Here is a 72,089-nt window from a genome sequence, read left to right on the forward strand (position 1 = left end):
GTTACATCTACTTTTAAATTATCGGCACCCTTTGTCTTCCTTATTAATCGTAGAGAACGTTGATCATTTTCCAGCAAAATCATCTCGATGATTGCTTTCTCTAAACTTTTAAGCTACCACGTAGAGTCAGATCTATAATTCTCTGGTATTGGAATCAATCTCTTTAGTATCTGACAGCAAATAACAATGGAAAGGTAATTACATTGTGGGAATGCCCTTTTTACCAAACATTCATGACAAGGAACAGTAATGGAAGTATTATTAAAATACAAAGGTGCCCTTTTCCAATCAAATTACTTGACGACAAGCAAGAATTAGGAAGCAAAAAATAATAATGTAAAAACACGATCACAACTATACTCAAGGGTAGATTCAATTTCCTAATATATCATGATTGGATTTGTCATTGTAATTAATGTTCACGCATTTCAAAGGGCGATGTTTAAGGCCATTTTAATTGCCTTAGGTTAAATTTTTTTTGACAATAGTAGCGATCGTGTTTAATCGAAAAACAACATAAAAAGCTTGAAGTAGACATATTTTTTTCATAAAATTTAATTATGTGATTGTTATGATAAGAATATAGATAAATCTAATTAATTTCGCGGAATCCTGGCGTTATTTCTAACGTTGCGATCTAAGGTAGATGTGAAGTAAAAATTACTCAGAAAAAAAAAGCTTAAAACCTATAGAAACGCTAACGCTAACCAAGTACTGTTTCCTTTCCAAATTGATATTTTAATGTCACCGGAACAATTGCCGGGTCACCGATAGATCCGTGCGTAATTCCAACACCTTTGCTTTTTAATTTGTGAGAGACACGATTATCAATGGTGCCTTTAAGGATGGGCAGCGCGAGTTATCTATTCCTGTTAACGCGATTTAACGGGTCACTAGCCATGCGCCACCCCGCCCGAGGCGGCGGGACCTGACACCATTTAGCGGTGGTATGATCGCCGCTAACAAGCCATTGTGATGATGTCGTATGTCTATGGCAAAACTGTATCATGTTTATAGAAATATATCACTTCGTCATGCTTTTTTTGTTCACATGCTACAAATATGTTGATTGACCTTACCATGCTTACTAGACGTATTTTAATTTGTTCTCGTCATTCTTAATCGTCTTTTTTTTTTTTTTTTTCTTTTTCTTCTTCTTTTTTCGTCATATTAGTTTTCAGTATTTCAAATGAATTGCGTGTAAAATTAATGATTTTCTTTTTAAACCTCTCAAGAATAATTGAAAAATACCGAGAAACTGCGTTGAACTTTATGACGTACCCCACCCTTTAATTGTCAATGAGATAATAACGTTACTACGGGTTTTCTTTCTTAATTGAAATCTTTAAATAGAAGTGAACAATTTAAAACTTATTTCACGTATAGTGTATCCGATCATTCTATTTATCATTACAGTGCTGTAATAAAAGATAATTATCAAAAAAATGTAGACACACATGTGGAGAATATTTATTATTCCATCTCGATATGGCATTGAAATAATTGGTGACTTTACAGAGTGGGTGTTGCTATCCGATCTATACCAAAGGCGGCTCGGGGTCCTGCTATTTAAGGGGGCACGGGTGTTAGGTTGGAAAAATGTATTTGTGTTACAAGTTCATATATAGGGGCAATATGATTGGAGGTTGTTGGTGGTTTCCTATGCGATATTGTTTTTACAACTCCCCCCCCCCCCCTCCCTCTCTGTCTGCCTCTCTTTCTCTCTGTCCTTGTTTTGATTTTCAATGTTCATTCGTTTATCTATTTGTTTGATTATCTTTTTTAATTAATCAATTGTATTTCTTGTAATTGATTCATTTATCTATTTATTTAATAATTCACTCATTACATGTTATCAATTAGCTTATTTCATAATTATTAATTTACTTATTCAATAGCATATCTATTAATTTTATTAGCTATCTATCTATATATCTTGTATATGCCTATTGCTTGGTATTCATCTGTATAATTGGGGTAGAGTACGCCCCCCCCCCTCCCTCCCTCCCCATCCTCCACCAGGTGCCCTCCATGGGGCTACGCCACTGCTCACTGCCACTCGGTCAAGGAATGACAAAACGCGTGGCACTTCGTACACACCTTGTCGGAGATCAAACCATTCCCTCTGACGGCAAAGATGTCCAGATTAGTCAAGATGTTAGCGAAAGATAAGCAATCTACCACGCCGATTCCCGATAGGCCGCAGACCTCATGAAACTTTCATATTTTCTCCTCGATCTCCTCTCCTCCCAAGCCCCTTATCTGATCATTGTTGTTCCACAAACGTATAAGCCTGACCTGGGCTTGACGTTCCATACATTTTGAAGGATTTCGCAAAAGCTCAAATACGGGATTTGTCTTAAAGGGTATCTTTGTCTCAGATTCTGAAACAAATTCCTCGATTTAGCTCATGCTGCAATGATAGTTATTAACCTTTACGTCAGTCAGGAACCCCTCGACTTTTACAAGCCGATCGTCTGTCTGATTATCAAGATATTTATGATTGGAAATCGAAGTTAAAAAAAACATTTTCTTGACCGTTTTTATAACACTACAGTCTATTGGGGAAAATGAATAGGGCTTCAATAATATAGCACATCACAGACACTGATAACACGTAGGGCGATGCATCCCCGGAAAGCATCTCAGATTTAACATTGTTAAACGATGCCTTTAAAATGCATAAAATAATCCCAAACGCGCAATTATAGCCAAAGACTTTTTGCATTAAAACTGGTTTCAATGCTTACGTAGAGAGTTAATTACATTTGCGCCGAACGTGTTAGTCGTCAGTAATTGATAAATCGAGTTGAGGTTTAAATTTCACTTTGTATGCAAATCATAACTTAAAGAATTTTTCATAATGAAACCAATGACTTAAATTTAACACTTAGGTTGCTTACTTCGATCGCCTCTCCAGACGGTCTCTCGTTTACCATACATACGATTTCGCACAAAACACAACGCACCCATTGGCGGAAGGATTGATTTGTGCAACACAATCCTACTTCTACTTCTACGACGATACTCAGCAGGATCCATAAGTCAGGATGTATAGTGCTGAGGAATAAACTATCTAGTTCTTGGTCTAGATGCTGGGTGGAAGCGCTCCCTTGAAGCCCTCCAGTAAAGTAGCGTCAAGGGTGATCTTTGAAAGTGCACTCCACGCAATGGCTTTGCAAAAAAATAACCATTTCCGGTCTCGATTTGCTCGGTGACATCCATTTTAACACTGATAATACCAGTATATAATATATAAATCTTGAACTGGATAAAGTGAAACAAAGGCCTTGTAATGAAGCCTTCGGTATCCCAGGATAAATGGAATATGGCACACGGAGATTGCGTGGCAATATAATGAGGATATCATAATTACGCATGTAAGAGCTAAAATTATATTTCAAGTAGTCATCATCAAACCGCAATTCATCCGGTACTAAGACAACAAACAAAATTCTGTTGAAAATATAAAAACGAATGTGCATTCTCCAAAATCTGACACTGAAAAAAACAACTTCATAAACTTGCATTTCCTTAGTTATTGATGACGGAATAATTCTGTCATATACAGGGGGTGTAATATATAAACATATTTTTTTTATTTACAATAATTGTATTTAAGATTCATGTGTGAATGAAAAAAAATTTGAAAGAAAATAGACATTTCTGATTTCTTTTTTAGTACGGAGCAAATGGGAGGAAACCTTGCACGATCCGTCACAGAGTTACCAATTTATGTTTGATTATTATTGATCGCAACTTGGAAAATCAATAACTTTCTCATTTTTAATCTGAATTCGCTCAAACTTTCACTGACCAGTTCCTCTCATTTTCAGCTCCTATAAAAAACCACCTCAATTTCAGGGTGGACTTCCTGTTAACTGCCCGCAAAAAAGTCGTAAGAGTTATGAATTGTTAGTGGCGTTACCAGCCTTCTTGCGCGAGCATGACGCTTCGAACCTGTAGAGCGCCATTTTAAATTTGATATCTTCATATAAAGTTCTCTCACATCGCGAGTCTAATTTTGGTTATTTACCGCGAAACGGTGCGCAGCCGTTCCCTTGGGTATGGTACTCATTTCCCCAGTCTTCTGGTGACATACAACCATCTGACGGATTATCATCAACATCATTCATATCAGCCAACTACGTTATACGTCTATATCCATCAAAAAACACCCGCCCCCACCCTAGCTCTCCATCACTTTCTCTCTCTGTATATCTCTATGTCCGTCTCTCTCTCTCTCTCTCTCTCTGTTTATTTCGCTCTCTCTGTCTATCTCTCTTATTCTTATTACTCTATATACTTCCCCCACTTTCTCTCTTTCTCACTTTATATACAAAATTCTCTCCCTCTCTCTCTCTCTCTCTCTGCCTTTCTCTTTCATTCTCATCATCTCTTCTTCCCCCACATGGTTCCATACTCAGCCTCACATACGCACGCAAACCCACGCACGCACGCACACGCACCCATACATTCGTGATACATGCACGCATTTAATAAAAATCATGTTTATATAAAAAATTATAAAGTGATTGTAAAATCAATAAAAAAAAATATAGGCTATCATGCCTAAAGCTTTATCATATTATGCACAAACCTTCAAGGATTTTATTATGTTTATATAATTTCTTGATTTTATAATATGCATAATAGCTAATACACATAGCCTAACATGGAATTCAGCTATATCTATAAAGCTGAAATTTTGAGAATCGTGATATGCGCCTTGAGACATCCGAAGTGAAAATATGAAAATAAAAATGGTGATTTGTTTGTAAAATTCCTTTTTAAATAAATATTTGCAGTTCTTCTTACTAAGGAAAATTTAAGCTAATCTTAGCTATACAGCATCTTGATGAATATCCGAAGCCCATAAATATAATTTATAGTTTTGTATTTCTATAGTGATAAAAGTAGGCCTATTTAAAAGCAACAATGCTTTCTCATGTGTATTAGTCAGTTAGTTGTCAGAGATCGCAGAGAGGTTTTTTGTCAGTCTTTAAAAGGTTGACAGTGGTCTGGAGCTTTTTGCTTGGCTGGAGGTTTAAGATGCTGCATCGAAAACCTTTGGCTGACCAAACTGGTCGTGTGAAGGTTTTTCTTTGTTTTCCAAGGGTAGGCTAAAGTTTTCAGACTGATTGCCGACTGATCGCCGACTGATCTCCAGTGGTTGCCGACTTTTACAGGGCGATAGTTGGTGGTGAAAGGGTCGACAGTTGACCTACGAACGACGTACGCTCAGTTACCGATTAAACTCCAAACGTTTGCCAAACATCAACGACCACTAAGGAATTTAGCTTTTAAGTTTGAAAATTCTATTGTTGCTTATACTGCTGGTTGACGAATTCAGTTTGTTTGATAAATTTCCATTGAAAGAGAAGAGAAAGAAAAAAGGAAACTTGATTGCTTATACTGGTCCTTGATCTAAGGATCGTGTTTCATTTATCAAAAAATTATTTAAACTTTCCTGCTGCAGCAACCTGTTAAAAACACCCAATTTCAGTTCTAGAGGTATAGTAATCTATGTATCGATACATGTTAATTATGCTAGTTTATCTTACATGGATCCGGAAAAAAGTCCCTCCATTCGTTAAAATAAACCGATAGCATTGTTGACGGTTGATGAAAAACTGCCTAATTTGTGTATGAAATGTTACTTATTATAGGTATTAAACCTCTAACATGCAGAAATGCTTATTTTTTTTCAAACCACAAAGATATTTATGGTCTTCTTTAAGGGCGTCAATGTGTCACGCCCTCTAACAGTAAATTCTCCCAAACCAATTTTAGACTTATCTTCACTGTTTTTTCCATGAAAATAATACATAAAAGAGGCTTTTTTTAAATCTGTCAACACTTAATTGCTTTGAATGGTATTTAAAGCCAATTAATTGCTTTGTGACGATTTACATTTACCTAAATTTTGTTAATATAGTTGGGAGAATGCAGTAACCGATCAGATTATTTTTTTCTAAATTGTTTTCAATAATAATGGTCTGTTTTCACTCAAACTTTCATATTATCTTTAATTGTATATCTAACATTGAAGTCACTTTACCTAAGCACCGTTTCCTCTCATCTGAACAATGTTACCGCGTACCTTTAAATTACTTTTGAGATGGGACTTTATTAATGACCATTACATATCAATAAGTCTTGTACACAATGGTGAAGTTCCACTTTGTGCCTTTACGAATAATCATTGCCAAAACTGCCACGAATATACCTGCTTGCCCTCTTGAAAAGAATACTTTCACTTATGTATAATAGAATTTACCACCAGTGAATTAATGAATAATGATTACATCGGCCATTGATCGTTGACCAGTTAATGTTTGTATTGCCGATCAGTAGCCGAACAACTGCCGACCAATCGTAAATATGTCCACCAGCGGTCGCACATTAGTTTACGAAAATCAAGATGTTCAGACAATTTGTGTACGACATTCGGCAACCGATCGGCAACTGCCCTAGAACATTTTTGCAACTGATCGCCCTCAATAAAGTTTTGCAAATTAGTTGTCGATTGTAAAGAAGAAAAATCTTTCATCGGTATTTTTGGTTTGTCATGAACAAAAAAAGCATTAATCCTTTTTTTTTTGGTTGCCTAATTTCATTCATTACAAAGAAGAATTGTTTCGTAACTTTTCATTCTTGTCTTCCCAATTCATATTGGAGCTGAACAACGTCAGCGAATACAAATATAGCGAAAACAATTTCTAGAACATATAGGAGAAAAATAGCACATAGTTGCGAAAAACCCCGATAAAAGGGTGAGAAGAGAAAGAGATAGGGAGATATTATTGTAGACTGAGGAGGAAGTATAGGTAAAGATGACATATCTTGTCACTTCATCTTCTTTTAGTTATCTTTAAAGTTAAAAGTACATTTCTGAACTGGTGACGTCCAAAAATATTATCCCCAAGTGCGATTTCCTTTTGCAGCGGGGGATGGCGCCGCTCGCAAATGTTTTCTTCGCCGGGCGAAGCGGGCAGCTGGTCTCTTAGCGAGCCGATACCCAAACACTTCACTCGCACCAGGTGCTCGGCTAGCAATACAGCTTCGCACGATCATCGGAATCAAAGAAACAGAGATGAAAACACTAAGCACTTTCTCTAGATCTCCCTTGCACTCTTCCTCTCATTTTCGCCATCATATTATAAGCGTTTACAAAGTCGGAAGTATAAAATCGGGAGACTGCCGCTTTGATGCTGCAAAACAGCCGGTTTCTTGCGCCTCGTTTAGCGGGCTCTGTTCTCATTTCCGAATCTACTTTTGCCAATTTTGCACATGACATAAGAAGTATCACGCATTACGCTACGCATCAATGTGCGTCGATAATGGATTTGTGGCGAAAATAGATCGGAAGAAGAAATTACGATGTAAATGGTGGCGGGCTGACAGAAAAGGTGTTTTCTTGTCCGGCAACGCGAAATGCTATTCACAAACATCTCAATAGAAAAAGGAGAATTTAACTGACATTATTTTAGAGACATTAGCGGCACGTCGATATCATGCAAGAAAAGATACATTTCATGCTCTCCAGCGGACCAAATTGAAACTTTTAGTAGTATCACTTTAAAGTTACATGAACGAATCACGGTCTCAAAACAGAGACATTGTACTGTTGAAAATTGATAACATTACGCGCAGGTGTAAATATATAAACATAACAGAGGGTGGGAGAGAGGGGGCTCGGGCTGCAATCCACGAATTATTTAGAAAATACCCAAATTCGGCGATGTGGGCACTTGCAACCTATTTTGTTATTAGGGTGGACTTTTTGTAGACATTAATGTAAGCTTGTTATCTATGTTTTATGACAAAATTGCATTTCCTTGCAATTATCTGTCAACATTTCCTTCGCCAAATTGATCAACTGGAAAGTGTGAGAGAGAGAGAGAGAGAAGCAGAGAAAGAGAGAGACATAGAGATGTGGAGAGGAAGAGAGACAGAGAGACAGAGAGAGGTGGGTAGGATATGTGTGCGTGTGTATATGAGGGGTAGAGATGCGGAAATGAGAGAGGGATAGAGAGTTGGGGTTTTAATACAGTGAGGGTGCAAATGAGAGAGAGAAAGAGAAGAGAGGGAGAGATAGTTGGATATTAAAGCTTATCTGCCATAGTTTACAGGAGGGATTAGAGCGCCCTGCAAGGTCACTGGACAGGTGGTTATCTCATCAACTCAGCTTCAGTTAACATAAGAAAAAGAGGATCATGGGGGACCAATGGTCACCGATTAGGCATTGTTTGTTATATAGAGGGTGCTAGTAGCTTCAAGTAGTGCAGTGGGCCTTTAAATAGAGTGAGGATGCATGAGAGAGAGACGGAGAACGCGTGCATGTGTGTGAGCGTGTGCGTTAACTTGCAGTTTCTAATAATACACCACGATTAAGCGGGAAGGTATTACACAGTGAGGAATCCTTTTTTGCCTCTTATTAAATAAACCATTCTTTTATTTTAAGACTGGTTGCTATGACAACCCCAAAATATCATGTGAAGCAATTTCCCGCCTGAGTGCGGAAGGTATAATTACTTTCCTCTGAAAGCCGAATACCGACTTCCCAAAATCATGTAGCCGTGGCGCCAAGAATAAGTTACAACAGGAATTTGTTATTGTGCAAATTAATTAAGAGTGTCTGTGTCGTATTCAGATTACACAAATGTGTTTAGATTTCCGCATGAAAATTCGTAATGGTTTTGCGTAGTAATGCACCATTATTTGAGATCATAGCAGGATGAACAGTGATAAAGTTGCATTTTCAGGATAATAGTTACCGCGTGTATGAGAAAATGTGTTTTTCGGTGAATTATTAAGCACAGGTATTCTCTGCTTTCTACATCATTCCGCTTTTTTTTTTAATCTGGCAGACTTTTTCTCGTTTTTTTAACGTCCTCATAACCGCGAGACATGTTTATTTCGCCTGTTGAAAGGTATTCCATTTATTATTGGAAGCATTACTTTCAATTATGACTGAACATTTGTATGTTTGATTGAAATGGCATATTGGTGAGAGCAACGTATTCATGCCAAGTGCCATACCTTGGAATGCAGACTATTATAGTTTTGACAGGAAGTACACGGAAGTGTAATATCACAAGATATTGAGGGATATTCCTTTTATAGATGTGAAAAATAATCTTTTATTTGAAGTCACTTTCACTCCTGTGTTTGTAATAATCATTATTGATAATGCTTTAAATCCCAGACACTCTCCCGATCTTACGGATCTCTCCTCTCTCTCACTATCCGTACCCCCCCCCCCCCCCCCTCTCTCTCTCTCTCTCTCTCTCTCTCTCTCTCTCTCTCTCTCTCTCTCTCTCTATCTCTCCCTTCTATCTCTCTCCCGATCTTCGGATTATTCCTTTCACTACCCTCCCCTTTTCTTTTCTGTGTATCTTTTCCTTCTGTTTCACATCGATACTGCGCCCTTCTCTCCTTTTCTATTTCTTTCCTTTCCTCTTTGTATTTGTAGGCTACTCGTCTCCATCTTCTTTTTCGTTCTCTTTTTCTTCTATGCATCTTCTTCTTCTTCTTCTCCCTGTTCTTTTCCTTCCTCTTCTTTTGCCCTCCTTCCCCCTTTTCGTTTAGACTGCTCTCTCTCTCTCTCTCTCTCTCTCTCTCTCTCTCTCTCTCTCTCTCTCTCTCCTCTATATCTCTCTTTTGTTATCCATCCTCGTTCCCTCAATCTTCTCGAATAAAAATGGAACAAAAATCAAAAATAAAATGACAGCTGCTTTTACGTTTGTTGCTGTGCACCGGAAGTAATGCTATTGATCATATCGTTATGAAAAAATCAATACCAATCTTAAAGAGAGTCCAAATAAATTCAAGCTTTTGAAGATTTGTTTCTGATCGATTTCGATCTCAAAATGCCTGGTTCGCGTTATATGAAGTGGAAATAAATTTCATTCATATTTTTTTCTGATCTAATTCAATTTTGTACGCATGACGGGTAATGTTTTGAGGTTCATCGATTCAATAATTCGTTCCCGTTTATGATACACCTTGATGAACCTGCAAAATGCAACTATCCATAATTAATTCTACTGTCGTGACTGTAGTATTCTATCAGGTAATTTAGGAGATCTTGAACACGTATACCATTGGCGATGTTTAAAGAGTTTGGGAAATGTTTCCCTTTTAAACATCAAATGAGATTCATGTCATATCAGTGAGAAAATATATGACTAAGGATAAAAGATTAGGGTTCCTGTGAGTTGCTGTAATTGGGCCTTTGATATAAAAAGAAAAATAAACATCGGGGCTCCGTAACAGAAAGATAAGTAAGCAATTGATTGCTATTTCGCATATTGCCCGTGATATAAAATCAATTGATCTTACAATCAACTACTGAGCTAAGCGTTACAGGCCCCATCATTGTCGAAATACGTTACTACAATTTATATAAAAGGGGAGATTTTTAGTGCAATTTAGGCAGATGAAAGAGTAGCGTTGAACTCTGAATTTTGATGATTTTTTTCCGGTTACCTATTTCTTTTATATAATTTGTTGTATTTAGTACATTACAAAATTCAATATCTTTCAACTTTATTGACTAGATTAAAGTATATCTGACGGCATGTAGCGTCAGTTCAGTTTTTGTAATCCCAATTTTCTGAATTTGTGTCTCCGCCCAATGGGGAACATGATGTTGTTCTCATACCTGAATATAACATAAAGAAGTGAAATCTTGCCAAAAGATCAATATAAAAGCAGCAATCTTATAAATTAGAAATAATCCAATTATCATTCTCTTTTAAGCATATTTGTATTCGGTCATTTCTTTATGTAGTTTTCATCTTTTGAATTGACTGATCTCCTATCACTTGGTGAAAATTCATCTTAAATAGGCCACCGTCACAAAGACTTTCATACAGGAAATTCAAAAGCCTAGCGCATCTCCTTAATGAAGTATGCGACCATTACAGTCATAATTGGAACATGATTTCTTTAAGCAGTACAATGGTGTGCTAAAATTGCCCAGAGATTACCTTTTTGAAGTATTTGGGGTCATGATTTTAAAAAAGCATCTATCTACATTTAGATTTTTATTTTTTCGTCTGGTTTCAATAGCCTTGTCACAAATAAAGAGAGAGAAAATAACCACGAAAAACTATATGACGTATTAAGAAGATTCTGAACAGAGATTGCCCCAACATGCGCACCGTCGGCAAATATTGGTCCATGCATTTACTTCGTCAGACAATTAGTGTTAGGATTCATAGGAACTATGCCTTCTTTATTGTGTTAAAGTGCTCTTCAAAAATTAGTGATGTCATTATTACTTTGTGAAAATTGTATACACAAGTGTTTTGTTAATAACAAAATAAAAGAACAAAATCTGATAAAATTCACAAATTATATTGATTGGATTAAACGGTCATTTGTAAATGGGTTGTAGGCTAGATTCAGAATAATGGTTAGGATCAGGCAAAGTGTTTGGTCCATGGTTTAAGCAGGAACATGATAGAGAAGGACTGGAATCAAGCCGCTCTCCTTTGACCCCATGCTCCAAGCCGCCGAAAAGTAATGCGCTAATTTGCAACTGTTGACCAGGTCGTGAGATAAAAGAGCGCATGAAATTTCAGGATTTAGAATTCCTACATCAGAAAATGGTATCACAGCAACTGTCTCTCTCTCTCTCTCTCTCCCTCTCTCTCTCTCCTATCCTTCTCTCTCCTTTTCTCCCCTCTCTCTCCGTCCTCATCCTCCCTAACTCTCTCTTTCTCTCTCTTCCTCTGGGGGGGGGGGCAACATCTAAAAAAGAAAGTACCTTTCTGCCGACCATTTTGTGATTGAAGTACATTTATTACACACACTTTTTGTAAAACTTGTAGAACCGTTCACCCAGGAGTATAAAATATAAAATCTAATTTTGATTAAAAGGCACCATAATTCTTACTTCAAAGGCAAAACATCATTCGAAGACAGAAACAAATTTGGCTGCAATAAATGTTTGACTCTCAAAAAGCTTGTTTAAGATACCGAAACACAAACGAAACGAAACCGATTCAATTGCTGGCCCCTATACATGGCTCTCTGAATCGGTATAAAGGCTGATTACAAGTACATTGTTCATGTACACCGAGTAGTAATTTTGCACACCGAGTAGTAATTATGAGTCAAGTCTTTTATCTTTAATCAGTGAAAATAAATTGAATATTCTCATTCAACGTCCATTTGTGATTCTGACATATTTGATATATATTTGTACAATAACACACTTTGCAATTGCCTGCATGGTTTCTCTTGCTCACTATCATATACTTGAGAGAAGTGAAATACATTATACTTCACAATGATATACCCTGCATTACTGAATTACTGATAAGATATATCACATTTCATGTGTTACCAAGATCGTCCACATATAATCAACAAACAATGAATATACTTCGATACAAACATGCAACATTTGAATTTTATCTTGACATTTAGAGCTGCGTTCAGTGCGTTGGTTTGATTAAAGCTTATCTGCCGTAGTTTACAGGAGGGATTAGACTGCCCTGCAAGGTCACTGGACAGGTGGTTATCTCATCAACTCAGCTCTCAGTTAACATAAAAAAAGAGGATCATGGGGGACCAATGGTCACCGATTAGGCATTGTTTGTTATATAGAGGGCGCAAGTAGCTACTAGTAGTGCGGTGGGCCTTTAATTTCAAGATCATTCCAATTATAGTCCAACCTGCTTTAGTGACCACCTGTATACAAAGACCACATGTCTATATATAAAGACCACTTTTCTGGTCTCCCTTATAGGTGGTCTTTACAGACAAGTTTCATGTATCTACAAGTCCAAGCTATTTTTTCTCATACCTTACCGATCACATCCAAGATTTTAGTATATCATATCATTGCATTAAATAGCCCACTTTGGCTTAGATCTGACAGAGTATGGAGTATGCAGTTAACAACTTAATTATTCATACTCCTTGCAAATTTGATATTTTTTGTGTGTTTTTTTGTAACTCAAGACTGAAACCTTTGATGAATATTTCAAAATGTAAGCTTAGATATATATCACATTCTCCAGAAATATGAATCGGGAAAAAAAATTGGTGAGGGTATGGATGATTTAGTTGTCAATTGTATTTGATGTCAATTTAGGTTCACAACTTCATTTTACTTAGTAATGTATGGATCATCATATGACTAAATATCTTTGACTCGCCAATACAGTTAATTCTGCAAATTTCACATTTTACAAGTTAATTTTAAGAATACATAGAATACAATATTAAATGGTAATATTATACAAACAATCAGGGCCTGTTGCAAAAAAAACTTATCAATGATGGTAACTTTACAATCAATGGCAACTACCATGGGAACAGGGCTCAAAAGCCAATCAAAATCAAGGTTTCCATGGTAGTTTCCATGGTAGTTACCATTGATGGCAAAGTTACCATTAATGGTAAGTTTTGTGCAACAGGGGTTACATGGCCCAGATGATAATTAGGATATATAGACCATTGTGGTTTACAATAATAGTGAAAGAAAAACAAAAATAGATCAAACCTCATAAATCATAAAACATAATTCATAAAACGTATGTTAAAGGTAAAGACCAGTTATGGTCATGCGATTGCATTGTGAAAGAAACGTTGTGGAATCGATCAGAAAAGGTTGATCATCTAGCATCTAGCATCTGCAAGGTTCTGGAATCATCAAAATGATAAGAAATTTGGCCCATTCTTCGTAAAGTTACAAGCCCTATACACAGAAAGATGTATATGGGACTACCCTATATCTCTCGCAGACCATGAGAGAAACAAATTTACCAAATATATGAATTAGTAGGCGGTTTCCCGGCAAATTTGTTATCATCATGTATTAGTCAAAACATATTCTTTCACAATGATTGGTAATAAGAGCTTCCATTTCATTTTTTGAAATTGGGGCGTTTCCAATACTGGTCTTTACCTTTAAAAGTAAGAAGGGCATCGACTCTGCGGCAAACTCCCTTTGGCACTTCAAAACAGGCCCATTTAGTGGCGGAATGTCAAATCATAGAGTTGGATATTAGATTAGGCAATTGAAAGAAACAGATTTAAAAAAATTCTCTCCCTCTCTCTTTTTTTTTTTTTTTTTTTTTTCATAGCTGGGTTAACTTTAGCATCATGTATTCTTTGGACTGGAGTAGATGGTATCTCTACCCTAAGTGCCTTAAGTACATTTACATGTAGATTTTATAAACACAGATTTTTATCTTTTTTTTTTCTTCAAATCATAAACAGCAAAGTTTTAACAAGAGAATGATGTCTTGTGATTGTATCACATGGTGCAATTAATACTCTCTTTGGCTTTCATTACAAATCCCCTTATACTCTTAAGGCTTGTTCAGATATGGCACGGTAATCCGCTGCAAAAAGGCCACTTCCTTTTTTTTTACATGTATATGAATGGCAACTGCGCGCAACAAAGAACTTTTGTGCTTATTCACCAAGCTCGGTTTATAAGATACATGTGAAGTGTATTACAATTTAACTCGTCATATCTGAACAGGCCTTTAATTTCTCTCTCTCAATCATCATATAAAAATATCTCTCTCTCTTTCTCTCCCAATTTCTCACCTCTTCTTAAAGGCCTGGGGGTGTGTTTCACAAAAATCCTAAGTAGAACTTAACTCTAAGTTGGACTTAAAAATTATGGACAGCCATTTGAGTCTTAAAATGAAATATATTCAAAAGCAGAAATTCAAGTATTTTATACTTTTTTTTATAAATTCCAAATCCAGAACATGAAATCTCCTTGATGATAGAAAATATGAATGATTTGAATCAACATTTTATGCCTTTCAAAATAACTTTTACAAAATATTTTCAAAGATGCTAACAGCTTTCCATAATTTTTAAGTCCAACTTAGAATCTTTCTGAAACACCCCCCAGTTTGCATATTACTACTGCTTTATAGAATTTCATCACACATAATTGTACTGAATTAAAAAAATGAAAAATAAAAAAAATAGGACAACAATATCCTTGCAGCATTGAAACATGTCATTATAACAACTTAAAGTTACATTTTTTTCTACCATCATCCTTTCAAGGCACAACAATGATTCATTAATACAAAATCAAAATCAATTTCTATACAAGATATACTGTAGATGTACATGAATACTTGCATATACTTCTCTATGTACATTACTTAAATGTATATGTAGCTCATTCAAGCAATCCTTTTCTCACACAAAAATAATTTGTCTATACACTATTCTATATCTAGAATAAACGAAAGAAAACTATAACTTGTATATATCAAACTATGTACTTTTACATATATTTTGATCTTTCTATTAAAAGACCCCTCCACCCAAAAAAAAATATATATATAATAATAATAATCATAATAACAATAATAAACTGATTGACAATCTTCATTCATGAAGAATTTTTATATTGGCAGAGAGGACACATTATCATGGCTCACAGCACAATAAAAATTTGGCAGATGGCAATCACAGATTTCTGAACATAATCTTTGGTATTTAAAATTGGCAGGATCGATCACACATGAATGATTGATTTCAATGCCATTAGCATATCATACATTTATCAATTTTTAAATTTAAACTGTCATATTCCCTTCACCTCACTGATATGTTCATATTTTTTAACGATTATTGAAGCTGTAAACTGTAAAGACTGTAAACAAAACGTTACATTACATTACATTTACACAACCATACATGCACCATGTTAGCACACAAATATTTGAGTTGCCTCCTTTTGTCATACAAGGTACAATGTCGCTTGAAAATGAGAAAAAACTTTCAGTTATCAGCAAAATATCAATAAAAATCAAAGTGTATAATTCCATTAGAGACATTCTGTCAATCTTGAAGGCTATTATATGCAAGAAGTACTAAAGCCTAGATTTTGTTTTGTTATATGAAAGCATGTGTATTGTTTATCATGTGACCGTACAAAAGTTATGATGAGCTATGACACTTAACGTAAGGTTGTAGAAAAATATAGAAGTTTTGTGATAGTGTCACATGGCATAACCGATTGAGCACAATCCCGTAGCCCTGTTCATATTGGCTGCTCATCGATGCGGTATTCACAAATATGAACAGAGCTTCTGAAAGACTCCAAACTCTGTAAAAAAAATCTTGCTTAGTCCCACCTACTGTACCAGCTGCACTGTTCAGTCAGCCATGGTCCCACTGGTTGAATTTCACGTTGCCTATTCAGTCATGATACCCTCCCTCAGCATGACAGTCTTAATAACGTCATACGCAGTAGCATCTTCTATCGTTGGTGGAATCTTCAGAGAGGAAAAAAAAATAAAGGATAAAATAAAATAAAGAGGATAATTTGATGAATATGAGTGCATCTCCAGTATGTCTCCACTTCTATTGACTGATTAGGAGAAAACTAGGAACAAATGATATTTCAGTTGACAACAATTTGGAGTCTTGTCAAAAAATATGTCAAAGTAGAATGCCATATTTCCAGGTTCAAGATTCCCATAGTGATTACAACTTTGAAAATTCATAACTTTCTTCTTGTTGCAATTCCATACAAACTTTCAGCATTGTGTTTATCTGATTTTTCTTTTTTCATCCGATTTAACTTGATACAAGGGATGGATTGGCTTGTAAGTGTAAGGCACTTAAAACCCATTAGGCCTGTTTTCATCAGCTCGAGTTTGCCAAATAACCCGCTATTTTAACCATCCCGATCGCAAATTAACCAGTTAATTTGCGTCTTTATCGGCCCACAGTCGCAATTAGCTAGATATTTGTTAGAGAAAATATCCTGAGAAATCTTGGTCTTGTTTCCAAAATATCCATTTGCACCCGGCTGAGCCAGTTTGTGATGAGCGTATCGGTCTGGTGAAGATGCAAATTCGAGCTTCGGGATAGTATCCCGAGTCTGAAAATAACGGGTTATTTGGCAAACTCAATTCATTGTTTGGTTATTGTAAACGTTCAGGTGGTGCAAACATGTGTGGTAGAAATAGGTGCATACTCTGTTATTTATTGGCTCGTTACTCCCCTTCGTTTTAATGTATTTCTTTTTCTTTCTTTTTTCTGTATTGTATTGTATTGAACTCGCAAACAATTATTTGTCAAATTACTGCCATCTTAATTTGAATTGTGTACCTCTCTCTACAGTAAACATTTTCTGTCCCTGTTATTTTTCAAGTCTCCCAGGAACCTATTCTTTACAAGATCTGCTTTTCTATACGTTTCTGCACATTTCACAGTTTGTACTTTTGTCTGGGTTTCCTTTAAATGATATTAGTTGTCAAACAAATGTGATAATTACCTTGTCAATTAATATAATATAATCATTTTTTTTAAATTATGAAACAATATGTCTTTTATGTATATTTTTTTATATCTGTATTATTTCTGCGTGTGAAATGTGAAATCAATAAACTCAAACTCAAACTCAATTGAGATGCATGCTGGATACATGTTCATTTAAGTTATGTAATCATTATTATTTTTCGCACCAATGGTACATTATTTGATACACATGTGGGGATGTTCTTTCCAAAAAGACAAACACAAGGTATTCATGGAACACCTCCATTGTGGCAGTGACCATTCTAAAATGCAACAACTTGGGACCTCTCAACTTTTGAAAGATCTGTGGATATTCAGGGATCATCGGTATACATGCTATCTCCGAAATGGTCTATTTGATTTATTATTTTTGTTTATTTACTTTATTTATTTATTTTATTCTTTTTTTCTTTTTATTTTTTTATTATTTTTTTTATTTAAAAATTATTTTTTTTTATTTATTTATTTTATTTATTTATTTTTATTTTTATTTTATTTTTTATTTCATTTTATTTATTTATTTATTTTTTTTTTGGGGGGGGGGAATTTAATATCTTCAAAGTCTTTGGGCATGATGGTAACCCTCTTGGCGTGGATGGCACACAGGATGGCAATCACCATCTAATTTTCTTTCTCAGGAGCGGTCTTAAATCAACCTTCGAAGAAAAAAAACCTACCTTGAAGTCTTCACCGTTGACCATCTTTGCGATTACTCCTCGAGTGATCTTTCCAGACCTAGTCCTGGGCAGCTTACTGACGATGACGGCCTTCTTGAAGAATGCGACAGGTCCCACGTTAGAGCGCACGGTAGCGATCACTTCATCAATGATTTGCTTCTCTGGCTTGTTAACATCTGAGTGAAATAAGAAACAAGAAACAACAAAATTTAAGGTAAGTGTTGCAGTGTTTTTTGAATTTTTGGGGTCTGGTTTTTGGTAGTTTACTGACGATGGCAGCCCTCTTAAAGAATGTGACAGGTCCAACGTTAGACCGCACGGTAGCGATCACTTCATCCATGATCTGTTGCTCAGGCCTGTGTAATGTCTCACATGAAAAACACAACAACATGTAAAAAAAGGTCAGTGTTAGAGTATGCTGATAATCTTGAGGCCTGCATTATGTTATAGAAAATTTATTATTTACAATGCCCTCCTTAAAGAACGCCACAGGTCCAACGTAAGCCTCGTAGTCAACATTTGCTGAGTCCTAAATCTGATCATAAAAACTATTTTAATTTAACACAATCAACCATCAATGAATTTCTTACCACTGAACTGTGATATTCTTTTTATATATATATAGGAGAGAAGCTTGAGTTCTGGGAAAGGCGGAAGTCATCTGTGAGCTTTTTTCGATTTTGTTATTTTTGTTTGGAAGACTATCAAAGAAGCATACAGTGACTCTTAGCAAGACTGGGCCAATGTCTTATCATTTTGATGATTTCAAACTTCACAGCATTCACCAATACGTATGTGCTATGCAATCAAACCTTCCAATCACTCCCAAGCAAATAATGATAATAATAAGTCTTATTTACCTAGGGTAGCCTCATCAGTATTAATACCATTCTCCCTGACTGCCCTGCAATCATATTATTACCCTGGCTTTAGCCGAGCTACCATGAAAAGGTGCTCAAGCATTCAAGGAACTTCGTTATCATTTCCCTATCTAAAATTATGTTCTTCTTTATAGCCCGAAATAAATTCCGCTATTTTTATAATTCCTATTTTGTCACGCTACATACCACACGTTTGTGTACTTGTAATGTACACAAAATGTAAATATTTCTAAAAAATGAAAGAAATCCATGTTTCACTGAATGAAGTCATACAGTACATTCTGTGGTAGATGACCCAGGCATGACCTTTTTCTAAACCTCCCTTTTTCCTCTCCTTTTTCTTTCCCTTCCTTTTATTTTCTTTTGTTCAGTCTCTCTCTCTTAATCTCTCTTTCTCACTTTCTCTCACTCTTTCTATCTATCCCTTTCACTCTCACTCAATTTTCGATCTGGACATGTATACTACTGTACATGCGTCTATACATTTCTTTCATGTCTCTTCTGCCCAAACATCCTCTCCCCCTTTTTTCATTGCCCCCCCCCCTCTTCCTCTCTCCATCTCACGCTCTTTTAATGCATTCTATTGTGCCCTGGATTTTTCTCTTTCTATCCATCTCTCTTTCCCTCTTTCTCAGTAACCCTATCCTCCCCTACTTTCGTATTCTTTGCTTTTTTTTCCCTACCCCTTTTCTCTTATTCTCTTTCTCTCTTTCTTTCTGTCTCAATCTCTCTTCTCTTCTCTCTTTCTCTCTCTTCTCTCAATCTGTAACCCTCTCTCATACTATCTCATCCTTTGCTTCTCTCCCTACTCCTCTTTCATGTTCTTTCACTCATTCTCTCTCTCTCTCTCTATTTCTTTCTCTCTCCTGTTATCATTTATATTAAAACAATATCCCCTTAACAAAACAAAACATAAAGAAAGTGCATCAAAGTGCAAACACTGATAAAAACTTATCGCCACAAAGTCCTGTTCTTTTTTTTTCTACCCGCCACGAGACTCCCGATACTATCACGGGCAACATGCGTACATTATCTCTCCCCAGCGGATCCTAGAGATGACAGTTTGCATATCAAGATGGTTATCTACCGGCTCCCAAATACCATGGAGACCAGATGAGGATCGCCCGCTAACGTAACAACAAATATCATTCCAGATTATACCGTATTTCCATAATTTTGTCAGACTAGATTTGCACTGTAGGCTTAACACATGTACATTGTCACTTTGTGTGAGTGTATGTTGAAGACCTGAACTTAAGATGGGCTTTGGGCAAACAGGGCGGTGTTTCACAAAGACTAAGGTTGACTTAAGTTGGACTTAACTATGGCAGGCCATTCATGCCACTGTTTGCTCTCACCATTATGATATTTAGAAAATATATTTTTCTTTAATAATGAATTATCCATAAATGTAAATTCTGTAGATTTTTGACCATGATTTGTACGTCCCTTGATCGACCAATGCCAGTTAACGGTGAGAGCAAACAGTGGCATGAACGGCCTGCCATAGTTAAGTCCAACTTAACGTTGATCTTTGTCTTTGTGAAACACCCCCCTGGAAGATTCGCACCCTCTTCTTTTTTTTTTTAACACTGTAAGCTGTGGGAACCGGTATGTTAAAATTGACATCCCTTGTGTTTGAGAAAAAGGTCGCATACAAATATTCTGAGGTGAGGTGGCTCATATGAATTGCATCCACCAGATTACCACTATATGTAACAAAGAATTGTACAGTAAACATTTTCAGAGCCCTTTTCTCGACAGCCTTTGCAAGAACTTTACATTTCAGATCTTCGCAATAAAATTGATGGGTTCAAAGATGTCAAAGGAAGATAAATGTGAATGTGCTTGATATCTACTTCATGAATTTGATCAGATTAAAGGTAATGCAAAGTTCGGGGAAATTTTGAAAATTGGATGGATAGTAATTCTTTAAAATGTTGATATATTTGGATGTCCCTATGGATGTCTTACATGCACTAGAAAATCTCGCCCCTAAAACACTTCTGCTTTTGAGAAATTGAATAACCAAAATTTACTGGTGCTCCTGGTAAATTTCAAATATTTCAAATAGCGCCAAAGGCCATTCCATGGTAGCTGCGACCATGAAAATCTCAGAATATGCAGTTCTGATATATAATTTCCAAACAGGAATAGCAAATCGGTCAATTGTAGTCAAGAAACATTGTTTTAAAGCTAATTCTTGACAGGGAGCTATACAACATAAAGAGTTTATTATTTACAATTTCATCACTTTAGACTCGATTTCAACCGCGCATTCATGACCCCATACCAAAACTTTGTATTACCTTTAAGTATGACTGTAGTGAGATAAATTAGAACTTTAACGAGAAATTCACTTATTATATAAAAAGAAATATATGGTTCTACCCAAGGGTTCATTTAGAAGCATCAAATAAAGATTGAACCCTTTTGCGACAATCATTCCAAACTTCGTAGTTTGACTCAATAAAGGTTGATTCAGACCCCCCCCCCCCCAACCCCCAACAAAAGAAAAAATGCCAGATGCATTGGTAGTATGAGAAAGGGAAAACATTTCTGCACACACTGCATCCATGTTTGTTTCATAATGATGCCTGGAATATTTTAAAGGAAAATCCTTAAATTAGCAACATCTTGAGAGATTCTAAATCATTGTTTTTGGATCAAATTTGCATTTTTTTTCTTCAAAATGTTGATATTCTTCCCCATGTCAATTGTTTTTACAGACATAACACTTTATTTTAACAAAATATCAATAAAAGAAAGAAAATATCAATGTTGCCAATTTAAAAAACAGCATGTGATCAATTTAGCCCTAGAACTAAATTCTGTCCTGAAAGGGCTAAAGTTCTAAGGAGAGAGAACATGTATGTTTCCAATAAAGTAGCTTTGACACTTTTAAAGGTACTATGTCCCATTTGCAGGCCAAAAAAATGAAAAGTTAAATTCCAACTGCATTTGAAAGATAATACTAATTTAGAACTTCCCTAAAAAAGGTGGGGCTTGAAAATGTCTTCAAGTGGGAAAATAACGACTATTAGTTGTCAAATCGATTTTAGGGCTATAGAGCCCAAAAGTAATAGTCTTGATTTTCAGACAATTGTACCAAATGGTCATACATGTACGTTATATGCTGTGCAAAGATTCAATCAGTTTAATCTTGGCCATCACAAGAAGTGGGTTATTGATGCAGACAAATGCTCATGTACCCTTTACAACTCTTTTCATGTATGTTATTACCAAAGAAGAAAAAAAGCCAGTCAGTCACTCAATAGTGTCTGACAGTGAAGTCTAGAAAGTAAACGGGTTTCCTTGCATAATTCGAGTATGAGGACACTGCTAACGTTTAAATTTCACAGATAGGACATACATGACATATTCATAATTCCTGCAAAGTTCTACAGAATTTGAGGTTGGCTGCAAAAGGGACATAGTACCTTTAAAATTCTGAATCCAACATTTGTAATAAACATTGGATGATCCACAAACATAAATAGTGAGATAAAGCATATTAAATAAAAAAAGATGTCACTCTGTGCCCCTTACACATGTTGATTTAACACTTCAGTTTTTTTAAGTATTAGTAATATTATCACATAGACAAGATATGAAAAAGAATGTCAATATTTATTTTTTCTCTTGAACAATTTATATTCAGAAGCCAGACGTGTCATTTTTCTTTGACTTTGCTGCCTATGAAAGCTACATATATAAGGGCTTGAAACTTTATCTGTATACGACACGATTACATAAAAATACCAGTATGTATCATTATTTGAAGTAAACTGTAAATACTAAAATAGGATGTCTGTCGGTACTCCAAATATTGAACCAGGTATAAAAGGGCACTTTGATCATAAGATTTTAATGATATCAAATATGTACACTCATCTCTACTTTATATTCATTTGGGTTTTATTACCACTTCATATAAGGGGTAGAGATAATTTTGTTGTTTACTGTTTGCACACCCCATGCATGTACATGTCATGTATTAATAAATGATGCTATGTGCATGTACATGTAGGTCACACACATATGCCTTTGCTGTCTGATTTAAGGTAAAAACCAGTTATGGTCATGCGATTGCATTGTGAAAGAAACGTTGTGAAATCGATCAGAAAAGGTTGATCATCTAGCATCTAGCATCTGCAAGGTTCTGGAATCATCAAAATGATAAGAAATTTGGCCCATTCTTCGTAAAGTTACAAGCACTTTACACAGAAAGATGTATATGGGACTACCCTATATCTCTCACAGACCATGAGAGAAACAAATTTACCAATATATGAATTAGTAAGCAGTTTCCCGGCAAATTTTTTATCATCATGTATTAGTCAAAACATATTCTTTCACATGATTGGTAATGAGAGCTTCCATTTCATTTTTTGAAATTGGGGCATTTCCAATACTGGTCTTTACCTTTAATACCTGCTGCTGTTTAAAAACCTATTCAGAGTTTTCAGACATGTTGAACCACCAATTACATGTACATGAAGAGCAACAAGGAAATTTTTTCTACCTTGGGAGGGGGTAAATAAATTCCAATCAAATCTGTATATTAAGGCCATCCAAGGGAAACAAAGAAAGTGGCCACTGTAGACGGGTGGCCATTCTAGACAGGTTCTAGAACACACATTTGTATCTTGAGAGAGACAAGTTACATAAATAGATTGGCCTATGTACATGTATCTATTTTCTCATGTTTAAGCCAGAGAAACCAGTCCTTATGAATGGTGAGGGGGTTCACTATGAAGAGCACTCTAACAATAAGCTCTTGTACAAATAAATAAAGGTACAATCTCACTGATATTTTGAATAGAGCTCTGCCAACAAAAGAGTACTTATTCTTTCACTGGTTTATCCCCCATTAAATGACTAGCAAGGTTGTCAGTATTAACTTGAAGTCTTGAATAATACTAATAATTTGATTATTTAGGAGTGCTAAAAACAAACAGTAATAGCGCTGTGATACCGCTTTATTATAAAATAACATTTTGTGCAGACAAACATCAAACTCACTAAACACACATGTACGAATATAAATGAGGAAAGAAGTAGGTTTTCAGAGATATTGTGAAAATGGCAAGGCAGGTTAATACTCTGGTCGAAAAAAGGAGATGCCGTGAAAACGCTTTTTGATCGATGATATTCTGGATTAAAGAATCTACGGCAACCAACTAGCTTTTCCCCTAAACATTTGATGGAATACTTCCATCATTTTTCCGTCACTCTATAGTTGACCTTTATAATGTGTCAGTGAGTCACTTAATTCATTTGACCCTCGCCACTGTAACACCTTTTATCTGGAGGCGGGGGCAAAGTTCTTCTTCAATTAACATCCATAATTTGATTGTGGTAAATGGCATGAAAAATCACACACACACATCTTGGGTAACACATTGTGCCTGCCCTTGTCAAGAGAGGGAGACAAACGTGTCTCAGAACCTGGATTCAGTGAAAGTAAATCAGATTTTATGTAGAAAGGATAAGTAAGGCCTGTCTATAGTAATGGCTAAGACAAACTTACTACACGCTCTAATGCAAGTCATTTCCATAAGGCCAGTTCATTATTCCTGTACGACATACAAGAATGGAAAATATCTTATAACTATTGAATGATAGTTAATGATTCCAGAAAGTACCCTTAGTCAATGGCCATACACATTATTGCAGGCCTGCTGTATTGATCAATTATAATTTTTTTATCAAATACATGGGTACAAGACGTAAAGTTAACAACTGACATATTCACTCCCTTAACAAGTTTTGTAATTTTTGTAATAGGTATAACAAACAAATTCCTGATCAATGTTTCTTGGGATCAAAGCTTAGGCCTACATCTAAAAAACAAAGTCCTTAGTTCAACGAATCCATCTTTCATTCTTGACTTACAAAAATCACAAAAAAGTCAAATTAACAACAGTATGGACAACAGTATGAATGGCCTGGAATTGTCAATAGATGCAACAACAACTAAAAAGAAGAAGGATTTTGACTTACTCTTCTTGAGAACACAGAGTCCGACTGGAACTTGTCCCTTGAGTTTGTCATTGACTGGAATGGTGCAACATTCTACTATATCTCCTTGTTCAACCATGGCCTGAAATATATATTGAACATAACGAGAAAAAAGCAATAAATTGAAAAGACAATAATATATTCACATCTGGTTGTTGTGTTACCATTGAAAAGAAAAGTATAAAACTACTTCATCTAATTCCTCTGTTCAACCATACCCTGAAAAATGACAATCATACAGTTGTAATAAATAAAGCTCTTATTTATAATACAGTATAGCGACATTGAACCCCTATTACACAAAACCAAATACATTTTGTTGATTAGTACAAATTAAACTTTCAAAAGCTTGGGTAGCCTGGTAGATGTTCAAAGTGTTGACTACTTGTTTTTGTTTTGTTAGGATAATGACCAAGGTGCAATCACCCTGGGTGCATGTGTGAAAAGCAGACAAGATTCTTACCTCTTCGATAGCACTTGCAGCGATACGATGTCCCGCAACGCTGATGACATCATCTACTCTGGCTTGAATTGCAATGTAACCATCTTCAGAATGGACACCTGCATCCATGGTGTCATAGTAACCCTAGATAGATGATAAACGATGATGATTGATAGTAATAATAGTAACAACAACAACAGCAATGAGGAGGAGCGGGTGGAGAAGGAGGAGGAGGAAAAGGAGGTCAAACAGGAGTTAGCCTACAACCTGTCTCTCTCTCTCTCTCTCTCTCTCTCTCCCTCCAACTCTCTCTCTCTCTATCCCTCTCATATTCTCACCCCCATCTCTACTCACTCTCTTTCTCTCTTCCTCACTCCCCCCTCCAGATTTCATTTAACATTAAGTCAAACAGGAGTTAGCCTACAACCCCTCTCTCTCCCTCTCTCTCCCTCTCTCTCCATCTTTCTCCCTCTTTCTCCCTCTCCCCCTCTCTCTCTCTCTCTCTCTCTCTCTCTCCCCCTTTACATTAAGCCACACAGGAGTCAGCCTACAACCTAAACCACAGCTGCAGACATGCACATATACAAAAGGTGCATGTTGTGTAATGACCGGAGCAAAATGGAAAACTAGAGCACAAGAGATGTTTAAACAATTAAAATTTCTCCCAGGAAGCATTACATTTATAAAGGAGATGTTTTCCTTCTACTTACTGGATATTTCTCAAAGTAGGTCTCGATGTACCTATCATGGCTGCCATACAGTGTGGTGAAGGCAGCTGGTGGGAGAGGCAACCTGATTGGAAAAAGATTGATACACCGAAGTTAAAGATAAGGTTGAGTTCTGGTCATGCGATTGCATTGTAAAAGAAACGTTGTGGAATCGATCAGAAAAGGTTGTTCATCTAGCATATAAGTATTGGTGTGTACTGCAAGGTTCTGGAATCATCAAAATGAAAAGAAATTTGGCCCAGTCTTCATAAAAATATACAAGCACTGTACACAGAAAGATGTATATGGGACTATGCACACGTGCGCGACACATGCGTTTTTATTTCTCACATCCCAATAGATAAACTAATTTACCAAATATATCAATTAGTAGGCGGTTTCCCGGCAAAATTTTTATCATCATGTATTATTCAAAACATATTCTTTCACATGATTGGTAATAAGAACTTCCATTTCATTTTTTTGAAATTGGGGCGTTTCCAATACTGGTCTTTACCTTTAACATGCTGCCAATCTGAAGATTTTATCCACATTTTTCTCTCAAGAAATGAGCTGGGTAACAATGCATTGGCACAACTGTTCACATTAAAAAAAAAAGCTCTGTAATATCAAAATTACAGTAATTGAAGGAGTTCACTTACTTGACGCAAATGTTTCCCAGTTCGCCACGAGGTGCCTCTTTGCCTGTCTGGTCCAAAACCCTCACTAGAAATGAAAATAAAGATATAATTTATTGTCAAGTAATACATCTATATATCCATCTATCTACCAACATTTTTCTATCCATTTATCAATCTATCCACCTACCGATGTTTATATTGATCTGTTGGTTTATATATTTATTTATCTATCTATTCATCTCGTTGTCTAATAATCTATTTATTTTTCAGTATCTGTACATCTATCTGTTCCCCAAAAACCTCCATACATGTAACTATCCCTCCCTCGATCAATCAAAATCTTGCTATAGAACTATATCTTTAGCCATCAATCTGTAGATTCATGGGTCTTTCTAATTATGTATCTGCCCATTTATCATCTATCTATCTGCCCATTTATCAATCAATCTATCAATCTATCCTTTTTTCAATTAATTCACCCATAAATTGATCTATCTATCCATGCATATATCCATTACTCTATCCAGTTGTCCACCTATCTACCTATCCATCTATCAATCCACCAAGCAATCTATCTATCCATTTTACCATCCCATCCAGGCACAGGTTTTCCAATAACACCATGTCTAGGACACAGATCTTCTCCTAATCCTAGATGTGTACCTTTCCTTTATCCATCTCTATGTCTATCTATCCATCCATCTATTTATCCATTCATCAATCCATCTATCCATCAATCTTTCCTTCTTACCATCCCATCCAGGCACTGGTTTGCCGGTCACACCATGTCTTGGGTATAAGTCCTCTCCCATTCCTACAGCTGTGTGCGTCATTGCCCATCCAGTTTCTGTGAAGTTCAAATGTCACAAAGCTAGATTATCAATATTTCCAAATAATATCATCAATGCACAGGCAAGCCCAAGCCTAGTCTTCATGCACAAACCCTTGTCCTTTGTGTTGAGGAATAGTGTCTGCACTTTTAGACTAGGTTGAGAGCATACTGCATAGACTTTGTACTTGAGCTGCTCCAGATAAGCCAGAAGACTGACATATCTAGGCTCTGCTCAAGGCTTTAAGAATTGTGATAAAGTGTCAAAATAGAGACTGTGCTTACAGACTAGTCCAAGCTAATCCCAATCTGTGAAATCATAAAAGCTACAAAGAGATTATCAACATTTCAAAATTATAACCAGTACAAGCCAAGGGCAAGACAAAGTTCTATGGTATTTTAATACAAGTTTTTCCCTGATTTCTACGTATATTCATGAAACGAGAATAGGATATAAGATGGTCAATGACTTCAATGTTGAACTGACCTGTCTGCCACCAATGGTCAATGATGGGGACGTTGAATACATCTCGGCACCAGTGAAGCGACTCGCGGTCAAAGATCTCACCAGCCACATACAGATATCTAAATCTACAAACATAAAATGAGCAAAGCTAATGAACTAAACTGAAGTTTCATGGTTAAATCAAATGAAACAAGAAATTATAAAATAAAATATTTAAAAGAACAAATGGGAAAGAATAAATCTCTAAAACATGTGCACAATAAAGGCTTGTTCGGACTCTGCAAAAAGCTGCATTTTTAAAAGAAAACACAAAGCGTGCTTCCCTTCACATTTGTTGCAGGCATTCATTTATATTGTTGTGGTTCACATCGTCATATCTGAACGAACCTTAAAGGGAATTCATTTTACTGAGGGGACAAGAAAACACATTGATAATGCAAAACAAAACGACAATAAGAAGAGGAAGAATGCCAATCTACTCAAATAACACAATAAAATCTAGGTTTTCTTCACATTAAACCATGCTTATTTTCTACACGCACTTATAAAATGCAGATTATGTATAGGACTTTACAAAATGCCATTCAGGCATAAAAACCTATCTTTTGGTGAAATCTCATATTCTACAGGGATGATCAACTTCATTATTTTGAGGGGGGGGGGTTATGGTATCTCTTGTAACAGACAGCTGCTCCTTGAATGCCATTTGAATTGTCTTTTCTACCAGCACACTTAAAGATAAACATTTCCTGACGACATTTATTTTGGAAAGTTCACTTCCTTACTTCTTTCTTTCCCCTCAAAAGGGAAACATTTCAATACACTGAGCCAAGTTGAGCTGCAAATTTTCTATCTACGAAGCAAAGCTAAAGCTGTCTATGAAGCTATCTAAAGCTATCTACGAAGCAAAGCTATGGTCTTGATCACTTACTTATCTCTGGAGTACTTCTTGGCCAGGACAGCGTCGGGGTCTTCCTTGATGATGGCCCTGAGAGCCGTTGGAGCGGTGAACATGGACACAACGTTGTGCTCGTTCAATACCCGGAAGAAGGCTCCGGCATCGGGCGTGCCGACCGGCTTACCCTGAGAGAGAGGACAAGGAGCAGGGATGCCAGTTAGAATTGATCAGAGGGCTTGAAAATCACCTAGAATGAGCTTTTTTGTACACAAAAAGGCCTGAACTATGGTCTGAAAATAACTTGCCAGGGTCTGAAATCAGGCTATTGTCTGAAAACTGGCATTCCTGTGAAATCTGTCTATAAAGACCACCCAAGGGAGACAAGAAAAGTGGTCTTTGCAGACAAGTGGTCTTTATGTACAGGTTTCTTTAGTGAATTTTTTAATGAGAAACCATCTTCAAGCTCTGGCATCGGGCGTGCCAACCGGTTTACCCTGAGAGAGGGAGTGAGAGAAGTGATGGTGGAGTCTATTTCAGTTTTACTATAAAAACTACCCAAGGAAGACAAGAAAAATGGCCATTATAGGCTCCTGCATCTGGCATGCCAACCGGCTGACCTTGAGGGAGGGAGGGAGTGAGAGAAGAGAGGTGACGTTGGAGTGTATTACAGTTAATAAAGTCAAACCTGTCCATAAAGACCACACAAGGGAGACATGGAAAGTGGTCTTAACAGGCAGGTGGGTGGTCTTTATGTACAGGTTCCTTTAGTAGACGTTTCAATAAGAAACCATTTTCAAGGGAAACAACAAATGTGGTCTTTATAAACAGGTGGTCTTTCTATACAGGTGGTTTCTAAAGCAGGTTTGACTGTAGCTGTAAGACAGAATGGAGCAGGGAGGTTTAGACAACTTGCTTTTCAATCTGGCAATACATTTCTAAATCCACAGCTGGAAGACTTGCTATTAAATCTAGTTGTCTTTTTCGAAAATTTTGAAAGATCTGTGGTGAACAGACTCCAGTTGTGATTGCCTTCTGCCTTACGTCTGTCTTTTACTTGCTCTCTCCTACTCTCATTCTCTCTCTCTCTCTCTCTATCACTTTTTTATAAATATTTCAAGGTTTTCTTCCTTCCTTATGCCTTTCTTTCTTTCTTTCTTTCTTTCTCTCTCTCTCTCTCTCTCTCTCTCTTCCTCACTTCAATTTCTCCGTCATTTTTGTTCATCTTTCTCATATATATATCTCTTCTCTACCAATGTAGATACTGTTAACAACTGAATTATTCATACATGTACCTCTAGTAAATTTGATCTATCAATTTCTTCATTTACCTTATTGCACCCTCCCCCCCCCCCCCCCTCTCTCTCTCCCTTCCCCCTTTCTCTCTCTCTCTCTCTCTCTCTCTTTCTCACTCTCTGCTACCAACCTCATAGATAATAGTTGGATTCCTGTGTAGAAGTGAAGCATAGCAGATGTAAGAATGTCCAATAATGACTAAAGCCTCTCTCCCCTTCCCCCCCCCCCCCTTCTCTCTCTCTCTCTCTCTCTCTCCCTCTCTCTCTCTCAATTCTCTTTCTCTCCCTGCTACCCACCTCATACATAATAGCAGTGCCTAGCAGATGTAGGAATGTCCAACAATGATATTACCTCTCTTCCCTCCCCCCCCCCCCCCTTTCTCTCTCTCTCTCTCTCTCTGTCTCTCTCTGTCTCTCTCTCATCTCCCTCTTTCTCTCTCTCTCTCCTCCCCTCCCTCCCTCCATCTCTCAATTCTCTTTCTCTCTCCCTGCTACCCACCTCGTACATAATAGTTGGATTCCTATGCAGAAGGGGAGCATAGCATATATAGGAATGTCCCACAATCCAACCCAGATCGGACGCAGCCCACCAGACCTCACCAGGCTCCATGCCATAGAGGTGCTTCATGGTCCAGTACAGGGCCACTACATACCCCCCGGTTGGGCGCATGGGAGCCTAGAAAAAAAGAGATAAAAAGGTTAAGCCAATGGAAAACCATGCAATACAACTAGCAAATCTGATTTTTGAATAACTTTGAAAAATAGCATTTGATATAAAAGATAAAGACCAGTTATGGTCTTCCGATTGCATTGTCAAAGAAACGTTGTGGAATCGATCAGAAAAGGTTGATCATCTAGCATATAAGTATTGGTGTGTACTGCAAGCTTCTGGAATTATCAAAATTATAAGAAATTTGGCCCAGTCTTGGTAAAGTTACAAGCACTGTACACAGAAAGATGTTTATGGGACTATGTGACACATGCGCGATATCTATCAGGTCCAAATAGATATAATAATTTACTAAATATATCAATTAGTAGTCGGTTTCTCTGCAAAATTTGTATCATCACATATTAGTCAAAACATATTCTTTCACATGATTGGTAATAAGAGCTTCCAGGGGGGTGTTTCCAAAACCGGTCTATTTCTTTAAGCCAATGGAAAACTATAAAATGCGACTAGGATCTGATTTTTGAATAATCTTGAAAATAGCTTTTGATATTAAGGTTCAGAAAACCTTATTTTAAGGATATAGCCATCTCTGTGGTACAACGTGCAGGAAAAGCCCAAATTGGCTATGAATCATATTGACATCAGACCAGTGTTGGGATGGTCTTCGATTTTGAAGCTGATTTGGCATTAATTGAACTGGAAGGTTTACAATGCACTGAGTTTTAACTTTTAGTATTCATTCCACTATTTAGAAACTAAATCAAGAAGATTATATTTGTTTAATGTCCATATCTGATGCTATTGTGATTTTATTACAAAAATCGGACCTCCGTTCAATTGCATATTCTGCGGCAGGCTTTAGTCAAAAGATTAAAGAAGAGCAGAGGTATTAACATTAAGATTGAGTTTATTAAAGTTTATTATATCAATTAAACACAGAGAAATAAGTAATACTAAATGGCCTATTGCGGGCCACCCTGTATACAGTACTCCCCAGGGGGGCCCATGAGAGCCTAGATCAAAAGTTTAGAGCAAGATCATGGTTTAGTCATAAAACAGTGGGGTCAAATTTCATGTACCAGCACATCAATTCACAACACTATCTAGTGCAATTTTGCAGACACCCCACTGAAACGCATGTATTAAAGGAATACACTTCTACATCCAACCCAACAGGTCTGGGCCCCATTGCATACATGTAAAACTTACCATTGATAGTAACTTTGCCATTAATGGCAACTACCATGGTAACAGGGCTCAAAAGCCTATCAAAATCAAGGTTTCCATGGTGACTTTGTCATCAATGGTAAGTTTTGTGCAATGGGCCCAGGTCTCTGCCTACTCCTGAAGAACTATCCTGTAAGGAATGTTCATTATCAAAGACTCCTCAACCGAATCATTCCTGAATGCTCTCCACTCATGAAGGCAAGGTCCAAGTAATTTCCAACTGTACCGTGACTCTCGCTGCACAGGACATTCACCTGGGTCGAGTGTGGCAAATGTAGATAAATGTCTTGCGGGACTCGAACCGTCAACCATTAATCCGCAGTCAGGTGACTTATCCACTAGACCACGACACCTCTAGCACTACCGGTATTGATGATGAACTTGATACTGCCGCAGCACCTACCTTAGGGGTACCTGTCGCCCCCGACGTGTGTAGAACATAGAGGGCGTCTGTCGCTTTGACCGGAACACAATCATGACCTTGGACCGAGGCGGTCAGCTCTGTCCAGGAGAAATCCCTGCCCGGTATAAACTTAGTGCTTTCAAACTGTGGACAGTGGCGAGAAAAAAAAAAGCGTTTATAGCGACCATATCTTTACCTTTGGTGTACCGGTTGTACCTGACGTGTGTAAGACAAAGATGGGGTCTGTCGCCTTGACCGGTACACAATCATGGCCCTTGACCGATGAGACAAGCTCTGTCCAGCAGAAATCTCTGCCCGGTATGAAGTTGGCAGTTTCAAACTGTGAACATGGGTAATATATAGGTGATAGTGAGGATGATGATGAACATGTGGATTATGGTAAAAGCGATAACAACAATTAGAAGATAATTTGAAGATTTAAATGTCTATACTGTTAACAGAACAAGTACGAGTTTCAGAGAGGTGAACATTTGAATAGTAGGGACAATGATGATGATGGTAAACATGATGACGATGACGGTGATGATGATGAGGATCATGATGATGATGATGATGATGATGAGGATCATGATCATGATGATTATGATGGTGGTGATGATGATGATAGCAACAACTACAAAAACAATAAAAACACAAGACTTATATACTTGTGAAGAAGTAATAAATTGACAGTGGTAAACATTTTAATGATAGTGATAATGATGATGATGATTAAACAGCAATAACTACAAAAGCAAGAACAACAAAACAAGACTTGTTTAGAAGTATTAAATTGACAGACTTGTGAAGAAGTATTAAATTGACAGTGGTAAACATTTTAATGATAGTGATAATGATGATGATGATTAAACAGCAATAACTACAAAAGCAAGAACAACAAAACAAGACTTGTTTATTTATATAAACATGTGAACGAGTGTGAGGTGGACAGTGGCAAATGTTCTATTGATAGTGATAATGAGGATCAGGATAAAGATGATGATGATGATGATAATGATAAGAGCCAAAAATATGAAAACACAAGACTTGTATAATTGTGAACAAGTATAAGGTGGTGGTCTGACTTTTAGAGCATCAAAAGTGTTTTTGATATTGAGGATGATAACTAAGATCATTAATATGATTTATAACGATAATGATGATGATTATGACGATGGCAACAAATCACAAAACAATAACAATGACACAAGACTTATATAACTGTGAACAAGTATGAGGTGATCTGTCTTTTAGAGTATTAGAAGTGATTATTTATATTGAAGATGATAATGAAGTTAGATCATTAATATGATTATAACAATATATGATGACGATGATGATGACGATTAAATAATGATGATGAATGGCACTATACCAAGTTTCAATAGTAGTCTCACCACAGTTCAACATTTGAACTTGATTAACAATGCTGTTTTGGAGAGATGCATTAATCAGCCCAATATCCTAACGATTTGGTTCTACCTCTGTGTCCTAAAATTATGAATTTCAACAGTTACATGTATGCACATTGCGTTCCAGACATGCTTTTCATACAACTCGGTTTTGCTCAGATACCTTTATAAAAAATGATCACTGAAGTCTCACTTAATACATATTCTTAGTTTTCAGACTATGACAGAGTGGAAAATACAATATTTAGGAGGAAAAGCCGAATCTCTTAGACCTTCATAAAACTGTGAACTGCTGTAATAGGTGTCATATTGGGTTTTATCGAGCTTTATTATCCTATTGTCGTCAACTTGAGGAGGACAAGCGGAATCCCTTAGACCTTTAGAAAACTGTGAACTGATGTTATTGTTTCATACTTGGTTTTATTGAGCTTTGGTATCCGATTGTTGTCAGATTGAGAAGGAAAAGCAGAATAACTTAGACCTTTAGAAAACTGTGAACTACTACAATGGGTTTCATACTGGGTTGTATCGAGATTTGGTATCCAATTGTTGTCAATTTGAGAAGGAATAGTTGAATCACTTCGACCTTTAGAAAACGATATAATGCTATAGCAGGTGTCATACTGGGTTTTTATTGAGATTCGGTATCCAATTGTTGTCAATTTGAGAAGGAAAAGCAGAATCACTTTAATAGACCTTTAGAAACGGTGAACTGCTGTAATGGGTGTGATACCGGATTTTATTGAAATTTGGTATCCAATTGTTGTCAATTTAAGAAGGAATAGCTGAATCAATTCTTAGACCTTTAGAAAACTGTAAACTGCTATAACGGGTATCATACTACTGGGTTTTTATTGAGATTTGGTATCCAACCTGCTGAATTTGACTGGATAGCTGAGACTTACGTTTGGTCTGTTGTAGATGATGCATGCCTTTGGTTTGGATTCGCACATATCGATGGCATTATCAAGAAGGCTCTTGTAGTCTACGATGCGCCCGGGCTCAACACCAACCGACGCTGAGACTATTACCTTAGGCTGTGGGGGAAAAGAAGACAAAAATGATGAAGCAATATTTTGTCTTTTTCGGTAGGAGGGGGCGGTAAACAGTTTGTGGGTATTGTTACATGTACACTTCTATGTAATGGGCTAAACAGTTGAAATTGTTGATAACTTAGTGCCACATTCTTGAAGGCAGCCCAAGTCAATTTATCGAAGGCCAATTGTTAGGTTTAAGAGTGCAATTGAGCCTTTTGGCAAGGATGAAGGTAAGGATTTATTTATTGAGACATAAGAGTCCGATCGTTTAAAACAACCCTCTTTTTTTTCCTGTTTTGACTAAAACCTTCTTAGGGTTGCCATTTGGGTTTCAGTCTATCATGTGAAGAGTTAGAATTAAATACAGTGTTCGGTCCAATGTTACAGACAGGATTTCAATTAGCATAAGACATTGACCTCTAAGCAATTAGCACTGGAATATACATTGTATGTCGTAGAACCCCTTTTCTGATTCTCATCTCTCTCCTCACCTGAACGTGATCTATCCAAACACCAGTACACGAATAGCTCCTATCCTGGCACATGCAAGCGTCGTCATTTATTCATTTGCTTATCATAGGTCCCACATGTAGAGATTTATTGAGGCATCAAAGTCTGATCAGTTTTAAACAATCTCTCTTTTTCTGTTTAGACCAAGACCTTATTTTCTACCCTCACCTTAACATGATCTATCCTAACAGACAGCTCCTTCGATGCAAACCCTCCAAAGACCAGAACATGAATCGCTCCTATCCTGGCACAAGCAAGCATAGCCATCACTGCTTGGGGAATCATAGGCATGTAGATGAGAACACGGTCGCCGTACTTCACCCCAGACTTCACCAACGCTGCAGCAAACTTGGAAACCTGCATGAAAAATAATAGCAAAAGATACCAGCGTAGGAAGTTCAGTTAATTCAAGTTAATTTCAATCACAATTTATTGGTAATGCACAAATACAGTTAACATCTTAATCATTCATACCCTTACCAATTTTTGTAATTTGTTTTTTAAAATGTGTGAAAAATTGATTCGTCACGATTTATGTTTCGTGAGAATGTGACATAGCAAAGCGTACATCTAAAAGTATTCAACAAAGGCTCTAATTCAATCAGTCCACCTTTTTTTTTTGAGGTTCGAAAAACACTGAAACCATCAAATTCACAAGGGGTATGAATAATTTAGTTGCTGACTGTATTTTAATACACTTTCTTTCTCTGGCTGTTTTCTTTTATGTTTGTTCATTTCCCTAGACTTTAATACTGTAAACATACACACTGTACAAAATAGGTTAAGAATTCAAAACATTATCTTATGAATGTTGATTTAAGAAAAGACATAATAATGTTTGATGACAAATAAAATCTTCCTATTTCAAATCAGCTTCATGTACACGTACAGGTGTATGCAATGTACGTGCAAAGTTCATTTTGATTTGAGATACATGTGTTTAATGTACTGTACATGTATGAATGCAAAGCTCTGCTATGTATCAAAATGATCTGCTTTCAAACATTAAATAATTATATCTTTTTTATACATGTTTATGGTGGAAGAAAGAGGAGCATGCCAACTAGGACAATAGGCTAATAAGTTAACATCAATTTGAGCAGCAAACTAGAACAGCTGAAGACAGGAAGTTATGGAGAACCTCGGCCTGAACCTGTGTCTCATATCAAGGTCCATTTCATTGTCGCCCAATTACAGTTCCTCCAATCTATAGGACACAGATACATGTACACCTGTACATGTAGATGTAGTTTATGGTGACTTTTGAATTGGCTTGATGAACATGTGGTGACCTCACAGTGGATATCAGTAAACATTTGGGCTTGATGTTTGCTATAAAGTAAATTCTTGGACGTGATCTGGATTATAAGACTTGAGCCTTAAAACTTAGCTACATGTACTACTACTGGGCTGCGTCTCACGAAACCATCATAAGTACAAGTTGAGCGACATCCCATTGAGACGTGTGTTAAACTTAAAACACGCGTTTCAAAGGGATGTCGCTCAACTTGTAATATGGCCTAGAAATGCTAGATGCATAAGAGCTGGCCCAGATACTTGAGGTATCCATTCGATGAGAATTTAAATTGATGTGCTACCTACCTCGTCTTGTAATTCTTTATAGGTTATCTTGGTGACACTGCCTGTGACGGGGCTGTCATGGATGATAGCGTCCTGATCACCGTAGCCCTCATCAACGTGACGATCAACGGCATTGTAACACATGTTCAGCTCACCGCCGACGAACCTGAGACAAGAAGACGAACAAACACACTCGTTTATGTAAACTATAAACAAACCTGCATGGTTACATTTGTCATAACACATTGCAGCAGTTTCTCTATGACCCTTCTACTAAGTTAATTAGAAAGTGGGGACGAAAACAGTAGCTGCAGGCAACAAACATCCAATGCATCCTTATTCAATACAATGTATCTGAATATGTTAAAAGATACAAAAGTATCAAGTGTAGCATTCCTAAGTACGCTTTTTGAAAATGCATTTTTCTGTGGAACAACTTTCATGTATGTGAACAAGTCTTGACTTTATTTGGGGAACTGCTTTGATTCAAATGTAGGCCTATCTTTTACCAAAACACAGAAAAACTGACTGGACAGCACCTGAGCTGAGCTCACATCCTGATGCAGGTATTTTGATCATTAAGTATCTTTGTTATTTTCTGGTCCCTCGTATTCCATGGCATATGGACAGAACGGGGGGGGGGGGGGGGGGGGGGGGGGGGGGGGGGGGGGGGGGGGGGTGTAATGCAAAAAGGAATTCTTCTTTCCAAGTTTAATTGCATGACTTTTTTTTAAATTTCAATGAATTTATAGTTATTTTTAAAGTGAGTAAAGTGAGTGAAAGAAAGAAATGGCCATACTTCCTTTTGAACTTGTTTTGGAGATGGACAGGTGCATGTAACAACAAACAGAAATTACATGTAAAATATTTCTTTTTTGAGGATTTTTCTATTTCAAATCATGACACGAAAACACCAATATTTTTTTCTCCACAAAAAAACTTATACTAGGCCTAGGGTACATTGTCATTAGGACTATAGTAATACTGTTATAGGACTTGGGAGTTACATGAATCCATCATCCTCTCGAAATCGTAATTTTTAACATTGAATTTGTTGACCACCTGTTGACCACCTGTTGACCTCAAAAGCCTATCAGTGCAGGGAGGTGACCAGTGTCATTCACACAAACAGCTGAACAAGAGTCCAAGACTTTTTCAAGTAGATCTAGATCTAGATCTAGAAACCTTTTTTTTTAATGATAACAGCCAAATTTAGAATCTACTTCAGTTATTGATGAAGTATCAAGCATAGTGTTTCCCCATCATAATTCTTCACTAAAAATAAAAAAAAAATTATTGAGCTTTTTTACCAGTTCGAGGCCGGTGATTGAGTCAAGTCCATCACCCGGTCCCATTTCTTGAACCACACCACCCGCTCAGCCTGTTCCGCCCAGAACTCTTCCGGTTGTGTAATGCTGTCTGCAAACACCTGCGGGTAAGTCGAATGTGTCGCGGTCGGCTGAGATTTTTGATGATTTCTCGAGTTTGTAGAAAACGACTGAGAAGCTGGAATGGTCCGCCTGAAATTCCTTAGTCCCATGATGGTTTTGCATGAGGCTGACCCATAGTTTGTGGCGAAAAGCCGTAGTTTTGACGACAGTTTTGCAGTAGCCATTGTGATGTTTCCTCGACACGCACGATCGAATGAACAATTACACGTTGGCCGCGCGTGCTGGGTGTACGTCGTGTAGCGCTCCGTCCGATTCCCGAAGGGTTAAACTCCGGGCACCGCATGCACAGCTGACTTAATATGCTACCCTGGGCATTGCAACCGGTATCATTATGCCTACGTCATCACTCATGTTCCCATAATTTATCACCATCATAACCCGGCATCATAATCCATCTTAGACGTGAATGAGACCCCTCCCTCCACTCCCCACTATAATAACCACCTTGGATCAGATTCTTCTTTATCCTCTCTCTCTCTCTCTCTCTCTCTCTCTCTCTCTCTCTCTCTCTCTCTCTCTCTCTCTCTATCAATGCGTTTACCAATTTGAGTTGTAGGGTATAGGCCTACCAGTGCACATGCACAGCACCCTACGCAGTACCCCCCCCCCCCCCCCTCCACCTTAATTGTCCCTATTTTATTTTTAACCGAGGCTATTGATCGAGGCAGAGCGCCATTTGAATTCAAACTTCTATATGATTAAAATTCTCCAGCTTGTAAATACAACATTCCCTGAGAGCACGTACTCCATGCAGAGTACCCCTGGAAAAAATTAGAAAAGAAAACTACAGTGCTGAAGAAATTAACCCAATCTCTCACCCATGCAGGTCCACGCCCTCTATCGTAACTATCTGCTCCCCCATTCTTTTCGAAAATGCACTGGCGCAACCCCTATACACTACTGAAAACAAAATTGTATGTTATTATATAGTTACAGGTAGGCTTTTACAAATGGCTTGCAAATTCGATTATTATATTTTCTTTGTGTATCTCTGACATGAAGAGAAGTAGGCCTATTATACAACTAAACAAATTATGACCATTCAGACCCCTTATTCAGACCTTATAGAGCTACAAAATATGATTGAAATTCTGCCATCTACGTTCATGTTTGCTACAATATGGTCCTAGATTAGTGAGGCAAATGTTAGGGGCAGTTATATAGAATGATCCTTATTTTTCATGGAAATGTGGTCACGTATTAATATGGCCCTATATTCTTCTTTTTCTACTTCTTCTTCTTCTTCTTCTTCTTCTTCTTCTTCTTCTTCTTCTTCTTCTTCTTCTTCTGTTTTTCTCTCTTTTGATGCTTTCACCAATTTGAGATTCAGGGGTATACTGTATCGAACGCTCATCGTGCAGACCTCCCCCCCCCCCCCCCCCCCCCCCCCCCCCCCACTTTTTTTTTTTTTTTAACCGACGGAGGCTATTGATCGAAGTGCGCCTTTTGAAACCAAACTTCTCAGTGATTAAAATTATTGGCTCCCTTGTCAATACAGAACTCGGTAACAGCACGTACTTCAATAATCCGACTTTCAGTCGCGAAGAGCACCCCTGGAAAAAATTAGAAATGAAAAATATTAAGGTGCTGATATTAACCCCCAGCACCATACGCAAACAGGTCCATTCCGCGCCCTCTATAGTGGAAATATCTGCCATCCCCCAATACTTTTTTTGTGTATTGCACTGCCATGCAAACACCCCTAGTCAAGGATGGGCACAACTACTGACAAAAAAATATGTAATTATAAAGTTAAAAGTAGGCCATGATTTTACAAATGTCAGCTTTAATTATTTAATGTTTTCTTTGTTGACATGAAGAGATCAAAGGTACACTAAAAAATAATTATGACCATTCGGACTTTAGAGCTACAACATCTGATTGAAATGCCGCCATCTACGCTCATGCTTTGCTACTAATAATGTTCCTTGTTTAATTTAGGCAAATGTTGGGGAGGGGGAGGGGTGGCAGCTATATACACATTTTTCTTTATTTTCCTGGAAACGTGGTTACCTAATATAACCAACTGTTCTTCTTCTTCGTCGTCGTCTTCTTCTTCTTCATCTTCTTCGTCTTCTTCTTCTTCTTCTTCTTCTTCTTCTTCTTCTTCTCTTCTTCTCTTCTTCTTCTCCTTCTCCTTGTTCTTATTCTTCGCATTAATATTCTTCTTCTTCTTCTACTTCTACTTAACATAGTACAGTCAAAATATGAAAAAATAGGGGTCAACCAAGAACTAATTGCAACAGAAACGATTCAACTTGCATATTATCTGGAAAAACCTTAACAATAACATACTAAAAGTTGACAAAAATTGTAGTGGTGGATCAGTGCCTAATTTGCATAAATTCAAAATGGCCGCCATATCGGACCCTGGTAGACACACAAAACCTATTTTAGCCTATATCTCTAGATCTGATACACATAGAAAGCTAAACGTAGTGTCTTTACCAATGTTTTTGGGGTCAAGGAACATGATTATAGCATTATAAGCAGCTTACAACTACTCCTTAACTCTTAATTTGCATAAATTTGCATAAAATTAACCCTTTTAAAAGTCAAAATGGCTGCCATGTTGCATGTTTAAAACTATTTCTCATCTGATACTTATAGAAAGTTGATTTTAGTGCCCTTATCCATGTTTAGGGGGTCAAGGAACATAATTATAGCATTATCAGCAGCTTAGAACTACTCCTTGACTCCTAATTTGCATAAATTTACATATAATCAACCCCTTTTAAATTCTAAATGGCTGCCATTTGTTCATGTTTAAAACTATATCTCTAGATCTGAGACACATAGAAAGCTTAACGAAGTGTCTTTACCGATGTTTTGGGGGTCAAGAAACAAGATAATAGCATTATAAGCAGCTTACAACTACTCCTTCACTCTTAATTTGCATAAATTTGCATATAATTAACCCTTTTAAAAGTCAAAATGGCTGCCATGTTGCATGTTAAAAACTTTTTGTCATCTCATACTTATAGAAAGTTGATTTTAGTGCCCTTTTCCATGTTTAGGGGGTCAAGGAACATAATTATAGCATTATCAGCAGCTTAGAACTACTCCTTGACTCCTAATTTGCATAAATTTACATATAATCAACCCCTTTTAAATTCTAAATGGCTGCCATTTGTTCATGTTTAAAACTATATCTCTAGATCTGAGACACATAGAAAGCTTAACGAAGTGTCTTTACCGATGTTTTGGGGGTCAAGGAACAAGATAATAGCATTATCAGCAGCTTACAACTACTCCTTGACTTCTAATTTGCATAAATTTGCATATAATTAACCCTTTTTAAAGTCAAAATGGCTGCCATGTTGCATGTTAAAAACTTTTTGTCATCTCATACTTATAGAAAGTTGATTTTAGTGCCCTTTTCCATATTAAGGGGGTCAATGAACATAATTATAGCATTATCAGCAGCTTAGAACTACTCCTTGACTCCTTATTTGCATAAATTTGCATATAATCAACCCCTTTTAAATTCTAAATGGCTGCCATTTGTTCATGTTTAAAACTATATCTCTAGATCTGAGACACATAGAAAGCTTAACGAAGTGTCTTTACCGATGTTTTGGGGGTCAAGGAACAAGATAATAGCATTATCAGCAGCTTACAACTACTCCTTGACTTCTAATTTGCATAAATTTGCATACAATTAACCCTTTTTAAAGTCAAAATGGCTGCCATGTTGCATGTTAAAAACTTTTTCTCATCTCATACTTATAGAAAGTTGATTTTAGTGCCCTTTTCCATATTAAGGGGGTCAAGGAACATAATTATAGCATTATCAGCAGCTTAGAACTACTCCTTGACTCCTTATTTGCATAAATTTGCATATAATCAACCCCTTTTAAATTCTAAATGGCTGCCATTTGTTCATGTTTAAAACTATATCTCTAGATCTGAGACACATAGAAAGCTTAACGAAGTGTCTTTACCAATGTTTTGGGGGTCAAGGAACAAGATAATAGCATTATCAGCAGCTTACAACTACTCCTTGACTCCTAATTTGCATAAATTTGCATACAATTAACCCTTTTTAAAAGTCAAATTGGCTGCCATAATGTTGCATGTTTAAAACTATTTCTCATCTGATACTTATAGAAAGTTGATTTTAGTGCCCTTATCCATGTTTAGGGGGTCAAGGAACATAATTATAGCATTATCAGCAGCTTAGAACTACTCCTTGACTCCTAATTTGCATAAATTTACATATAATCAACCCCTTTTAAATTCTAAATGGCTGCCATTTGTTCATGTTTAAAACTATATCTCTAGATCTGAGACACATAGAAAGCTTAACGAAGTGTCTTTACCGATGTTTTGGGGGTCAAGGAACAAGATAATAGCATTATAAGCAGCTTACAACTACTCCTTCACTCTTAATTTGCATAAATTTGCATATAATTAACCCTTTTAAAAGTCAAAATGGCTGCCATGTTGCATGTTAAAAACTTTTTGTCATCTCATACTTATAGAAAGTTGATTTTAGTGCCCTTTTCCATGTTTAGGGGGTCAAGGAACATAATTATAGCATTATCAGCAGCTTAGAACTACTCCTTGACTCCTAATTTGCATAAATTTACATATAATCAACCCCTTTTAAATTCTAAATTGCTGCCATTTGTTCATGTTTAAAACTATATCTCTAGATCTGAGACACATAGAAAGCTTAACGAAGTGTCTTTACCGATGTTTTGGGGGTCAAGGAACAAGATAATAGCATTATCAGCAGCTTACAACTACTCCTTGACTTCTAATTTGCATAAATTTGCATATAATTAACCCTTTTTAAAGTCAAAATGGCTGCCATGTTGCATGTTAAAAACTTTTTGTCATCTCATACTTATAGAAAGTTGATTTTAGTGCCCTTTTCCATATTAAGGGGGTCAATGAACATAATTATAGCATTATCAGCAGCTTAGAACTACTCCTTGACTCCTTATTTGCATAAATTTGCATATAATCAACCCCTTTTAAATTCTAAATGGCTGCCATTTGTTCATGTTTAAAACTATATCTCTAGATCTGAGACACATAGAAAGCTTAACGAAGTGTCTTTACCGATGTTTTTGGGGTCAAGGAACAAGATAATAGCATTATCAGCAGCTTACAACTACTCCTTGACTTCTAATTTGCATAAATTTGCATACAATTAACCCTTTTAAAAGTCAAAATGGCTGCCATGTTGCATGTTAAAAACTTTTTGTCATCTCATACTTATAGAAAGTTGATTTTAGTGCCCTTTTCCATATTAAGGGGGTCAAGGAACATAATTATAGCATTATCAGCAGCTTAGAACAACTCCTTGACTCCTTATTTGCATAAATTTGCATATAATCAACCCCTTTTAAATTTTAAATGGCTGCCATTTGTTCATGTTTAAAACTATATCTCTAGATCTGAGACACATAGAAAGCTTAACGAAGTGTCTTTACAGATGTTTTGGGGGTCAAGGAACAAGATAATAGCATTATCAGCAGCTTACAACTACTCCTTGACTCCTAATTTGCATAAATTTGCATACAATTAACCCTTTTTAAAAGTCAAATTGGCTGCCATAATGTTGCATGTTTAAAACTATTTCTCATCTGATACTTATAGAAAGTTATTTTAGTGCCCTTATTCATGTTTAGGGGTCAAGGAACATATGAGCAATGATTATATAATTAAGGTGCATGTATGATTAAATATTTTCTTTAGAGTAGCTTACAATATACGTCACGGTGTTGCCAATTTATGTTTGCTTGATTACAACTTTAAAAAATCATAATTTTCTTTAATATTTCTTCTTGTATTTTGCTCGAACCTTCACTGATCTGTTTCTTTAATTTTTCTGCTTCTGTTAAAACCAACTTCTAATCAGGGTGGACTTCTCCTTAAAGTTTGGTGTTTTAACCATTTTCTTTGGTTAACAAACTTGACTGTACCATTTAAAGCAAAAACATACACAATGATATGAGAATCACTGTGTCAATTCAAGTTGCAAATTCCATATTCCACAGCTTACTAATAGGGTGTATTGCACAAATGAATACATGAATTTTTGAATATCATTACTAATTAAAAAAATGCAGTTATACTGATTTCATAGTTACAATATTACAATAGGCTTACTTATAATTATTTGATAAATTAAAATTCTATAGTGTAATTGCGAATATTAAAAAAAAAATAGAATTAAAGCTATATATCTTATTTCGCCTAAATGATGAGATTTCAGAATAAACTTTGGAATACCGTTGTTCAGTACAAACTGCAGCTACACTGAATAGACTATTACAATTTGAATAATATTCAATTAATTAGATCAATAATACTAACAATAACTGTATTTATAGATTAATTAACAATTATTACATTATTGCATTGAACACAGAAAAAATTGCATTTATTAAAATATTTAAATAACATAAAACATTTAACATTTAACATTTAGGCAAGAGAATGGCAAAGAAGCACCAAAACTCTGAATAATCTGACTCATAGCTAAAAATGCCTATTATTGAGAACATTTACTTGGTGTCTTACCCAAGTCCTTATGGTAATATAACTTGATGATAGAATTATTAGCAAATTAAACTATCACCGAGTCTACATTATATTTACAAATGGTTTGCATATAATTTATAAATAGTTACATATTTACATATATTTGCATAATTGCATAAAATTTAATATTATTAGGTTCATTAAATTTAAATAGGCTTCCACAAAGTGTAATTAATTCTTCATTTTTTTGTTCTGAGAATGATTTTTTGTTATTTAATGGAACTGAGCAGATTCCCTGTTTCCATGGTTAAGGAACCGTTAGTATTGGGACCTCCATAGCCAGTCGCCATAAACTAGGATAAGATCACATAAATTACTATAAGATTAAACATAATTTCTGAGAAAAAATAGTTATCATTCTACTTTTCCTGCTGTTTTACCGGGGATTCTTTTTCAAATATCATCAACATTCCAAAACTTTGTTTTAAACTTAAGCAAAATGACAAGGCTCACCTAGTGTTCAGAAAGTTAGAGTGGTTCTTAACAGCTTGCTAGGAATGCTTTCTGATTAAAATAAGGACCTATGCATTTATGCCAAGTAACCAAATACATCTTGATGACACTAATTTGCAAAGTAGAAAGAAAATCATGAAAACAAATGAGCATCCATATTAGAATATGATGCATTTATCAATCATTGGATGTAAGGTGCAAATGTTTATGGTTGATTATCTGGCAACCTGTGGATAAAAATAAGAATTAGAAGTTGTGCTTCTTAATGTCTCAACCATTTTGCAAAACTATCTACCATTTACATTTATATTTCTTCTAAGAAAAGTGCTGCTTCAAGGCCTTGAAGATTGCGCACTGTGTGTGTATGTAAGGAGCCTGTGTGAGCCTGCTGGCCAGGATCCATGTGCATATACAGTATGGCGGTATACAGGGTACAAGTAAAAACTTTTAATCCCGTGGGGGGCAGTTAGGGGTGCTTCTTTCCCAGTGAGGACTTAAATGCCTCAAGGGAGAGTAAGGAGGCTGGATCTACTGGAAGGTTGTTCCAGTCCTTGGTAGTTCTGGGGAAGAAGGAGCTGATGTATGCTTGTCTAGTACACAGTGTCGCTCTGAAGCGGGATCCGTGACCTCTTGTTACAGATGTTGCTGCCTTAAGGTATTGCCATTCAACGTCAACAAGACCAAAGCGGATGCGGTACAGCATTGCAAGACGGCTTTGCAGACGTCCACTAACTAGCGAGGGCCATTTTAGTTTGTTCGTCATAGATGTAACACTGCTGGTACGATCATAGTCGCCACAGACGTACCGCGCACTCCTGCGTTGAACAATTTCGACCTTGTTGATGTTTCTTTGGGTGTGTGGATCCCATGCTGTTGCAGCATACTCCACTATGGGCCTAGTGTATGTGACATACGTAGCCTCCTTGATCTTTTGGTTGCAGTGTCGAAAGTTACGGCGCAGGAAGGCACAGACAGAGTTTGCCTTCTTGACTGTGGCATCTACATGGGCATTGAAGTGCAGCTTCTGATCAATATGGACCCCGAGGTACTTGGCTGAGTTGACCTGCTCCAGCTGATGACCATGGATGGTGTATTGGCCTAGGAGTGGCTTCTTCGTGTTGGTCACTCGCAAGACCTGGCACTTGGAGGGATGGAATTCCATCTTCCACGTCTTCTCCCAGTCCTGGAGCCTGTCTAGATCTTCTTGCAGTTTTTCACAGTCCTGGGTCGGTCTGATTGGTTTGTAGAGCAGACAGTCGTCAGCATAAAGGCGTGTGGTTGAATGCCTAATGCAATCTTGTAGGTCATTGATGTAGATCAAAAATAACAATGGACCTAGGACGCTACCCTGGGGTATGCCAGATGTGACCTTGGCTTCAGAGCTGAGTTGGCCCTCCAGTATGACTTGTTGGGTACGGCCAGTCAGGAAGTTCTCGATCCACTGAAGAGTAAGGCCGTGTACCACAATGTTTGGCTTTGAGAAGGTGTCGTTTGTGAGAGACCTTGTCAAAGGCCTTAGCAAAGTCTAGTAGGATTACATCATACTGACCCTTGTCTTCCAGTCCTCTAGCAAGGTCATGGATGGTGAGGATCAGTTGTGTCTCACAAGAACGGCGCTTCCGAAAGCCATGCTGATTGTCAGATAGAATGTCATGATGGATGAGGTGGTGGATAACTGCACAGTGAACAACATGCTCACACAGCTTGCATAAGATCGCAGTCAGTGAAATCGGCCTGTAGTTAACCAGGGATGACTTGCAGCCCTTCTTGTAGATGGGAACTACAAGTGCCTTCTTCCACATCGATGGAACGCATCCTTGATGAAGGGAGGCTTGGAAAAGCAGGGTGATCGCAGGGGAAATCTGATCGGCGGTTTCCCTCAACATTCTGGCAGAGATTCCGTCTGGCCCTGTTGCTGTTACTCGACAAAATCAAAATTGTTTTTGCAACCACTGGATTATTATTTGGAATGGACCAGTCATCTGCCAGAGCACAACAATTGTGTTGGATTCAAAGAAGGTTGTACATCATGAATTCTGTCTTAGTACTGTTTATTTGTAGACCGACTTGGCTTGCTGCAGACTCCACTTGTTCTAGGAGCTTCTGTGCCTTTTCCAGATTGTCTGAGTTTAGTGCAATATCATCAGCAAAGTCGGTATCTGTGATCATTTCAGCAGGATATCTGTTACTTTTCCTTTCCTGTAGGGTGAAGCCTAGATCCTCGAACCCTTCAGTAGCCATTCTTAGAGCATAATCCAATGCTATGATGAAAAGGTATGGTGCTAAGGCATCTCCTTGAAGCACTCCTGCTAAGATGGTAAATGAGCCAGTCTCTCCATCTGGTGAACGTACTTGAGCTGTGGTATCTTTGTACATCACTCCTACTGCTGTAACTATTGTGTGTGGTATTCCATAGGCTCTTAAGATGTCATGTCATGTCATGTTCAGCAAGTACTGCCCATTTCTGTTAGTCCTATTGCCAAAAGTAAAACCCTTGCTGTCTATAGAGCTAACCTGGGCATTCATGTCCCCACAGATAATCTTAATGTTGTGCTGAGGGTCTTTTTAATGACATCAGACAGTAAGCTATAGAAATTTACAGCTTCATTGTCTGGGGAGCAGTTGGTTGGACTGTAGCAGGTGATAACAGTGGGAGTAGGATTTCCACTGAACTTGGCTAGAAGTATACGAGGACTCGCCTTTTCACGGTATTCCAGTGACTTATAAGCAAAAGGACTCATCAATATACCGACCCCTCCTACTGTGCTATTCACTGTATTCTTGGTGCCTGAAGACATAGCTAGTACCCAACCTTTGCCCATGTCCTTCATCTGAATATGCACATTTTCATGGTAGATATGATGTTCCTGTATACACAGAATGTCTACTCTCTTTTCTTCAGCTAGTGCTGTTAGTTCTCCCATCTTAATTCTCCTTTGACTTGAGGGACCGGACATTAAAACTCGATATTAGAGTTGCTGCTTTGCAATCTATGATTTTAATTCTAGATTTTGATTTGAAACCAGTATTCAATTTTCCGACCTCAGCCTGGTTTGTCACTGGGGGATGCGGTTCTTGTTCACCCGGGCGACAACCGGGCCGGTATCTGTTTTTGTTGGTTTGTCTCATCAAGTCAGTGTTTCTTAGCTTGCTAATATGAATAAATTCAAAGTATAGCTACAATGGAGGCTCGCAACACCTTCCAATGCCATCTATGCAAGGCAGGGGAGGTGGATTTTCCCTGAGCTAATTAAAAAGGGGTTACCTATATAAAGAGCCGCATACCGGATAACTATGGTTATAAAATGTTAGACAAAAACATTCCTAAGTTCTACCGAGCTATTTTCTTTGACCCCCTAAACATGAATAAGGGCACTAAAATTAACGTTCTATAAGTATCAGATGAGAAATAGTTTTAAACATGCAACATATGGCAGCCAATTTGACTTTAAAAAAAAAAAAAGTTAATTATATGCAAATTTATGCAAATTAAGAGTCAAGGAGTAGTTCTAAGCTGCTGGTAATGCTATAATCATGTTCCTTGACCCCTTAAACATGGATAAGGGCACTAAAATCAACTTTCTATAACTTTTAGATGAGAAATAGTTTTAAACATGCAACATATGGCAGCCAATTTGACTTTAAAAAAAAAAAGAGTTAATTATATGCAAATTTATGCAAATTAAGAGTCAAGGAGTAGTTCTAAGCTGCTGGTAATGCTATAATCATGTTCCTTGACCCCTTAAACATGGATAAGGGCACTATAATCAACTTTCTATAAATATTAGATGAGAAATAGTTATAAACATGCAACATGGCAGCCATTTTGACTTTTAAAAGGGTTAATTATATGCAAATTTATGCAAATTAAGAGTGAAGGAGTAGTTGTAAGCTGCTTATAATGCTATTATCATGTTTCTTGACCCCCCCAAACATTGGTAAAGACACTTCGATTAGTGTTCTATGTGTCTCAGATCTAGAGATATAGGCTAAAATAGGTTTTGTGTGTCTACCAGGGTCTGACATGGCGGCCATTTTGAATTTATGCAAATTAGGCACTGATCCACCACTTCAATTTTTGTCAACTTTGAGTATGTTGTTTTTATGGCTATTCCAGATTATATGCAAGTGGAATCATTTCTGTTGCAATTAGTTCTAGGTTTTTTCATATTTTGACTGTACTAACAGTACTCCTTGCATTACACAATACAGAATAATAATGACTGATATAGGACAGGGCCTTTTGATGAAGCGTACACAATGCTTTCAATTTCTTTATTGATAATCATGATTGTTCAGGATACGCGCCATTGTGACGTAAGACGCGTCATCAATGCATTGCGTTTCTACCTAGAAACCGTTAGGCTCATAATTATGATGCATGGTTTAACATTTATTTTAAAATAAAACAAGGTAACTTGGTAACTTGGATTGGATGTATTTGACGTGGATTCATAATATTATGGTAGGTAAGAGCAACCTCAAAAATTGATAATTTCACAAGTTTGAGTAAAATACAGCGTAGTACAGTCAAACCTGCTTTAGTGACCACCTGTCTACAAGGACCACATTTTTTGTTTCCCTTGAAAATGGTTTCTCATTAAAACATGTATTAAAGGAACCTGTCTATAAAGACCACCTGTCTACAAAGACCACTTTTTGCGTTTCCCTTAGGAGGTCGCTATAGACAGGTTTGACTGTATATGTATTTGGACAGTTCAAAGCTGTAAACATTTAACCATATGACAATGGTAGATAAATTTTGAAGTTTCAAGCAAAATATCGCGTTTTATTATAAAAGAAATGTGAGCTTTTGCATCCGAAAGTATTTTTATGTTTTGGGGTACGTTGTGCTCTTTGTAGACGCTCGTAGAACAAAACTTTGGAATAGAGAATATTCCTCAGAATTATTTATATTAGGCCTAGATTCTATAGTAATATTCTATTCCATATTTTCCATTGAATCGATTTCATAACTACCCCCCCCCCCCCCCCCGAAAAAATAGATGTAATAATAGTGATAAAAGTGGAACTTTATTAGTAGGGTGTCTGAACGATTTTTCAATTTTCAATTTGGGATCGTTTTTCACCATTTTAGTTGGATATTTGAATAAAAAATGTAATCAGAATAATACATTTCAAATTTCAAGACTCACCGATGTTTCTATCAAAAGATACAGCCCCTCAAAAACTCTGCAATATTCATAGCATTTTGGTCAGAATGGACAAAAAAGTGGTTCACGCCGAGTTATCATTTTTTGCTCAACAGCTGCATTTTAATGCATTAGGCTATAGGGTCTATGCAAAAAGTGGGTGAATGGTATTTTCAAACTTAAATCCTACGTGATCCCTTGGGGCTAGCGAGAAGAAAAAAAGAACATCAACGTATTCCTTACGACTTGAACCAATTATCCCTCGGGGGTCGATTCTCAAAAGTTGGAAATCTCCCGAGTTGCCATGGAAACGCATTTAAATCGCTGTTTTGACCAAGATATTTTTAGAAATTTGAAATGACCCCCCTTTGGAAATATGGGAATTAATCTGCCCTTTCATATGACACCTCATTTATTGAGTATCACCTTTAGGATCACAACAGATTAAGGTTTGAATCTAAATTTATTTTTAAAAACTTGACCTATTTTGCAATGCACATAGACTCTATAGCTGTGTGTAATGTCAGTGGGAAGGGTTTTAGCACACAAAACGTGGTGCGCGATCAGACACCCTATTATTTGGTGATGCGCTCGAATTTGATATCTGCATTTCACTTCATTCTTTGCTATTTGAAGAAAAAAATAAAGATGAAAATACAACAAAAGGGTAAAAGTTACTCTTTCAACTCTATCTCTTGCTCCTAATATGAACCTGACGATCAATTATCGATCATTCGGTTCATATTTACCCCCTCCCCCCCCCCCCCCTTAACCTTGCCACTCACTTTTTTTCCCTCCGCGTCTTTTACTCCGCACCTCCACTAATATCGTGATATTCATTATAATGTTTCTCCGTTCATCTCCTTCTGAGAAGCGAACAATAGACTCCCCTCCGGCACAGGGGCGGATCGGGGATTTTGAAAAGAGGGTGGGGCACGATACCAACAAATCTCCGACAAACAAACCAAGAATAAAAATGGCGTTTTACATTTCCATTTTGTGTAACTTCTAAATTACATAGAGGCCATTATTGGGGCACATAAAATTTTAAGCCGGAGCACGGGCCAATCCCCCCCCCCCCACCCTTTCCCCTCCATATCCGCCATTTTTATTCCGGCAATGCATGCAGTCGCACTATCGATCCCCTGAAATACAAAGCGCCACTATATCATTCCAATAATAGCCATGAACTCATTTCGCTTGCATACTCCCTCAAAACAAACACCATTGACCCAACCTTCTACACCAACCGCGCGCAGCGAATTCGATTAGTACTTCATTCATGCATCGTCGAGCACGCATATCGGATCTTTTATTCAATTGATTGTCTGTCGACACCTTTTTGTTCCGTATATGCATTTTGTCCCTTTTTGTAATTCATCTCCTACCCACTATACTACGCGATATACTTGTCAATAGTATACTTCTCTATACGGCTCGTCGTCGCAGTAGTATACGAACGGCCACTTTGAAATCCTTTCATCGGCGACTAGAGATAGACGAGCTTTCGTTTCATTTCGGATATTTTTCAGCTGGAAATTAGGTAAGAAACACTGTTGATGTTGATTTGAAAAGATTTAAATTTGCATCAGTTTTATTTTTTTCTTCTTCTCTATCATACACTGCAAGTTGAGCCCTTCTTAGCAACGCTATGCACCTCTTAATACTAGCACTATCCTCATATTCAGAGGCTGGCGTATAATGTGCATTTTATGCATTTTTGCTCGCATCGACATTTGGATGCAAGCCATTTTCGTCAGCGAGAGTTTTCGTCTGCGACTAGTGTACATAAAGCACTGTACAATTGTATTGTAAAGGAAGAAATAGAATATGTTTACGATGTAAATAGTAACGTTTCGTCTGAGAGTGTGTTTGAATTGAAAAAAGAGTGGAGTGCTTTGGTTACTTTGTTTTTGGTTTCAGTCAGGTATATTTATAGTCGATGACTGTATACTTGCTATACAATAATCAGGAGTGAAACCCACTTTTATATACAGTGTAATAGGCAAAATATGTAAAGCCTTTTGATTATGACCGACACGCCAGGGGAAAGAGAGGGGGAAGGTCGTTTGTGTGGTATTTTTATTCCAACTTTTATTCGTGTAACCTAAACATATTCAGGCACAAACCTATTTGATTTACTTTCCCCTCTCTCTCTCTCTTCTCTCTCTCTCTCTCTCTCTCTCTCTCTCTCTCTCTCTCTCAAACACACACACACATATACAAACACGCTCACTCACATAATTTAACCGAGCATACAAAAAATATCATATAGCTTTAGCCATATTGAACTTTATCATAAACAGATTGTTGGTCGTATATATAACATACGCACATAATATATGAATGAATGAGCGTGTGTGTATGTGTGCGTGTACGTATATGTGTGTAAGGAAATAAACTATTAAACAGCTTTGTCAACTCATTCTAGTCTCTTAGGCGAAAATCATCCAACGATGATGGAAAACGCCATAAAAATCAACAGCAACAATCGTCTTTGCAGTGACCCGAGTTCGATTCCCGGCGTAGATCATTTTTAAACCTTCGTAAACCAAAATGTTAAAAGGGGGGAGGACAGCAATGGGGAACTTTGATTTAAGCTAAGCAACCATATTCTCTCATTTACTTTCGCATTATCATATAAATATCTATATTTATAGTTACAGTACGACCTTTGGTTTCGACTCATAAATGACACCTGATCCCGTTTCCCTTTCGCATAATACATTGATATTCTGAATACTAACGATTATTGTATACGTCGTTCATATAGTTTTACAGGTCAAAAATAAACAGGGGCACCAAAAAGATTACCCCCAAAGTGACGCAGTAGGTGCTGTATACACACTTAGTCATATTGCGTACCAAGCACAAAAGTACACACATTTTATGGCGTTTGCCTGAGAATTGCATTCAATAAAAAATTTCCAGAAGGATGTGGGCACAGTGAACAAATTTTGTTCAAACAATTACTTTTCTTTTTGTGTGACCTCCCGGTTAAAAATAAGTATTACGTGAACTTGCTCCTGTCTTTCATGGGCGTCATTTTCATAGAAATCTTTGAAACCGCACCCTAGGTCACGTGACCGTTTGATGGCATCGACTGGTACAAGTGGCGAAGCTCCAAGAGAGGAGGGGGCGTCATGAAAGGGGGTACGTGCCATGTCATCATAGTAATATAAGTTAATGTAATACTAATGTCGTGTTCATCTTCTCTATCACACCTGTCTTCTCCTTTCGACAAACAAAATAATATGATCGATTGCTATCATTAAGCGATGCCCTCAAGAAATTCGTGTCAATATTTAGTTAAAATAATGTTATTTCAATTGATATTGAGCTTTCGACAGTATTGAAGAGTGTGAGTTAACCGGGTTTTGAAATGGCATTGTGCTTTTTAACATGGCTGTCTCACTCGATTAAATATGTGGTGTCGTTAATTCTCTCTCTCTCTTTCTTCTTCTTTGTCACTCTTTCCAACTTCCATTTCTCTCTCTCTCTCTCTCTCTCTCTCTCTCTCTCTCTCTCTCTCTCTCTCTCTTCCTCTCTCTTCCATCTCTCTTTCTATCATTTTAATGGGAAGGCCTGGGGTGAGCGCTGATTGCCTAGACGGTATTTTTGAAATATTTTCTAATTCAACATTCGCAAAAACACAGACACAAATACACAAAAGAAAGACATATTTCTCTCTTTTTTCCCCCTTTTTTGTTATTGAATGTGTCGCTATCTATTTTCTTGTACATTGTTATGTGGTGATTTCACGTTCAGTATTACAAAATTAAGGGGAAAATGAAATTGGAATGCATCATTATTTGATTTGTTTCAATCGACTTTGTGCTTTGTAATGTTTCGCTTCAGTTCTACATAATGAGGGAGCACAACTGGAAAGCGCCCAAACTATACCCATTTAAATGTGACATAGTTATCTACATCCGGAAAAGGGGATTTAGGTTTGTCTGTTTCTTGGGGGCGTTACCCCCCCCCCCCCCCTTCGATCGGAAAGCCTTGGCCCGCCCCTGCCAACAAACGTTATTTTAGACTATAACTACAACGGCTTACTTCGAATCATCTAGCCATCGCGTCCGGTCGGGTGCTAGCGTTTTGTGAAACGAAAGCGGAAGATGACGCGACCTTTCGTAGATTTGCCGCAGGGTTTCCACGAAGTGTCGGGTAAATTAATCGGCCCAGTCCATTTGTATATGATAGTTTTTTTTTTCACAAACATTACCCCGGATATTCCGTGAATAAAGTGGCATATTTCACAAAAGGTCGGGTAACGCGATCACCCGACAATTCGAAGTTAGCCCACAAAACGGTATCTCTATTAACATTAATTTTGTAAATGACTTCAAAGTTAAAGGTAAAGACCAGTTATGGTCATGCGATTGCATTGTGAAAGAAACGTTGTGGAATCGATCAGAAAAGGTTGATCATCTAGCATCTAGCATCTGCAAGGTTCTGGAATCATCAAAATGATAAGAAATTTGGCCCAGTCTTCGTAAAGTTACAAGCACTATACACAGAAAGATGTATATGGGACTACCCTATATCTCTCACAGACCATGAGAGAAACAAATTTACCAAACATATGAATTAGTAGGCGGTTTCCCGGCAAATTTTTTATCATCATGTATTAGTCAAAACATATTCTTTCACATGATTGGTAATGAGAGCTTCCGTTTCATTTTTTGAAATTGGGGCGTTTCCAATACTGGTCTTTACCTTTAAGACTATTAACGAACCATGCTCCAAAATGTACGAATACAGCACGTCTACTTCAATGTTGGCATGAATGGTTAAAGATAGTGTTTTTTAGTGTGCATATACCGTTGTCTTATACATGATTCATTGATAATCCGTAAATCATGCCGTTCATTATTTTGTGATAGAAATTCCTGTGCGTGCGATGTTGTATCAACTTTTTCTGTTTCAATTTGAGTCTGTAATAAAATACTTTAACCACGTGAGTACCTCAATATAATATTCAAAGTCATTGGATACATTATTGAGGTCGTTAAAGTTCGCATTTCAAAGGAGCTATAGAAAGAGGATGATGCATGCTTTCGAACCGCACCCCAAGCTAGACGTTTTCATAGGAATTTGAGTTTATCTAATTTGAATGCCATTTTCAAGCGATGTTGTATTACCCTTTTTTGTTGCAATTCGAGTCTGTAATAAAATATTTTTACAATATGCGTACCCAAATATGAGACTCAATGCCATTGGATACAGTGATTAAGGTCGTTATATAGTTCGGATTTCATAGGAGCTATATAGAGGATGCTGCCCTCGAACCGCAACCCAAGTAGTGACGCTTTTCAAATAGACATCAACTGGTACCAGCAGCGTAGCTCGGGTGGGGGGGGGGGGGGGGGGGGGGGGGTAGGCATGAAAGGAGGATATGCGCTATATTTTGTTCATAGTAATTTGAGTTAATCTAATTTGAATGCCATTTTCATGCCATGTTGTATTACCTTTTTTGTTGCAATTTGAGTCTGCAATGAGTTTTATAAAATGCGCGTGCCCAGATAATGAGACCTAAATGCCATTCGAAACAGTATAAGGTCCATTTATAGTTCGTATTTCAAAGGAGTCATAAAGACGATGATGCTTTTGCAGTTCGCTCTGTTATTCATGAAAAATTTCAAAATATATATTTTATTTTGGTTGTCTTGTGCATGACTTGCTCTCGAATATTATATTTGATTCCTCGAACCCCCCCCCCCCCCTCTCCCTCTCCTCCCTGTTTACATTCAAGTAAAGAAGGGAGGGGTTTACACTCACTCCGTCATTGGTGGATACAACCTTCCAGCAAGCGAAAGTGATATCGCCATGTTTTCGGAAGGTATTATTTCATATTCTAATAATCTCTCCCGGGCGTCGCGGAATAATAGTCCGATCCTCAGTTAATGAAAACACCACTAGGCAATCAATATCGAAAGGTGCCCGTCCCACTGCTTCCGAAGGATTAAATCAAATTTTGATTGTTTGTCCAATTTAATATGCAAGGTTTTTATTCTTTTGTCGTGAATGTGAAAAACGGTACGGCACTAAAAAGATTACATGAATAATATTATGCGCGTTATTGAAATGTACAGGAAATCTGAAAGGCTGGAATGTGTTGTATACAGTGCGGTGATGTTTCCCGCATTTATTAGAGTGACAAACACTCAATATCAATATATTGTTCAGGTCATCAAACCTCTTCTCTCTCTCTCTCTCTCTCCCTCTCTCTCTCTCTCCCCCTCCTCTAAATGGAGATTAGGAGGGAAAATTCAAATTCAATAATGCTTCGCTACAGGTAGAGCTTTTATCTTATTGTTGTTGTATTGTTCTGTTATTGTTCTTTCATTGCGTATACCGGGTAGCTAATTTTTGTGCCTTAAAAAGAGTACATAATTACCTTTGGCAAAAACTGCGCCCATTTTTGTCTTCCTTCGTTTACCGCGGTTTTCGTTCTGTACTTAACCATCACTTGATGTCGTTTGCAGTGTGATTTATCTGGTTATCCATCACAGCAGAGCTCAAGTGACAGACGCCGATGATGAAAATATGGCGGTAGGGTAAAAACACCTTTTGAAAAACGTTGTTATATACCCGCTTAGCAACTCAGTCACAGTGCCAAACAACGCTAATGTTGACTCAAAACCGACCAATTCTTTTTAATGATATTCACTTTTGTATATCGTTTAATATTTTCTAAGCGATTTACAATGTAATTACTATTACCCCGGTCGGTCATTTTATTTCATTCCTAATACACACATGATAGTGCAGAGACACCGTTCCCTAGGGAGTGTTCCGACCAGGCGCCATTAATTTTATTAATACGCGCACTCAATCCCACAACATTAACGTATGCATCCTACCAGGTACCTTTTTATCACCTGGATGGAGAGTTACGAATGTAGATTAATGTCTTGCCAACGGACAAGTGCTGCGGCGGGACGTGAACCGCGAACCATGGGCACAGTCCGGTGACGTATCCACTAAACCACGACACCTCTAAGACCAAGACACCTCCTTTGCCATGAACGTGGTACTTTTTGTATATATATATATATATATATATATGTATATATATATTTTTTTGGGGGTGGGGGTGTATTACTCTCCTTTCTCAAACATTAATTTATTGTATTACATAAAAAATAACAAGCTTTTGGATTTGGTAATGTAATATCTTTGTTAGATCTTCGTTATCGGTAAAGTAATAATACTATTTGGTAATGTAATATCTCGGTAATAGTTAACGTAATAATAATATTTGGTAATGTAATATCTCGGTAATAGGTAATGTAAAAAAAATATTTGGTAGTGTCATATCTTGGTAATATCTTTTTACATTGAATAGGTAATGTGATAATGATATTCGGTAACGAAATATCTTGGTAATATCTTGGTAATCGGTAATGTAATAATGATATTTGGTAATGTAATATCTTTGTAATATATTGGTAATACATGTAGGTATGTAATGATAATATTTGGTAATGTAATATCTTGGTAATATATTGGTAATAGGTATGTAATGATAATATTTGGTAATGTAATATCTTGGTAATATATTGGTAATAGGTATGTAATGATAATATTTGGTAATGTAATATCTTGGTAATATATTGGTAATAGGTAATGTAATGATAATATTTGGTAATGTAATATCTTGGTAATATATTGGTAATAGGTATGTAATGATAATATTTGGTAATGTAATATCTTGGTAATATATTGGTAATAGGTATGTAATGATAATATTTGGTAATGTAATATCTTGGTAATATATTGGTAATAGGTAATGTAATGATAATATTTGGTAATGTAATATCTTGGTAATATATTGGTAATAGGTATGTAATGATAATATTTGGTAATGTAATATCTTGGTAATATATTGGTAATAGGTAATGTAATGATAATATTTGGTAATGTAATATCTTGGTAATATATTGGTAATAGGTATGTAATGATAATATTTGGTAATGTAATATCTTGGTAATATATTGGTAATAGGTAATGTAATGATAATATTTGGTAATGTAATATCTTGGTAATATATTGGTAATAGGTATGTAATGATAATATTTGGTAATGTAATATCTTGGTAATATATTGGTAATAGGTATGTAATGATAATATTTGGTAATGTAATATCTTGGTAATATATTGGTAATAGGTAATGTAATGATAATATTTGGTAATGTAATATCTTGGTAATATATTGGTAATAGGTATGTAATGATAATATTTGGTAATGTAATATCTTGGTAATATATTGGTAATAGGTAATGTAATGATAATATTTGGTAATGTAATATCTTGGTAATATATTGGTAATAGGTATGTAATGATAATATTTGGTAATGTAATATCTTGGTAATATATTGGTAATAGGTATGTAATGATAATATTTGGTAATGTAATATCTTGGTAATATATTGGTAATAGGTAATGTAATGATAATATTTGGTAATGTAATATCTTGGTAATATATTGGTAATAGGTATGTAATGATAATATTTGGTAATGTAATATCTTGGTAATATATTGGTAATAGGTAATGTAATGATAATATTTGGTAATGTAATATCTTGGTAATATATTGGTAATAGGTATGTAATGATAATATTTGGTAATGTAATATCTTGGTAATATATTGGTAATAGGTAATGTAATGATAATATTTGGTAATGTAATATATTGGTAATGTAATACTAATATTTGGTAATGTAATATCTGGGCAATTTCTTTGTTCATGTAATAGGTTATGTAATAATAATATTTGGTAATGTAATATATTGGTAATTGGTAATGTGAAAATAATATTTGGTAATGTAATATCATGTTTGATCTGATGTCGCTCTCGTTAGTGTGACTGTGATATTATTTTCGATGTTTCCTGCAAACATTTCTGTTTGATATGATTATTATTAGCGTCAGATTCATGGGAACATGCACCCCCCCCCCCTGCACTGTCACTTCCCCCCCCTCCCCCCCCCCCCCCCCTCCGGTCAAAAATATGATACCTTTGAAAATTAACAAGGTATTGTGTATTACGTGGAATAAATCCATTCGGTCATAATATATAACCTTGCGGTACGCTAGAATTTTATTATTTTTAAAGCAAAGACTAAAACCAAATCTGAAGGAAATTGCACTTACATTAGATTTAATTCATATAGATATAAATACTCTTCGCCCTAAATTTTAATCTCTTCTCCAGTTGCTTTACATTTTCTTTGGTCTTATTCCGACACGCATTTTTCAGAGACGCAAGCCGTAGTTACAGTATCTTAAAAATAGTTTTCAATGTGTGAAGCCATGTAGAAAATCCCTACCCTTTCTTTAATTTAAGTGGTATTATTGTCATATACATGTAAAGACTTACTTGTAATTTCCTTAAAGTCGCCCTTGTTAACTTTGTTTTACCTAGTTTCAATCATATTTTCATGAAGAAAGGCAAGAAAATTGTATCACAACTTTATTTATCGTCGTTATTTATCTGTGATAATGTGCGTTGGCATTTGGTTGAACATAATTATAGACACCGGTTGTCATGTGTCAACATTTGTTCTTCGTAACTAAGGGAGTGTAATCTCCATTGATATGCATAAGTAAGTACCAGATGAAGCCATCGCTGATCTAATCTGTCTTACGTAACAATCGCTTTCACCCAACCGGCGCGTGAAGAATGACAATGCATATTGTTACGTCATCACCGCGCCCAAGTACAGATTCACGTATAGCTCATTCACAAATGTCTTTACTCAAAGCGATTTCTTAGTTTTCCTTTTGAAAGCATATGTACATGTATTACCATTTATAAGATGATGACGTGGATCTTAATCAAATGATTGGTTGAGAGCGTACACGTGACCAGGCAAAGAAGACGAAAGACTTGTATACTCGACCCCTCATGTACAAAATGTCTGGATCCGCCCCTCCTTCCATAGACGTCCCTGAAATGTGCTTAACTTGCCGACATTGCTTTGTCGAGCTACAGATTTTTTTTAATTTGATAGGCTTCACATGCTGTATAGAAAAGCAGGAACCTTGAGGGGTAGGATTTAAAGGGCAATCCACCCCTCGTTCAAAAGAAAGTTCATTTGTATACTTTACAATCACAAAATAAGAGAAACAGAATGGCGAAAGTTTGAAGTGAATTTGACCAATAATAAGAAGGTTGAAAGTGTTTGAAATATGAGATCACTGAATCTATGCGAATTCCAAATTGGCTCGTTGGTCACATGGTTGTGACATATTCATGGACGACTTTCCCGTTAATCGTGTACATACATGTAAATATGATATTTTTTTTTTTTTTTACCTGAGCGCCTTATTACTTTGGGGCAAGTATCAAAATACATTGAGGGTAGCATTATCGTCACTACCATTCCTCTTAAAAGAAAAAACCACCCTGAGTCATACATATTTAAATATTGACATTTAAGAAAAGGAACTTGTGTTTTGGAGCAAATGGGAAAGTTGTTCGGCACTTCGTCACAACGACACTACAATTCAGCCAATTTAGAGTGCCCCTACATTATTATAGTGATTTAATACAACTTTTTTAAATGCCTAACTTTTTCATTTTTTATCCGATTTCGTGCAAACTTTGACCGGTCTACGTTTCAGATTGTTCTGCTTTCTTTACGAGTAGTTTGCTGTAAAGATTAGATGACCCTTTAATGGATGAAACACGCACTGAGCTACTATCCGGGCACGGAAAACACTTTCTATTTATAGCAGGCTTGGCATAACAATGGCTCACAGCCTTCAACCAAACACAATATTAATTTAATGTTGGTGGAAACCGGTAAATACCTATCACTCTCTCATAATTATAATCAATTATTTGGAACAGTCTCTCTCTCTCTCTCTCTCTCTCTCTTTCTCTTTCTCTTTCTCTCTCACACACACATTCTCTTCCCCTCTCTGTCTCTTCCTCTGTCTGTCTCTGTCTCTCCCTCTTTCTATCTCTCTCTCTCTCTCTCTCTCTCATTCTCTCGCTCTCTCCGTCTCTTCCTCTGTCTGTCTTTCTGTATCTCTCTCTTTCTATCTGACACCCTGTCTCTCACTTTTGTCTCTCTTTCTCTCTCTCTCTCTTCCTCTCTCTCTCTCTCTCTCTTCCTCTCTTTGTCTGTTGCGCCATGCTACATTTATGATGCTGTCATTATTTTAATGGTCAATTTTAATCATGGAACAATCAGCTTGAAATCCAATATTATGACTACCTGCCTGAAACCATGGAGCTTATAGCTCCATGCTGCAACCATTAAATTGTGCAGTAGCTTTGTTTCATAAATGCTATTCAGCTTAGGTTAATAGTACACGACCCGTAATTATGACTATCAGTTAATACCGTTTGATAATTATAATTATGATAAAGATAATGATAATAATAATAATGATAATACAACGAATAATAATAGTAATAATTCGAGTAATAATAATAAAGAGAAGAATTAAATTAATGATAAAGATAATAATGATAATATTTTTTGTAAAATGATATATAGTGATAATAATAATAATAATAAAGATAATACTAATGATAAAGATAATAGTAATAATAATAATAAAGATAATAGTAATGATAATAATACAGATAATAACAATAATGATGATGATGATGATGATGATGGTGGAAATTTGTAAAGCGCTCATTACTGGAAAATGCCACTCATGGGGCTTCATTATCATTACAACGGCTGTAATAGCATGGCTGCCATTACCATGGTTAACGCACTCAGACATTAGAATGAATTAATTCCTACCAGGTACCAATTTACCTCCCCTGGTTGCAACATCGCGAATGTAGATTGACATTATAACGAAATCACTGTGTCTCATGACGTAAAATGATATGCGCATACATGTTTAAGTATTTTGCAAATATCAGACAACAAATCATGAAATTCACTCTCTGATATTACATTCAATCACTATAAAGGTCTTGATCTACACCAAGCCGTTATTGAATTTCACCTGGAACATAATTTGATTCCATTATCATCGTGCCATATGCAATCATTAAAGGTACTATTTCTCATTTGCAGGCCAGAAAAATAAAAAAATAAAAGGTTAAATTCCAACGGAATTTGAAAGACAATACTAATTTAGAACTTCCCTCAAAACGAAAGGGCTTGGAAATGGCTTTTAGTGGGAAAATAACGACCATTAGAAAATTATTGCAATCACCTAAGTAATAGTCTGATTTTCAGACCCTTTCACCGAATTGTCGTACGTTTCGTGCTGCGCAAAGATTCAATCAGTTTAATTTTGGCCGTTACAAGTAATGGGTTATTGATGTAGACAAAATTGCTCACGTACTTGTTACAGCTAATTTTTGTATTGTTATTACCAAAGAAAAACAGATGTCGGTCAGTCACTCAATAGTGCCTGACAGTGAAGTCTACAAGGTAAACGGATTTCCTTGAATAATTTGAATACTGGGACACTGCTAACGTTTAAATTTCACAGATAGGACGACGTATTCGTAATTCCTGCACTGAAAGTTCTACAGACTTCGATGCTGGCTGCAAAAGGGACATAGTATCTTTAAGCTGTACATTATTTTTTGGATGAACTATTGATTTGCTTCACATGCAATGCAATACCATATACGCGATACAAATTATTGAATTCAATGCCAACGTTTTTGTTAACTACTAAGAAGGTCTTTGTACCAAGCCGCCATCGGTAACAATAGAAAATCACTGGTAACTGTTGTTTGCGTCAAAGTACAGTGTACTTTATCATTATCAATTCACAATTCATACAATACCGCACAGTACTATGCATTAGGATCTCTTTGCACGCTTGATGTATACGCTTGAGGGCAGTTATGCAGTCAATGTGTATGTCTATTGTGTCTGTTACTAGTACAACCAACCAAGAGACAGGCTACTCCTATTATGTTGGTAACAAAATAAACCGCACCTGCACTTAGCAGCGCATAACATTGCCTCGCAAATCAAACTCGCTGATACGTATTGCGTACTACATGTAGGTAGAGTTCTGAGGCAAAGATGAAAAATGGGGCGGGGTAGCTTTCTCATTATTTGTTTTGTTAGTGTGGAAGAATATTATAGGAAACACAATTTCCCCGGAGAGGGATGACTTCTCAACTGCCCTAATATTGGGCATTTTTAAACAATATTACATGAAACTCAATATCACAATATTATTTTTTTTAAACACTAACAACAAAAGAGGTAGTACCCAACACGCCTTGTAGATTTCAATTAACAAAGTGTTTATGAAAATTACGTGAATGGTTATCCATGCATCAAAATGATGAATAATTAATAAACTGCTGTACACATACTTAACCCACGTCCGGTAATGATCACTAAAACGCCATCACTTGCTCTATACCAGCGCATCCAGTATCATCCACTTTCACTAATTTAAAGGAATACCAATATACAATACGCGCGAAACATATAAGCAGAATAAATTATGAGCCGAAAGTTCAGCTTCATTGCTGTTTACCGAGTGTCATTTTGCGTTTACTTTAGCTCCCCTTAGCTAATACTGTAACAGCTAGGATTGCATTCTACTTCAGAACCTCATAACTGAGCTCCCAACATATACATTGCTGTAACAACATTTACATATTGTATTCACATCGTATGCGTTATGTGCGGCCGATCTTAGCTAGTCAGGAGAGTGCCCGACATAGCAACAAGTGTGATAATAAGCAACGTGACTTTCTGACTTGAGAAATGCATTTTTGCTCATAACACGTATCATGTAATCTCAGATCACCTCCTTTCTGTTTTTTTCGTTGTTGTCGTCTTTTTGTCAGTTATATCTCTTCATTTTCTTTATCTAAGTCTTCATCTCCCTTTCTCTTTCAAACCCTTCTTCCTCCCACACACACTCTCTCTCTCTTTCTCTATTTCTCTTTTGCTCTTATTCTCTGTCTCTCTTTCTGTTTCTCTTTTTCTCTCATTCTCTCCCTCTCTGTTTCTCTATTTCTCTCTCGCTTTCATTCTCCCTCTCTCTCTTTCTCCTTTTCTTTAATTCTCTCCCTCTCTGATTCTCTATTTCTCTCTCGCTCTCATTCCCTCCCACTCTCTTTCTCTATTTATCTTTCTCTCTATCTCTCTCATTCCCCCCCTCTCTCTCTCTCTCTCTTTCTCGTTGCCTGTTCACTGGTCTCTTTCTCAATATCTCTCTCCCCGTTCTGATTTTTGTTTTCTTCTTTTTTTGGTAAAAAGATATAAAACATGTCATAGATGCAGCTCAAAAGCTGAGACTCTTCAATTTACAAAATGGGCATCTATATAAAATCACTTATTATTCGATTAAAGCAATGTCTGAATAATCATGCATGACACATAAATAGACATTCAGCAATCACTTCTAAAAGTCATTAGTGCTTTCGTTGTCATTGATATTTAAAAATAATAGATAGAAAATTCATTCATTACGCTCTTACGAGTTTTCCAGGGTTATTATAATGTCGAGCGTAGTGCAACGATGGAATTTTCCACCGATCCTCACTAATTAAACACCATTTCGGCAGGCTAATATTCTATAGAGTGGTCCTTCAGACGATATCCTGCTACGGAGATGATTGGTTGTACAGTATATTTTCTCCCTAAAATAAAAAAATCCTGGAATTTTTCGTTCTCTTTCAGGGATATTTACTAGTTTTCGGGTTCAAACGGCACAGAATCAGTGCTTTACAGATTGCCCTTAATAATGTTTTTTGTTGGTATGCATGGTAAATCTTTTTTGTAGAAAAAGACATTCATAAAAGCGATTTGATCTTTTTGTAATTCAGTATTATACGTTTCATTTTCATTTTTGTTCTTTCATGAATGTTTTTTTTTGTATATATATATATATATATATACGCGTGACTTGGGGGGACATCTTTACATTTTTGTACTTATGATAGGGCTCAATTTCATATTTCATAGAATGACCTTTAATATTTTTCAAAAATCATTTAATTTATACTAATTTTCTTTCGATGGTGACTAGTCAATCAGTGCTGTTTATTGAGCAAAAAGTATTTCCTTGTTGATACATAATATTACTTCAGTAAACACTCGAAAGTTATTTTGCACTCAAAGGCCATCGTAAGCCAACAATACTTGTTGACATAATTTTATAGACCATAACATCGGATAAAGTGGAATATTTCCTGCGAAATGTAATGTTTTATTTTTCTAATCTCGTGTTCTATAAAGACAATATCCCAAGTATTTTAATAACAAAAAGCCAATGGCCTGCATCCTGTTACTGAAATATATCAAACAAACACAATTGTTCTGTCAGAATATAGGTCTACTTAAGTAACTATCATTGCTTGTTCTAAATGACTGTTTTTGTTATCTTCTCTTTAAGTTAACCAGTGTATTCAAGTTGATCTTTAATAAATACTCCAGATCTATCAGAAGTTCATGAGCTAAAAAAAACATAAAATATGGAGTTTTGTCCGAATGTTATATTGTTCTTGTTAAAATATCAACCAGCCAATAACATGTATCCGGTAATTGAAAAATATCAAAACAACCACACAATTATTTTGCCATGATATTATTTACAAGCCAGTATTTGTTGACAAATATGTTTGACTGTTCATAAAACCGGACATAATGCAATATTTCCTTTAAAATGTAGTGTTTTATTTTTTCGTGTACTAAAACCACAACATCCCAAGCATGTTTAAATAACAAACAGCCGATATTATGTTTCCAGTAATTGAAACATATCAAAACAAACACAATCATTCCGTCAGAATATAGGTCTACTTAAGTAACTTAAATTTCTTGTTAAGAATGCCTTTTTTTCCCCAAGGAAACAAGTTTATTCCAGTTAAATTCCAGTTAAATCTTCAAGAAAACAGAAGCTCATGAGCCCAAAGAACAAAATATGGAATTTTGTCCTAAAGCATCTTCTAGGTATTTATGAGATCAAATTTGAAAACAGGTTCAGGAGGGACGGGTTCGGGAGGGGGAGGGTGATATGCCGCTTTGCGTTTGTAAGAGGAGGTCGATTGCTCCCACCCCCCCCCCCCCACCCCCACCACCTCCACCTGTGATGGTGTTTGTCAATTTTCTATTCACAGTATCTAAGTAAACTCTGAATACATATTAAAGAGATGAAGAAAAAAACGTTGAATACATGTTTATCTATGCATTACTGTATTCTAAAAATAGGCTACATGCACAAGCTTCTGAATCATAGTTTCCATTGTTGTTAAACCAACGTTACTAATACTTTGCACCATTGGGAATGCTGTGTGTGCGTCCATGATATCCTTTCATGCTGTGTGACCCAAAACTGAATTGACATTCCTTCTCAAGGTTAAATACTTAAGAATCGTGCACTTATTCACAATCACATATCAGAAATATGAATAATCAAATACATATCACGTATGAGGGAAACTGGCAACAAAAGTTTTAAGGCAGAGTATAATTGATTGGGTGATGATTTTTTTTTACATGACTGGAAATAAAGCAATATTGTGCCTGTAGGTAAGCAACTATGGTTTAATTCCTATCCGAGAGACTTGGTTAATTGGGATTAATGCCTTAGCAAATGGCAGTAACAAATCGACTTTGTTTCGAACTAAGTTTTCATAATGTACAACTATAATAAAAATAAAAAATAAAAAAAGTATGAATAGCTGACAGAGATCGGTGATTAGGGGGACTATATAGTTCGACGATGAACCTTTTAACGACCCACCCTCTTTTAAAGATAAGGTTGAGTTCTTGTCGATCAATAGAATTGTGAAATAAACTGTCTGGGAGCGCTTTGGAAGCGTTGATTATGTATAATGTAGTAGATAGGACAAATGTGTTTATGATTTTAATATATGGTACCACAAGGTTGAGGAATCGTTACACTAAATGAGAAATTAACGCACTGCACACACACAAAAATGGGTATACTACACGCACATTAAACATGACTGTTTGGTTCAAGCACTCCAGCTATTTGTTACCGTGTTTGAATTTGAGAGTATTTGACGAGCAGCTCTCGTTTTCAGGTCACATTTCTAACCATTAAGGCCAGAATTCTCAAAGGAGGTTTGTCGACAAACCTAGGTTTACGTGCGTCATATGACGCGTTTCGGATGCGTTACAGACAAATGTTCAGACAAACCTTGGCCTGAAACGCGTCATATGACGCACATAAACATAGGTTTGTCTACAAACCTCCTTTGTGAATTAGGGCCTAAGACTTTATTCTAAACTAACATAAAAGAAACGAATCGTTGTTTTACTTTGAAGAAATTTTTTTTAGAAAGGGCGTAATCTTGACCCATAAAAGGAACGTCCGGTTTTTATTCTTTGGGGGTTAACAAGTGAACCGATTCAGGTCATGAATAGAGAGGAATTCCTCACTTTAGAAGAGAATAGACCCATTTGTATAGGCCCGGTATGCGAGCCGTAGGTAGTACTTCAAAACAGATACAACTAACCAAACAAAGTTCATCGGGGGGAGCCTTGGTTTCATAGAAAAGGGAGAAAGGGATAGTTTGATATATACAGTGGAAATAGGAAGTAAGTTGGAGAGATGGGAGAAAAGGAGAGAACTATATACATGTATATATAGTATAGCAATAGAGAGAGAGAGAGAGAGAGAGAGAGAGAAATATATATATATACAGATAGAGAAAGAGAGAGAGAGAGAGAGAGAGGGAGTAAAATATATGGAATTTCAAGAGAAAATAGATATTGTTTCTTTATTACCAACATTTGTGATGTTAGGCGATATGAAACAATGGTTTCGTACGTTTTTCATAACATATGTATTATCAGTTAAGTTTGATCAATAAAGTTCTGAGAAAATATACTGTTTCACGTTTAAATTTATACAGCCTACAACAATATATACCCTTTGGAAGATCTCCTGTGGTATATTCCATATCGCTTATCAAGTCCACTTCTGTATTAGTTTGTGCCTTGAAACTACTCAGCCATAAACAAGTTTAAAAAAACACCAGTAGCATACGTCATCATCAACCCTCGACAGTGGTTTCCCTTTGTAATTTCTTTCTACCAATAGGCCTACTGTACCACCAAGTCCCTTTTGTATATGTTCAGTGAGAAACTTACTCGCTCCCCGCATACGGTATCCGCCCCAAACTCTTCTGTGGCGATCGCTTCCCAAGACAACGCCCTCGCGTCTATCTGCTCATAGTGTGCATTATACTGTGTGGCTTCACCATTCGGACGCCAATTTCTATCTGCTACTAGCGCGTTCATTCTGTCCGCCGTGTATGTGTTGCTGTGGCGTTTATTTACGGAGCGTGTAGTAAGTATACGCAAATTTCCATGTAACGATGTATTTGGACTTGAACTATTATGTTCGAGTTATCTCTTTCTGTTACGAATGTGTATGTTTGTATCGTGTTTAGTGCGAAACACCATGGCGTGAATATCTGACAATGAACAGTTGTACATATATGAATGTCCTTCGAAACGAAAAGTGCACTTTGGCATAAATTGTCTCTCGCTGTACGTATGGGTGTGTGACCATGAAACTATTTATGGCTATATACAAACAGCAATGGAGGTGGATAGTTTGTAATGAGATGTGATGACAGTATATATTTACTTTGCTTGTTAGCGTCACTTGTATCGATTTATAGATTGGTAATTTTATATTCGCAAGAGTATAGCATGTATGTTTTAGTATACAGTATGGACATGTAAGTCCTCAATCATAATCTTCCAGCATTATGGTCATAAAAGTATTATTTACTTTGCTTGTAAGCGTCACTTGATGTGTAGATTGGTAATTTTATATTCGCAAGAGTAAAGCATGTATGTTTTAGTATACAGTATATGTACCTGAATCATATCTACTATCATTATGGTCATTAAAGTACACATCGTAGTGAATAGTGGTGGCACACCTATATATTGGCCTTGTTCTAAACCTCATAATAATAAATAGGGTCATGGAATATTGGCTTTATCATACCCAACGTCGAACTTTTATGTGGGATATAGGCCTATAATGTTTCGTATTAAAAAGAAAGGCGTTGGTGATTATAGTCAGTTCTTTACTGATTGCCATTACAACAAGAAACAACAACAACATATCGCTGCATTTCGCTTTACTATGTACACAATCATTCTTTTCAATTAATCGTGTTTGTTATAAGTCAAATGAGCTGTGAAATTCTTTTGGTTTGTATGTTTAGCGGTATCGCAACGTATTCGACTTGAATGGAAGTGAATTGAAGTATATCCTACTCGTTTTACTCCACCAGCTAACAAGGGCCAAAATCAGTGAAAAATGACCGTTTTGTGTTATAAGCTAGTGAAATCCTTGCTCCTGATTGGCTATCAGCAGATTTGTGACATATTTTCGTCATTTGTCATTGAAAGAAGGCTTTGTGAAACGGGTCCAAGTGTTGAGTTGTATCATTTCAGATTCAAATACAAATATAGGGACATGCCTATTTCGGTATAACATGTGTGAGTTTGGTTATAATATATAGATGCACACTTATTTATGTTTTGAATGTCTCTGTATCGATGAGTATTGATAAGAAATCATGTATTTTTATATATTCATAATTGTCGGTTGATAATGTATGTCACTGGTAGTCTAGCTTTGGAAAAAAAATTTGAGGGATATATAATAATTGACATTTCAAGCACTTTTTTAATTATTTACAACTAGCCTGTTTATGGGTTATGGTTGTAGAACCCTATTTGAAAAATCGAAGACTTTCTTTTTAAAGTTAAAATTGTATTAAGACACAACAAAATGTAAAGCGTATTACACTTTATGTCATCATAAAAAATAGAGTAAAAATATTCCCGCCGAGGTTCTGCCGCGTAACATCTGAAAGAGTCTTTACTATTAGCTCGTCTAACCCGGCGATGCTTGAAAATGATTGTGGGGGTGAAAAGAGGCAGTTGCCAAACACTAAACGCTCTGGGGGTGTTTCTCTGAAAACGATATTATCTTTTATGTTACTAAAACGATGATAACAGTCATAATAAAGCTACATGAATGCAAGTCATTGTCTGCACACAAAGCTGATTGCGTTCACGTGAGGTTAAGAGTCATCTGCTCAAGCACCAATGATAAGAGTTTTTCCAATGTTTTTCCGCCCAATTCCAGTTTCATTAACAATAAACATCGTTCTCCTTTAGGTAAAATATAAAGTCGATTTTTAGAATGCCGCCCCTGGTTGTTTCATTCAGCTGACTTTGTTAATTTATCGTGTGTTCTTTTCTTTTTGTAGGTCAAAAAAATATAATTCAAGATGGGTATGGAACTGGGAGGATGTGCCAAGTGCTCGAAGTATCTTCTTATTGTCTTCAATGTCCTCTTCTTTGTAAGTATGTTTGATTACTTGATTGATTGAATGAATAATTGATTGAATGATTGATTGATCGATTGAATGATCGATTTAGTGAGTGGAAAATGTTTTGATTTTTGATTGAGTGACTTCAATGCTAGATTTACAAATAAAAATAATCTGAAAGTTTGAGTGAAAACAGACCATTATTAATGATATAAATTGGGAAAACTGATCTGATCGATTCCTTAATTCTCCCGACTTTATTAGTACAATTTATTAACATTTTAGGTAAATGTAAATCATTACAAAGTGTTGAAGGAATTTTAAAAGCCTGTCATATCTTATTTTCATGGAAAAACAGTTGGGAAAATTCAAAAATGGTTGGGAGAATTTACTGTTGGTGTGGACCAGTGACGCCTTTAAAGAAAACCATAAATATCTTTGTGGTTTGAGAATTTTTTTCAGGATTTTTTGCATGCTAGAGGGTAAGTACAGTAGAAGGAATATAATAAGTAAGATTTCATACAACAAGTACAGTTTTTTCCATCAACCTTCAACAATTTTATCGAGTCTCATTGATCAAAAATATAATATTTATAATCTCCATTCTATAGCTGGTCGGTATCGCTCTCCTAGCCGCCGGCATCTGGGTGATCGTCCAGCCTTACCAGCTCGAGATTCTCGAGATCCTTAACAACCCTCTCATCAAGAACAGTGCTTACCTCCTCATTGCCCTAGGATCCTTCATCATCGTCGTGGCTGCTCTAGGATGCTGCGGTGCCTGCATGAACTCCAAGTGCCTCCTCGTGGTCGTAAGTAATGTCCTTTCGAGGGGTCAGTGACACAAAGACCTAACTCCATTTTGGCCATTTCGAGAAAAAGTGGTTTATGTGTCACCGAGCACTCGGGCCATAAGGAGTTAAGTCTATGTTTCACTAGCCATTGACTTCAATGGGGTTTTGGGTGGAGTTAAATCTTTGTGTTTCCTGGGAAGCCCACAATAATCTGAACATTTTGATATCAAATACTCATGTTGGCAAAATATGGAGTTACGTCTTTGTGTCACTGAACCCTCGCTATACAGTGCGTCCCAGAAAAAAACGAAGCCGAGAACCATCGATGTTTTATCATAACTTAATCACAATTATGATTAATAAATGAC

General features: G+C 36.6%; 4 protein-coding genes and 1 long non-coding RNA gene across 6 annotated transcripts in view; 2 read left to right on the forward strand and 3 right to left on the reverse strand.

The window, feature by feature from the left end:
- Window positions 1-13,526: 13,526 nt before the first annotated feature.
- On the forward strand, window positions 13,527-14,057 carry LOC115925469. The gene is made up of 2 exons (XR_004064735.1): window positions 13,527-13,567; window positions 13,940-14,057. It is a non-coding gene; the product is annotated as an uncharacterized LOC115925469 (long non-coding RNA).
- Window positions 14,058-14,896: 839 nt separating this feature from the next.
- On the reverse strand, window positions 14,897-38,680 carry LOC576970 (acyl-CoA synthetase short-chain family member 3, mitochondrial). Its single transcript, XM_030989371.1, has 15 exons — window positions 38,321-38,680; window positions 37,032-37,176; window positions 35,598-35,786; window positions 34,788-34,919; window positions 32,667-32,810; window positions 30,667-30,843; window positions 28,909-29,060; window positions 27,999-28,102; window positions 27,434-27,529; window positions 26,704-26,767; window positions 26,045-26,126; window positions 25,356-25,478; window positions 24,875-24,974; window positions 17,988-18,163; window positions 14,897-16,280 (listed from the first exon to the last, which is right to left on the reverse strand). The coding sequence occupies exons 1-15, from the start codon at window positions 38,623-38,625 to the stop codon at window positions 16,200-16,202; spliced, it is 2,070 nt and encodes a 689-aa protein (XP_030845231.1). The 5' UTR covers window positions 38,626-38,680; the 3' UTR covers window positions 14,897-16,199.
- An 8,802-nt stretch (window positions 38,681-47,482) lies between these two features.
- LOC105444490 lies at window positions 47,483-47,848 on the reverse strand. The gene has a single exon (XM_011678802.2). It carries the CDS (start codon window positions 47,846-47,848, stop codon window positions 47,483-47,485), a length of 366 nt encoding a protein of 121 aa, XP_011677104.2.
- A 146-nt stretch (window positions 47,849-47,994) lies between these two features.
- Window positions 47,995-48,396, reverse strand: LOC115925221. Its single transcript, XM_030988815.1, has one exon. The coding sequence runs from the start codon at window positions 48,394-48,396 to the stop codon at window positions 47,995-47,997; it is 402 nt and encodes a 133-aa protein (XP_030844675.1).
- A 3,491-nt stretch (window positions 48,397-51,887) lies between these two features.
- LOC751836 (tetraspanin) overlaps window positions 51,888-72,089 on the forward strand; it is a 31,181-nt gene continuing 10,979 nt past the window's right edge. The window contains exons 1-3 of one of the 2 annotated variants that reach the window (XM_030988787.1): window positions 51,888-52,168; window positions 70,868-70,960; window positions 71,542-71,739. In XM_030988787.1, coding sequence (XP_030844647.1) covers window positions 70,889-70,960; window positions 71,542-71,739 — 270 coding nt within the window. In that variant the 5' untranslated portion in view covers window positions 51,888-52,168; window positions 70,868-70,888. 2 annotated transcript variants of the gene reach the window in all.

This window comes from Strongylocentrotus purpuratus, unplaced genomic scaffold (genome assembly GCF_000002235.5).
Source record: "Strongylocentrotus purpuratus isolate Spur 01 unplaced genomic scaffold, Spur_5.0 spur5_scaffold_18, whole genome shotgun sequence".
Taxonomy (NCBI): Eukaryota; Metazoa; Echinodermata; class Echinoidea; order Camarodonta; family Strongylocentrotidae; genus Strongylocentrotus; species Strongylocentrotus purpuratus.

Bases quoted from the DNA above. Each gene is read 5' to 3' on its own strand.
- LOC105444490 (XM_011678802.2), bottom strand. From the start codon at position 47,848: ATGTACAAAGATACCACAGCTCAAGTACGTTCACCAGATGGAGAGACT.
- LOC115925221 (XM_030988815.1), bottom strand. From the start codon at position 48,396: ATGGGAGAACTAACAGCACTAGCTGAAGAAAAGAGAGTAGACATTCTG.
- LOC576970 (XM_030989371.1), bottom strand. From the start codon at position 38,625: ATGGCTACTGCAAAACTGTCGTCAAAACTACGGCTTTTCGCCACAAAC. The intron at 28,103-28,908 runs GTAAGTGATCAA...TTATGTTTGTAG, and splicing joins AAGAAGTACTCCAGAGATAA to ATTTAGATATCTGTATGTGG. The intron at 25,479-26,044 runs GTAAGTAGAAGG...TCATCTATCTAG, and splicing joins CCTACTTTGAGAAATATCCA to GGTTACTATGACACCATGGA.